The following is a 72089-nucleotide window of genomic DNA, read 5'->3' as shown; positions in this document are numbered from 1 at the left end:
TGCCCAGGAAGATTACCCTGGACTATCTGCGCATCACAATGTAATCATAAAGGTCTTTAAACATGGAGGGGGAGGCAGAAGAGTCAGTGTCAGAGTGATGTTATGTGAGAAATACTAGACAGCCATTATTGCTTTTGAAGATGGATAGAGGCTACAAGCCAAAGAATGCAGGCAACCTCAAGAAAGTGGAAAAGGCAAGAAAAAGGATTCTCTTCTATAGCCTCCAACAAAAAACACAGCCCAACTGACAACTTAATTTTATCATAGTAAGACCCATTTCAGATTTTTGACCTCCAGAGCAGTAAGATAATAAATTTGTATTCTTTTAAGTCACTTCGTTTGTGGTAATTTGTTAGTAGTCAAAAAAAAAAAAAATCTAATACAGAAGGATATCTAAATATCAATAGAATTTGAGAGGGTAGAACACCAGTTAGCAATACTATCAAGGGAACATTACTCATTCCTTTGGTCATTCATTACATTGAAATTTGTGGACCATACTCCTAGTTCCACCAACCTGGGTAATGTAGAAACTCTACTGACTGGTACCATTTGGTGCAGTGTGGCTAATTGCATATTCCTAATTTACAGAGGTCTATGAAAAAAGAGAATGAGCCTATGTGCTTCTTCTATCTCCCTAAACTGAGGAGACTTGTGTTAGAGTCCTTGCCACTTTGTAAATCATTTTTATCACCTTGAACGAGTCTCAGCACCTATCTGGACATTGGTTTTTCTCAACTGTACATCAGAAGGTTGGACTGGACAGAGAGCTTCTCAAGGAAAAGACCCATATCCTGACCATCTCAGTGTCACAGTAGCCAGCACAAAGAAAGTATGTAATATTTGTTGAAAAAAATGAACCATCTTTGTGTTTCTATAGCCATCAGGTTATCTCAACAATATCTCAGTGAGATGAAGACTTGATATTTCTGAAAGAGTTAGTTTTAGAAATTTTAATTCCATGGTTCTCAACCAATCACCCACAAATACCTACTCTTTCAGTGACTATCACAAGGAGTCAAATAAAATCACACGATTTTAGAAAGGTAAATGGAATTCTGATACCCATTTTAATGACTCATAAGAAACAGCAGTTTTGCCGATATGTAAAAGGTAAGCTCATTATGACGTGGATCCAAACCTGGCATACTGTTTTAATAGAGAAAGAGAGTATCAACTAAATCCTAATAGAGAAAAAGCAGTGGGAAAACAAAACAAAATAGAAGCACTAAATTGTGGAGAGTCATTACAAATATTAATTCTTATTTTTTTCTCTTTTTGTCCTTCAATCAAATCCTAAATTACAATGGCATAATTAAAATCCCTCCTAAAGCCTTCTTTGCTATTCAAACTGCAATTGAGCTTCTCTTTGAATATTCTATATTAAAATCTGAGGTTGAAGTACTACGTATTTTGGCCAATAATTATACCGTGTTTTCAAACTGCTCCAAATGGTCTAGATAAAAATTTTTAACTTCCTGATGTAGTTCTCTTGTCTTACATTTTTTCCAAATTTCCTGCAAAACTTTTCATGATGTTAAGCAAATGAAAAATACATTTTGGTTTAAAGTGAATATTAGCTTAACTGAACACAGAGGACTTTCAATATTTTTACCAAATAGGCTTGGAGATTTGATTCCAATTCAGGTGAAACAGTCACAAATACGACAATACAGAGAAAAACAAAGTGTCTATAAATCCATTAGTCACATTAAAGCAACCAAAACAAGTATCAGTGCAAACAAGATTTAAAAAAGAAAGAAAGAAAGAAGGAAGAGGGGCCAAAAAAGTCTGTGTAAAGAGGAAAATCCTGCTAAAAGGCATCCCCTGTAAGTGAATGTGTCAGATTTGGTGTCACTGTATAAGTCCCACTGCTCTGGGTCTACACAAATGTCATAGATTTAAGAGCTGATGGATAACCCTTTAAACAACAAAGAAAGGGCATTCAGAAGCACATGCTTTATGTGTTAGGCATTATACGATTGAACGCTGCTCTTAAGAGATCCCTGAAACTCAAAAATAAACATGACCTAGCATGTATACTGAAACAGATTTGATTATAAAACAGCCTATGTTCATCCACTCTAACTGCCTTTTCTCCATAACACGTGCCCACATGCATATGGTATTGTTCTCAGGAATTTCAGCTTGAGTCCAGCACGAATGGTCACTCTTTGTAATGTTAATCCAAATACCACCCAGAGACTGCACAGGCATCAGCACTCCTGGTCTCTGGGCCATGCTAACTTGTTTTTGAGAAGCAAAGATGATCTCAATTTATATCATCTCATTTTGGGATAGTAAATGGGAAATCAAATATACTAAATCTTTTTAAAATCTTTATTTCTTAAAGTAACCACACGTAAACTTTGAAGAATTTTCAAATCCAATAAATATATTTTAACCCATGGTTTCCAAACACTGTCCTAAGTCTTTAACTTCTGTCTAAAATAAGGAGAAGAATACAATTTATCTCCTCCAAATTTCATTAAAAAATGACACTGTGCCTTCCCCCTTTATTTCAATTCATTCCTAAAAGTCTTCAAAGTACATTTTGTACTCTAGTTGATCTGGTACACATTTAATGTTTTTACAAAAATTACTTTGCAAAATTTTTAAGTGGTTCAATTGTATAAAATTCTTCCAAGTTCATAAAACAATGGCAAATTAAGTACAATGTTGCAATGTGACCAAACTCCATAAAAATAAGTGAGCCACTAAATATCTAGTATTTACTCAGTAATAATTAAGTTTTTGGAAATACTTATTATTGCCTTATATTCTTACCTGGGTTTAACATTGTTAATACACCTGCAACTGACTGTTCTCCAAACATATTATAAAGCATAATCTGCTAAAACATTAATTGTTGTCTTGGTCTATTTATTATAAGTAATTCAGAACACTAAAAACAATTTTTCCCTTACTCTCCATCTTGGAAGAATAGCCGAGCTTTCATTTCCCATATTCCTAAATTGTCCTAGTCCCAAGGGAATTCGTTTTCTAAAGCATAGGCTCGTGGACCAGAGGTCCAAAATGTCTCAAAAGGTGAGCAATTCAAGGTTTGAGGGAGGAAGCATTTGCCTGAAAATAGGGACTAGGAATGTGATTTTTTTTTTCATTTCAAGATATCACAGAGCAAATTCATTTCTTTACAATAAGATACTCACTTCCACCTCAATTCACATTTACAACTCTCACTCTATTTCTGGAAAACAGTCCACCATTTTCTCTAAAAAAAAAAAAATTAAGTGATTAGGGCTATCCAAATACCCAGCTCACTGTGTCCAAAGTTTCTCTGCTCTTAGTCCTGATGGCATTTAATAGCTCATGTTATGCCTTCTAAAATAAGTTCACTAACTTCAGTATTATTTCACAAGGAGAAACTATCTTCTGATAAATTGCACTCTCCTTTTTGTTAGTTAACTTTTAAATAGGATATACTGAGGTAGTAGTTTTCTCATGACCTCTATCCACAATATAAACACCTGATTTTTTCACCTGGGATGAATATTCAAAAACAAAGAATAGAAATGAAACACATTCAGGCTTTTGGAAATCTCTTACATGGGTAAGATTACTTACATGAAAGACAGCTCTTTCAATGGGTGTATTTCCTAGCATAAGACAATAGCCCATGAAGCAAAATGGTACCTGAGAGCCCATAAGGAAGAAGAAAATTTACTTAAAAAGCCACACATTAGTATTAATCATCTACCTCCTAGGTAAAGCACATTATTCAGGAAGAATTTAATGGGGACTAACCTGGGATGCGGAGAAATGCTCTTTTACAAGTATGTACATGACAAATGTCTTTTGTGCTGTCCTAGTTTTTCCCCCTAACTTTTCCTTATTTCCAAATAATGACCAATAATTGGCCTTGTTTGCCAGGGTTGAAACTGGATTTGTTTAATAGTCAACTGAATCAATTTTTACAAATAACTATATTTTTATTGTCTTCATTATTTCAAGAGTGAAGTCCAAACTTTTCTTCTATTATTCAATTATCTAAACTGCGTCAGTAAAGGCTGGCCTTTGCTAAATGTAAATAGACCCAGATATAGAGTTAAGGAATTTTGTTAAACAAAGGCTGTTTATTTTTTAGATTTGAGGCAGCTTCTAGTTAAAAGCTAAAGACCATATCAGCAAAACCAAAGTAATATGGCATTACTTTCCTTCCCAAATGGATCTAATTTATAAATTTATATGACTTTCCTCATAGCTCGCAAACTTTTTAGACAAAATCTGTACCACAAAATCTCTCTTGAAATAAAGGACACCACATGATGATTTATCATATCTCCTCAGGCTACACTGTGTGGGTTTTACATGTTATGTTTTTAGCTTAAGTAAAATATATATACATTGATTGAATGTGGTATCTGAACTCCTATGTAACCTTATCAATTCACCACAAGTTATTCATTTTTAAATACTTATTCTTTTTAGTGTAGGAATTTTAAAATTAAGAATGTCAAAGACAAAGTTAAATATTCATTTAAACCATACTTTTTCCATGTTTCCACTCGACTCCAAAGTGCATTCTTGGAGTACCCATTTTAAGAATTGCACAGTGCTAAGTGCTTAGAGGTTTTCAATAATTCCAGGAAAACAAGTCCCTAACCTCACTGGTATGCAATTTTAAATTGCCACATTATGTGTTAATTTAGTGCATTAAATTCACACAAGAGGGATGCATGATGTGAGGTGAAATCTAGAATTTAAAATTTAAAAGTTCCTCATTGGCGCACATAAAATCACAAGCAATACTGAATAAACAAAGGAGATTTCATGTACTTAATTAAATTGACAGTCAAAAGCTTTACATATTATGAAGTTGTCATTGTATCTTTATTTTAGAAGATATTCTTCCAGCAATGAACTCTAGTATTCTTGAATACTACTTCACCCTTTACAATAAGTGAAGGCTATAAAGAAATCTGAAGGATCTATTTGTTATATTACACAGAGACATTCTATTTAGCAAAATATCCATTATATTCATGTTTTGTATCCAAGGCTTCTTACTTGAATCCTCTCTGCATTAAGAAGTGAACAGCACTTATTATCTCTTAGTCTATAATGGATGTTTAAACAGTAGGAGTTCATCAATACCCAGTTGTGTTAGCCTTTACTCACTCTCTTCTCCAGGTACTGATGTCATTAGCAGAAAGTGGTGGGTGGTGGAGAGAAGGGAAATCAGGCTTTCAATGACATTTATCCTCTAAAAAGAAAAATATTAATAAGAAAAACAGCCTGTACATATCTTTAGGAAATTGTTCAATGTCTACTTGGTGAGGGGCTTTCTTCCTGCCTTCAAGAAGAGGACGAGAGACAAGTTTACTATGTGATTCAACATCACAAACAGAGAAAGAAATAGAAGCTAGAAACAAATAATTTTGAATATATCCTAATAGCCAAATCTTCCAACACTAAAGAGATAAAAAATAAAAACAAAACTAACACTTAATCAAATCAGTGTCGACAAATATCAAGATTCCAAAACCATTCAGCTTTATATATAGGATATGAAATATATAAACATGAGAAACTATAATAATAATTTCATCTTTTATCTTTTAAAACATATTTCATTTAGAAGCATTTAGATTAACCTTTACTAAATAAAGCTATCTTTAAGTTTTAATGGAAAGCAGATTTTAAGAGAAGTATCTTATAATCTCATTGTGAAGTTGAAGACCCTAAGTCACATTAGTCATAGTGAGAATTGATAAAAATGGAAAATATTTTTTTCCTGGATCCATGTCTATAATACTGTTATCACATTCATTTTTGTTATATTAATTTACACTAGGCTACAAAGGTTCTTAGACTGGATTTCCACTTTTTATATTAGGACTTGGGAGTGGAAGAGTAGAGGTTATGGTCAAACAGATGCCAGATTTTGAGGACCCAGGAGATAGAAAAATGTACAGGTTAGAGAGGACAAACGGAAAAAAAAAAAAGAGATCAGTAACCAAACAGGATTTCAAAATATACATGATTAGAAGAAGGTGCAAGGAATACAACCAAGGAGGATAATATTTGAAAAGAAGTTTCTAAAAGTCATTGAATATATGTATACTCATGTTTGACTGAAGCAATGTGCTGTACAACAGAAATTAACACAACACTGTAAACGGACTACACTTCAATAATAAATAAATAAATAAATAAATAAATAAATATCAAAGTATGTAGCATCAATAGAATGGATAAATAAATAGCATGATAAGGCTCATGCAATTGAACTAAAATCAAAGTTGTAGTTGACAGCAGGGTCATTGTCCATGTCTCCTCTTTCCATGTTGCAGCTATACTGTTTTCCACACCTTAGACAATGTCTCCACTTTAACCAAACAGAAGGGGAAAAGAACATGTAGGATTGTGTACAGTAGTTTAAAATGGTGCACATTACTTTCATCCACTTTCCACCGGCGAGAACTTAGTCACATGGTCACATCTAGCTGCAAGGGAGCTGGGGAAATGTTGTCTGGTTCTATGCCCAAAATGAAGGGCATACAGGTTTCGATAAATGCAGAGCAGCTTCTTCCACATATATTAAGAACATCTATATTAAGAACAGCTAAGACAGTCATACCACTCCCTTACATTTTACCACTTTGAATGTTTTTACTTTAAGATATAATACAATAAATACCTTATAAATATAAACAATTTGCCTAAGAAGAAATAATGTTCTAATGATATAAGGGCAAATGGAGGTAAATACATGAGATATTAATGGGGAAAGACAGAGAGGAAAACTAGCTTTGCCAATAAAAGAAATACTCCAAATGGAGTTGAGCTCATCTTATCAGGATGCAAGAAGTGAAGGAGGGCAGGGGGTAGCTTGGTGCCTGCTTCTCTCTCCCAAATGTATCCTCAAGTCAAACTCGTCCAGGAACACATTCTTTTCACATAACTTGAGAAAAACACTTACTGATTTGAGACAAGAAAAGAAAGAAAAAAAGAAAAGAAAGAAAAGAAAGAAAAGAAAGAAAAGAAAGAAAGAAAGAAAGAAAGAAAGAAAGAAAGAAAGAAAGAAAGAAGAAAGGAAGGAAGGAAGGAAGGAAGGAAGGAAGGAAGGAAGGAAGGAAGGAAGGAAGAAAGGAAGAGAAAGAAAGGGAGGAAAGGAGGAAGGAAGGGAGGGAGGAAGGGAGGGAGGAAGGGAGGGAGGAAGGGAGGAAGGGAGGGAGGAGTGAGGAAAAAAGGAAAGAAAGGAAGAAACAAACAACTTGGGGAGAATACCCTGTATCTAAATTCTTCAAATAGCTTTGGAGATTTTCTTCTTATGAGTCTAGGTAGAAGTCAAAATTTGAAGATGAAAATTTATTTATAATGCAATCTTTCAGTCTCTTTATACCTATGAAATAGTTGCAAGATGGCCAGATTCCCAGGCAGAATGGCAGTGGTGAGAATAGCAGTATCCAGCATCTTGTGGCAGAAGTATTCTAAGTGATTGAGTTCTGCTGAGTGATTGTGTTTTCCCTGAATGTGATGTCTCTAATTTTCCTGCTCTTCTAGTACTTAAATGAGCTACCTAACTCCTTTTAATAAATTTCATTTTATCATATATCAGCCAGAATAAATTTCTGTCTTGTATCCAGGAACAACAATATTAAAATTGCTTGTAGATGTAGTTCCAAGTACAAACACTAAGATACTATTTGGGGTGGAAAGAACAATGTGTGGTTGGTAGATGGAAACCTAGAATTGGTTATCTAGGCAAATTGGGACAGAAGACAGAAAAAAAAATGGCCAATATTAAGAGATGAGACTCTATAACAGATGGCATGAAGTGGTAAACATGTTTATTAAATTGTCTTCTGTGCAAACCTTTGGAGGAAGCAAATCCCACTACCACAGAATAGCATATATATCCTAGAAAATCCAATGACTATGGAATAGGGTGGTTGCTAATGGTACTGATATTATAACATTTAACATGAGAGTGATAATACTGAAGTTTTAAATTATTAGCTTAAGGTACAGGGTAAAACTAGGGACTCTATGTTTTAAAAGAATTTCTCATTTGCTGCAGTTGAAAGTTGAAATGGATGAAGATAAACATAAAATGTGGTCAAATTGATTGCTTAACTAAAAGCCCTGAATAATCTCTTATATGAAAGTAAGGACATCAATCAAGAAAAAGTGGAATGTTAAAAATTAAAACGGGGATATACTGAAGGGTTCACAAGACTCAGACTAAACTTACATATCCAACATCAAGTATGCCCCCTTAGCCAGTTGAAGTAGCTCCTCATCCCCTGCCTTAGAAGCTTTTTCTGCCTTATTTAAGACCACATATTAACTTTAGTTTGGGAGAGCTGTTTTGCACAGGGATGTCATTTCTGTTAATATCTATTTCCACTATTTTAAAAAATATTTTCATATTCCTTGAGGCCTTAAAATCTTTAGAGTCATATCTCAGTGTACATAGTGGTCAAATACAAAGGCAGGCAAAAAGGGCTTGCACAGCAAAATAATTGTAAGATTTTGCTAACTCGTATCGATAATATAATGAATTTGGGGGCTGGGGCAAAGGAGAAAATATAATTTTAGACAGTGCTGAAAATGTCAATATACTGTATATAAATATCAATGTATATTTATATCTATATAAATGTAGAAAGAGAAATGTATAAACTATTAATATTAAAGATTCTGATTTCAGCGTGCTAGCTGAAGTAGCTGTTAGTGGTTATAACTGTCTACTTGTTTAGTTGACTGAAATATGGACTCAATAGTGGCCCACACTACAAGAAGTTGAAATGATGAAATTTCTTCCTATAATATAGTTAAATCAATCCAAACACATAGAAAATAAAAATTTTGAAGTTTATTTATCATGTGTGTTCCTCTTACACATCTCTTAACCAAGATCCTAAGGACCTATCAATGGTTTGAGAAAACATTAGTTGAGGGAGTGCCAATATCTCTATGAAAACTCAGATGGGTGTACTCTGCATGCCAGTAAAAGAAAATGCAGTAAACATGGTTTTCCATTTTTTCAATGGTATACCAGAATCCCAGTTTGGCAAGATCAATTAGCAATGCATAACTACCTGAAGCAAAATGGATATGATTGTTATCCATAATGTACAAGACCACAAGGACAGTGTGGTGGTCAGAACAGTGTGAATCTCCAGGACCTGAACCAAGAGGTATTTGGTTATAGAGTGACCTAAGAGAGATGGGCAACTCACTAATGACTTACTTTGTGCGCACAACTGAGTAAATTTTATTTCAGATAAGTGACATGGGGTGCCACAAAGCAAAGCCATATTTAATCTCTATAATTCCCATATATAAGTGAATTCATAAATTCAAAGGCTCTTAAATAAAAAGAAAGCCAAGAATTCTTCAGGAAGTATCTTCTTACTTTTTCCAAGAATACTTGTAGCCATTTACAAGGTTAATTATACTTTTAAAGGGTAAATATCCAAATATTTAGGGATTATTAGCTATAAGCTAACAATAATTTCTGAATGTACAAAACACAAACAAGTCCATGGATCAGAGGGAAGTTCATGGGAGTAGTTGTGAAATGGTCCCATTTTATAATTAGGATACTCATAGTGGCATCCCATAATCATACTATGGTTATTTATCGAGATCCTAATTAGCCAGGCGAAATATTTGTGTCCCAACAACTAGAAGAATCTCCACAGTGGATCCCTGACCCATGAACAAAGCAATATGACCTATGACAGAAAGATATGACATTAAGAGTTTAGTACCCTGGAGTTCCTTCTATCAAAATAGTAAACAACAAAAACAAAACAAAAAACATTGTATCCCTAGGAAAATCATAAAGAATAGTGCCATAATAAAGACAAATAAATTATATATCTAAATGAACTAGAAAAAGAAGCATAAAAAAGTCTAGAATAAGTAGAAGAAAGGAAACAATGAAATTCAGAGCAGAAATAAATAAAATAGAGACTAAAAAGACAACAGCAAAGATCAATTAACCTAAGAACTGATTCTCTGAAAACATAAACAAAATTGACAAACCTTTAGCTAGACTCACAAAGGGGCAGGAGGTGAAGGCTCAAATAAATAAAATCAGAAATAAAATGAAAGAGGAGGAATTACAAGTGATACAAAAGAAATGAAAATGATCATAAGAAACTACAAGAAACAATTATATACCAATAAACTAGACAACCTAGAAGAAATGAATAAATTCCTAGAAACAGTCTACCAAGACTGAATCATTAAGAAATAGAAACTATGAATAGACCAATTACTAGTAAGGTGATTTAATCAGTAATCAAAAAATCTCCCAATAAAAAAAGTTCAGGACCAGACAGCTTCACTGGTGAATTTTACCAAAGATACAAAGAAGATTTAATACCAACCTTCTAAAATTATTTCAAAAAATTGAAAGAATGCACCCAAACTCATTTTTTCAAGGCTAACATTGCCCTAATACAAAAACCAGAAAAGGACACCACAAAAAAGAAAATTACAGGCCAAAATCCCCAACAAACATAGATGCAAAAATTCTCAACAAAATTTTAGCAACAACACACCATGATCAAGGAGGATTCCAGGAGTGCAAGGATGGTCCAATACCCACAAGTCAATCAACATGATACACCACATTAACAAAATGTAGGATAAAAATCATAGTCATCTCAATAGGTGCTGAAAAAGCACTTGACAAAATTCAACACATATTTACGATAAAAACTCTCAACATAGTTAGCATAGATAGAACATACCTCAGAATAATAAAGGCCATATATGACAAGCTCACAGCTAATATCATATTCAACTGCAAAAAGCTGAAAGCTTTTAAGATCAAGAACAAGACAAGAATGTTCACTCTTTCCACTTTTATTCAACATAGATTTGGAAGTCCTAGACAAAGCAATTAGGCAGTAAAAATAGATAAAACACATCCAAATTAGAAAGGAAGAACTAAAACTATCACTATTTACAGATAACATGATTTTATATATATATATATATATATAAAATATATTTTATATATATATATATTTTATATATATATGTGTGTATATATATATATACACACATACACATACACACATACACACACACACACATATGATCTTAAAAAGAAACTATTAGAATAAAGGAATTCAATAAAGTTTCAGAGTACAAAATTAATATACAAAAATCTGTTGCATTTTTATACACTAATGATGAACTATCAGAAAGAGAAATTAAGAAAATAATCTCTTGTACAACTGCATCAAAAAGAATAAAATATCTAGGAGTAAGTTTAATCAAGGAAGTGAAAGACTTGAGCACTGAAAACTATAAGACACTGACAAAAAAAGATTGACACAAACAAATGAAAAGATATTCATGCTCATAGATGAGAAAAATTTATATTGTAAAAATGTCCATATTCCTACAGCAATCTATAGATTCAATGTGATCCCTATCAAAATAACAAAGCCATTTTTCCTAGAAATATAAAAAATAATCCTAAAATTTGTTTGGAATCACAAAGGACCCTGAATAGCCAAAGGAATCCTAAGAAAGAAAAACAAAACTGGAAGCATCATGCTCCCTTATTTCAAAACTATAAAACAGAGCTATAGTAATCAAAACAGTATGATCACCCATCTCCCTGCCCTGAGTTCCAGGAGGTGGATTTGAGATTTGTTCTATCTCCTCACTTGCCTGCTTCATGAATAAACCCTTTCTCTCCCGTAAACCTTGGCATTTCATCTTTTGCTGCAGGTAGGGCAAACAAACCTGGTTGAGTAATATCACCATTTCTCCTGACTTAAAATGGCTCTTCAACCACAGAGAAACCTCATTAACCCAAACACTGATAATTCAGAATTTTCAGTAACTCAGATACTTTACACTCTGTTAGAGAGGAGAGTAGGTTACATTAAAATGGATAAAGAGCCAGTGAGAATAGGTAAAGAATGTCTTGGAATTTTAACTCTTTCCCATTGACCAAAACCCACTGGCTAGATTTTAAAGAAAAATATAAGGCTTCATTATCAATAATTAAAGTGCTAAATAGATCTAACTCATATTTCCTGTAATACACCAGCAAGGAAAGAAAAGCAGAGGGATGAAGGCAGTATACAGAGTCCCTTAGAATCAAGGAATATAATTATCTTTCCTCTGAACCTGTAAGTGAAATCCCTGTAAGCCACCAGCCCCCAAACTCCTCCTTTTCTTATCTCTAGAATTCAGAGGCAGTTAAGATCTGAGCCTGGCATAGGATACCATATTAGAGCATTCAAGTCCTTTCAATTTACACAGCCTCCCTAAGACTTAAGTATCTTATCTGCCAAATAATCATTGTTTTGAGGATTAAAAGAAATAGTACATGTGACCTAGTACATACACAGCACCTGGTATATAAATTCTCTCAGTTTCTGCACTCTGTTATCCCTTCTCTCACTCCAGTTCTCACTTCCCTGTATTCCTGTCAGGTGTGGTTGCATTGCTATCACTCTTCCTGATTGCAGTTGTTGTACCAGGGGCTTCCTGAGGGTCCATATGTGGTAAAATGGTGGCATCAGGGTCTTAGTTGCTGCTACTATTTTTATAACAAATGGATCCTGATTATAAAGCCAATGTAAGAGGATTTAGGCTTAGGAGGAAAGTCCAAACGTTGGATTCCTGGGAGTCTCAGAAAATCTCCTTGTATCTCGTTGGTACAAGTTTGGGTCAGTAATGCCTATATTTCTAATCAGTTGCTGTGACCAGGAGACTGAAAGTATTAATTGGCTCAGATCTAAATAATACGTTGCACCCTTGGAGAAAGTGGGGATATTCTACCAAACCACGTGGACCAAGTAAGGAAAGAAGTAGATACCCAATGATGGTTGCCAGAAGTAGGACGAATGGATGCAAAGAAGATACATCCTCATATCTTACATCGCCCCACACTTCTCTTTAGTGGCTATGTAATGCTGTTGCTTGAAGTCTTTCAAAAATTCTGTAATACAAGTATTTACGTAGATAATCCAAAGTGTCTGCTGCCTGGATACTCTCAAGTCTTTTAGTTTTGGGGGAACTCATTGCTTTCATAATTAAATAAAAAGGATTAAATTCCCATCCCATGTCCTCAGGAAAGTCCAGAACTCTCCCAAAATATGTGACACATTCTCACGGGTAGATGGAGTCCCCTCATCATCTCACTTGGGCAATGCTCAATCCTTATCTTACCACTTTCTGCAGCTGTAATCTTCTTTCCATACCATTTGAGCTCTTGTCTTTAACTCCTCAAAATAGAATGTGGTTTGTAAATTTTATCAAAATTTTAGGTGGAATAGGAAAGGATCACAAAAAAGGGTAGATCAGGGAATAATCTAAAACTCAATTGGAGAAATACTATTCTTAGAAGTTTCTTGGCCACATGCCAATGTTACTTTCTTGCTTTGCTGACCACCTTCTTTTTTTTTTTCCCCCTCAGATCTCAATCTCCTTGCAGGCTGCTAACTCTCTGGATATTTCCCCCTACTCCACATTTTAAGACTCACAAAATCCTACCTCCCCAAACCATCAGGAAAAAATTTAAATATTCCCTCGCATTGTATGCAGACAGTTTAGCACCACATCCCCATTCAAAGGCATATGTCTTTAAGTCATTTGATAATATAAACCGGGTGTGAAGTAATGGCAAATTTTTCAATATTTAATTTCCTTATGATGAATTTAATTTCTTAGGTCTAATACTCAACTAAAGCAGGAAATGAAGATATATTAAAACACATTTTATTGGCACTTTGCAATTTCAAATTTTAAAATTAAAAGAAACAATACAAAACAGCTGGTACACAGTCCCATGATTCTGCAGTCCCAGAAGTTGTTGGTGGGTTTTTCCCATTGATTTAATATACAAATTGTGTCTGCCAGCAAAGATTAATTCTCCATCTCAAGGCTTCCGTAACTTCAAGTGTTAGTGTATATCCTTTGGCAATTCTGTTCCCATTAATCTCATAGCTGTTGTTCCATTCCTCTTCTTCTGAGCCACAAAATATTATCATCATGTCCATGAAAGTTAGAATATTCTCTAAGAGGACACCTAGTCCAGTGTCTTGCTTCTACATAGGTAAGCTGTTAAAAGCAATACACTACTACCATTCACAAATATAGTAACTAAGATTCAGACATATAATTGGCTTATAGTGAGTTGCAGAAGAAAGAGAAGAACTTTATCTCCTGATTCCTGGCACCATGCTTTGACTTAGTAGACTCAGTAGATTTTAGCAAGCATGCCAATAGATGCAAGCTACATCTTGGTGTTACTGCTTCTCTCCCAGGTTTTGGCAGTCCATGAATCGCAGATGTTTCTTTCCAGTACTTTCCCTCCACTGTACTTTCTGAAAGTTACAGTCTTTTTTTCTTTTGTCTCTGCACCCATAGGCTGTGCAAAGGCTGGCATCATGAGCTTCAAAATAAATTTCAAGCCACTTGCCAGGTGTCTTTCCTAAAAATTATAAGCCAATAGGAAAAGATAGTCAAGGCCTGATCCAGAGAAAGCTTGACTGGCTATTAACCAAAAAAACCATATTTTGCTGATAAATATTATTGCTTCATATTTAAGGCTCGTTCAAGAGTCCAGCAAATGCATTTTTTTCTCTCTACACTGATATTGGGTTTGTGTGTCATAGTTTGTATGTAATGGTTCTTGTATATGTCTTATACTTTGAAGTAAAAAATAAAAACAAAAACCTAGAGGTTCTGAGCTGTACTAGGTGCCAAGCAGTAGCTTACACAGTAAGAAAGCATGACTTACATGCTAAGATGCCCTTCTGATGGAGACAGCACAGTGACGAGGCAACTGATTTTCTGATAGAATTGCCTAAGTTCAAATTCCAATTCTACCACTTAGGAACTGCACTACCCAGGGAACTCAGTATATTTACTGGATATTAACAGTGAAAGGAAAGGGGAAGGGAGAGGGGAAGGGAAAGGGAAAAGAAGAGGAAGAAATTTTACACTTTCATTCCCTAAAAAGCTAAGAAAATCACTGCTTGAAAAAAAAAAGAGTAGAAAAGTCTTAGTATTCATTAAAATACTATAAAGTTCTTATAAACCAGACATACAACTGTCGCATAGTTTATAAAAAAAAAAGATAAAAGAATAAAATATTAACAGCAAAAGTCTTGAAGACTATTTTATTCTGAAGCTCTTGAGCTTTAAGCAGGCATTCCTTCGAGTTGTACTTGTCTAGCTCGCTGTGTGGGTGTGTACCGAAGACCCCTGCCCATCAGGGCTAGACTTTTACCAATAAACTGCTTTGAATTATAGTGCTTGCATAAAGTCCTAGTTAACTGACATACAGATAAAAAAAAGTTTTTTGTTAATCCTGAAATGTATGTCAATTCATAAGAGAATTTTATTGAATTATAATTGATATAACATATTACATCAGTTTTCATGTATACAACATAGTGATTTAACATTTTCCTACATTATGAAGTGATCACCACGATGGGTCTAGATACCATCTGTCACTATATAGTTATACAATATTATTGACTATATTCCTCGTGCCATACATTACATCCCTATGAGTTATTTATTTTATGGCTGGAAGTTTTTACCTCTTAATCGCACTTAACTACTTCACCCATCCCACCCAATCTCTTCCCCTCTGAGAACCACTGGTTTGTTCTCTGTATCCAAGAGTCTGTTTGTTTTGTTTTGTTTAGATTCCACATATATAAGAGATCAAATGGTATTTGTCTGTCTCTGAGTTCTTTCACTTAGCATAACACCCTCTAGATCCACTCATCTGTTGCAAATGTTAGAATTTCATTTTTATGGCTGAGTAATACTCCATTATATATGTGTGTGTGTGTGTGTGTGTGTGTGTGTGTGTGTACCACAACTTCCTGATCCACTCATCTATTGATGTTCCTCAGATCAGTTTAATAGCTCCAAATGAATTTATTCAAAGATGTATATTCTCAAATAAAATGGCTACTTCAGGAAGTTTATATTGTGATATTAAAACATTTTCATTATTGAAACATTTGCTATGTCCCCTCTTTTTCACCTATCAGCTTTATGATGGCTAAAGATTACCATGTACTAATCATGCTTAAGTAACATCAAGTAATCAAGTATTCATAGCATACCGCTATCATACAAATGTATTAGAAGCAAAAGAAGACTATAGGTGTTTTTTATTTTTTATTTTTTTGGAATTCACTCATTTATTAAATATTTATTCAGTTATTTCTGGATAATGGAATTTGAAAATGACTTCTCTTTTTTGTTTGTTTTTTTCCTCTAGTTTTCTATAATAAGGAGGTAAGCTTTTATAACCACAAAGTAAAGGTAATTTTTAAATTTAAGATTCACTTATTTAACTTCTATGGATTCTGCTCTAGCCATACAAAGATGAAGAAGACAAGAACCCTATCTCAAGCTGGTCAGGCTTTTTAGAGAGCCAGGTAAATAAACAAGGTCCTTCCAAAATAATTACTATCCCTTTGCTATAAAAAGGCTATGTAAAGGGCAGCAGTACTATACAAGGAATGGCACACAGCAGACAAAGGGAAGCAGTATTAATATAATGCATGGTGTGCAGCAGTAAGCCATGGCTTTGAAGTCTGAGATAGTGGCTCTGCCATGTGATGTTGAGTACATTTTTAGCCATCCTAAGCTTCTCCACAGTGAATCAGGAATGGTAATTCCTACCTCACAGAATTAAGTGAAATAACGTATGTAGAGCTTTAGTACAGTGCCTGGCACATACTAACTGTTCAGAAACTGGTATGTTTTGACAATAGAGTATCAGAGAAGCATGGAGTCTAAGAACACAGGTACCTACTGATAAACATATGATGGACAAAGGAGGGTAGCTCTTCAGTGTACCAAAGGTCATCCATTTTAAATGTTGAACACATTAGAATTTTAGAGTTGCACTGATATATAGATATGGATAGATATAGATATGGATACAGATATAGATACAGATACAGATATAGACAGATAAAACCTGCAAGAAGCATAACTGCTTTATAGCATAGAATCTATTTTGAAGCTCTGTAACCAGTAGGATCATAGAACTCTCTCAGGAGGAATGAGTTGGCCAAGTTCTGCCAAGGAAGTTCTCACAAGAAGGCATTATGAAATGTCCTTATTCCTCAGAACTTAACTTTAAAATGTTCCCACTGGAGTCCAATGGAAGTTTTACGAGAGTAAAGGATAGAATTAGGTCTTGTATATTTTTAAAGGGTCATTCAAAAAGGCAAAGTCTAAATTTTTTACAGATGGCAGACTAAAGACTGATGCAGTTGGCCAAAACTGACCTTTTATGATTTTCAAAAGCAAATGTTTACTGAAAGAGAACCCTACTATACTACCAATGGGGAAAAAAAATTCCTGGATGCTTACATTGGACAACTCAGTACACATTCACTGCCAAATACATTTACTAAAAAATCAATAATAATATTTTCCATGGTACTTGTTTTCAACCTCCTCTCAAAAATTTTGCCCCGTAGTTGCTTTCTCTCAAACACAGATATGACTGAGGAAAAATAACATTTTAAATGAGAACAGGCTATGAAAGCACATGCATTTTAGGAACCTTACTGTTAGCTTCACAGTCTCTACCACAATGGTGCTCAGGAAAGGGTGAGGATGATCGTTTCTGCCAGATCTTCTGTACAGTGAATTCAGAACTGATTTTAAATTCTTCCAGAATGGAACTCCTTTTAAACTTCTTTCGAAACACAGCTCCCTCTTTTCAAAGAGGAAAGGGGGTCTCAGGTATTTCTATATTCTTTTGCATGTTAAATAAAACTCTTAAAAAACAGTTTTAAAGGGTTGGGTGAAAAAGTGAGAAATATTAAAATCCATCAAACATGGATGGGAAAAATTAAAGGCGGTTTGTCACAATACATTTTGGATATGATGAATTAAAAAAGTTTAGTAGGCAGCACAGATACTAAAATTGAAACAGTACAGCAAAGATTAGCATGGCTCCTGGGTAAGGATGATAACAGATTAAAGAAGTTTTCCACATTTTAAGAAGTTTCTAAAAACACATGTAATAAAAATGGTTTTAAAAACGCTACTTGCATCCTTCTTGAGAACTTTTGTTTTATTTTTTTTTCCCAGGGAATGAATGTGATATTCATTCTATAATGCATTTAAAGAAGTGTCTAGAAACACATATAATAAAGATCGTTATATAGTGCTATGTGCACACACACAAAAAAAGTTCGGGGGAAAAATTGAAACCCTGAACTCAAATTATCAGTAGGATTACTCATTCCCACAATAGCTATAGTTTAGAACTTTCTCATCTTCTTACTTATTAAGTGGGTTTCAAGTACTCTTTCCACATATAGATTTTTAAAACATTTTGTTCCATAGCTAGTCATCAGAAAATCAGAAACACTCCAACTTTTTTTCTCAGGAAAAAATAAACATAGTAGATATTCAGACACCACTTAAAAATACCTCATGTATACAAAATGACATTGGTACCTAATCTAAGTTCCCCAAATGGCCATTTTTTGTTATGAATTGCACAAATCTATACCGTTTTTAAAACAGTAAGAATAAATGGACAGCCTGAAGTGTAATAGTACTCCCATTTTAGAGAAAGGTTCTGTAATTTCTTACAAAGCTAAATATGCCCCTGTTCTCTGATCTAGCAACTCCACCCCTAGATTTTTATCAAGAATTAAACAGACATATCCACAAAATATTTGCACAAGAATGTTCATGGAAGCTTTATTCATAAGTGGAAACACTTATAAAATAAGTTTCCAAAAACTGGAAACTCAAATTCCATCAAGAGGAAAATGGACAAATTTTTGTACATTCACATAGTGGAATACTACTCAACAATAAGGAATATATTGATATGCACAACATTAATAAGTCTAACAGACGTTATACTGAGCGAAAGCAACTGAACACACATGGGTACACAATTTCATTTATATGAAGGACAATACTGGACAAAACAAAATCAACAATTTTAAAAATCAGAAAACTGGTTGCCTCTGGGTAAAGAAGAGGATTAACTGGGAAGATACATGAAGGTGCTTGCTAGGATGATGGCCAATATCGTGTTCTTCACAGGGGTGTAGGTTAATGGCCGGCTCCATGTGTTTCTCAAATGTCATCAAATTGTACACTTAAAATGTGTGAATTTCACTATAGATTAATTCTATTTTGATAAAGAATAAATATATATATTTTTAAAGATTTTTTAAAACATATGTGAGGCAAGTAAAGCAAAAGAAGTGTGGCTTCTTTTCCATGCCTCCCCAAATCACTGTTTGTGAACTTAAGTGGTTCTAACAACAAAATGAACATATTTAATTCTGCAACTGTGCATCATTTTTCTAACTGGTCTATTTTCCAGAAGGCAAGAGCTTGTCTTTTTTTTTTTTTAATTTAAATTGTTTGTAGTACAGCACATAAATTGCCATTAAACATAGCAATGCAATGAGAACCTCTAGAAGGAACAGGTGGGATCACTTCCCATTTTTTCCTTATGACTTTGAGAATAAATCTCCCCCAAATGACACCTCTCTCCTTCAAACACTTCAGTTGTATATTTTATAACTTTTACATATGTCATTTTTACATGACAGTCACAGCTCCCACCTGGAGTTTTGCAACACTGTCCGCATGTTACCTTTTTTTTTAGAATATGCATGTTTTATTCTGAATAATTTTGCATAATAAAAATGAAAGTACAAAATAATTAACACAAAATATTTTAACCAGCTAAAATAAATCAGGAAAGAAAAAAGCAGAAATGTGATTCATGGCAGACTTTCCAAAAGTCATAAAGAAGTTTGAAAACATCCAGTTTCACTAAGGGAAAGATGTCAAGGTCAAATTGAAATCCCAGTATCAAGGGTCTAAAATAATCTACTGCATACTACCTAGGCAATCAATATTAATGTTGACAGTATACAGATTCAATCATTTTTTTCCTAAATCATGCAAATAGTTTCATAGCCACAGAGATTATAACTAACAAGCTAAGGAAAACTTAAAGAATCCTGAGATCCCTATTAGACATTTTTCAACAGATTGATCTTTTTTATTGACTTGCACATTCATTCATTCATTCGTCTGTTCATTCTTTCTCATTCTACCAACAAGTATTTATTGGGCATTATGTACCAGAATATTCTAAGAGCTTGGATTATGTAGAAAACAAACAGACAGGAATCTCAACTTTTCAATATGAGACAGAATGTTTGATATTATAAGGGGGAAAGAGATATAAAATTAAGGGAAGAGGATTAAAATTTTGAATAAGGTAGCCAGAAAAATCCTACTGGTAAAGGCGGGTTTTAAGTAGGACCCTGAAAGAAATGAGAGTGCTAGAAATGCCAATACCTGAGAAAGAGCAATCCAGACAGCAGGAAAAGCAATGCAAAGGCCCTGAGATGGACAACACCTGGCATGTTTAAGGAGCAAAAAAGCAGCCCTTACAGCTGAAGCAAAGAGAAGGAAAGTGAGAAGGTATTATGATCAAAGAAGCACTGTGAGCTAGATCACATGGAGCCTTTCAGGCTGTTGAAAAGAGTGACTTTTATAATGTTTGGGATGGGGTCACTGAAGGTTGAAAGCAGAGGGATGACATGATCTCACTTCCATTTTAACTAGATCGTTCTGGCTTCTCTTTTGAGAATAGAATGGGGAGAGTCAAGGGTGAAAATAAGAAAATCATTTAAGAGGCTACTGTAATAATTCATACAGGATGAGAGATGACAGTAACTAGGAACAGGTAGGAAGCAGTGGAGAGTGGAGAGAAATGGTCAAGTTTTATATATATTTTAAATGTAGAATTAAAAAGACCTGCTGGCAGTTCAAAGACGGCGTGTGAAAAAGGAGTCAAAGATGAATGTAAGGTTTTTAGACTAAGCAAATGAGAGAATATAGGTTTCCCAATTTGGATGAAGTCCTTGTGATACTGATGGAATTATGCTCACTTACCAAGAGGGAATTATAGTAGGAAAAAACTTACTGATGAAAATAAAACAAACAGAAATCCTTTCCCAAGGTGGTAGGTGATTTCTGAAATTCTATCACAGAAGTGTTATTCCTCTAGCTTGAGTCTTTGAATCTAATTAAATGTAAACTCCATATTTTCTTATTGATCTTTGCTAATGATTTTAAAAGTAGAGGCAAATGACTTCACTGTATGTAAGAGGATGAAGTTATAAAAATATAGTGCTTAATTGGGAGGTGGAAGTTTTAAAGCATCCACTTCAGAACTGGGTCTAAGTATAGGTGATAGTTTGAAACATAACATACAGTAAGTAATGTTTATGCAATCAAATTGTGTTAAATATATTTTATTATTTAACTTCTTTAGATCAGTTATTTAACTTCTCTAGATCAGTTTCGTCACATCAAAACTAGATATACAAATAAGTCCTCAGAATGTTGCTCTAATACTTAAAATATCTGGCATCTTTTAGGTAGTTAATAATGGTAGCTGTGATTATTATTTCCCATTGAACCAAATTTCCCAATTTAATTTGGTAATATTTGAATTATTTTAACCTGAGAATCCAGTATCTTATTTTAAAAGGACAAATAATAAATATCGTTGGATGAAAAGTTATTTTGAGTATTTATTTACATGAGTGATATTTAGAAGATCTAAATTTAGTTTAAAGAACATAACTGTGCTTACTATCAGTGGTGAAAGTTAATCCATGGCGGCAGGCTCTCTAAATATCATCCCAGTCATGTCTTTTCTTACCTACTCTACCATAGAGGTTTCTATTGTAGCTAAAGGTAAAACATGGCATAGTTATAACCAGTAAAATGTAAAGAAATCTCCTAGATAAGGCTTCCAGAATGGTTTTTGTTTTCCCAGTAAAAAGGGACAGTCTCAGCTGATACATCTCTTTCTCTCCTTCTCTCTCTCCCAATCATCTTCTCTTCCCTTTACATCATCTTTCCTCCTTCATCCTTGCCTGAAATGTCGATGAAATGCTTTGAGGACTAGCAGTCATTTGGGGATTAGTAGGTCATAAATATGAGAACAAAATACAACATTCTAAGCATGACAGAACACAGAGATGGAAATACGTATCTTTGAAAAGATCACTGAGATGTTGTACTAATTGTAAACTATCGAGCTCCATAGATCCTAGTTGTGAGAAAAAATAAAAACATATTTAAGCCACAGTAGTCAAGTTTGCTTTTACTTGCAGCCAAATACAGTTCTGATTGACCACTTTTCCATATATTAGGCAAGCAATATAGATCCACTTTGTTCCTTTATATTTTATCTTGTCATTTTTTTCCTAATAAGGTACACTACTATTACTATCCCATTCTTCTTATTTAAATCATGTAAGCCATTTTTGGAAAAAAGAATTTCCATGTCTTTCTCACAGAATTTTTTTAGCAAACGTCTCTGAAATAAATACATGCAACTACTGCTTCTAAATGGAGAATTTTTAAACAAAATTAACATCACAACATAGGAATTTTTTAAATATTCATGTGCAGTTTATAAAAAAAAAAAAACTAATAACCGCTCACAGAGAATTGATAAATAGTCCCTAAAGATTGAAAACAGTTTTTCTCCATTTCAAAAGGTAATTTTTAGACTGTTTGTATAGAAGAAAGTAAACATAAAATACACTTTTAATCTAGAGTTGTTTCTTCCCCTAAAGGAATAAATATGATGTTAATGACAGCATTAGGACATATCAAAATGGTTTCCTAAACAAATCAAGCTTATGTCCCAAACAGCCATTTATCACTGGCTTTTCCTTTACTTTCCTCCTTCCTTTTCTTTCCTTCTTTTCTCTTTGTCCTGCTACATGACAATTGCAAAAAGGAATAAAAGCAGAGATGGAAAGTGACCTTAATTTGCCCACATCATATAAGGTTAGCAACCTGTTAAGTCCCAACTGCAGTAGTTTCACTTAAAGATAAATACTACATAGGAAATGCATTTTATAGTGATAATACTGATGATGTAAGAGTAATACAGGTTGACTAAGTGAAGAATCACTTTTCTTAAAAAAGGACACTTTAGGCAAAAATCTTCAGACATTAAATTATTTACAGATTCCTATTTATAGATGGTCAACAGTGATAGAAATAGTTTATATACAAGGAGTTTCCAGAAAAGAATATTTCTGGCAGAAGCATCCAAAAGTATCTATAATGATCAAAGTATTTATTTGTTCTCTCCATTTGCTATCATCCTCTCAGATTGGCCAAACATTCAACTGTCAAGATCATTACACTTCATTGTATGAACTCAAAGGCATAGATCATGCACTGAGATTTCATTAAGTACAACAGCAAATGTGTTGCTTTTCTCACACACACACACAATACTATTCAGCAGGTTTCTATGTAGTTAAAATGAACGGGAATGTGAGTGTCTGTGTGTGTGACAGCAACAGAGAGACATAAAATAAAAACCTGATGTAAATTAAATGTTTAAAAAAAAAAAGCACTTCCAAAAAAATTGAACACTTCCAAATTCATTTTATAAGGCCAGCATTACCCTCATACCAAAGCCAAAGACAGCACAAGAAAACTACAGTAAATATCCCTGATGAACATAAATGCAAAAATCTACAAAATACTACAAAACCAAACCCAAGCATTTTAAGAGGATTATACACCATGACTAAGTGGGATTTATCCTTGAGATGCAAGGATGGTTTAACATAGAAAAATCAATTAATATGATACACCACAATAACAGAATAAAGGGTATCACATGATTATCTCAATAAATTCAGGAAAAAGCATTTGGCAAAATTCAACATCCTTTCATGATAAAAAATTCTCAGCAAACTAGGTATAGAAGGAATAGCCATCAGGACAAACCCATGGCTAACATCAATCTCAATGGTAAAAAAAATTGGAAGCTTTTCTTCTTATCAGGAACATGGCAAGGATGTCCACCCTTGCCAGTTCTATCTAACGTACTACTGGGAGTCCTAGTCAGAGCAATTAGTCAATAAGAAATAAGAGGCATCCTACTCATAAAGAAAGAAGCAAATTTTCCCTATTTTCAGATGACATGATCTTATATTGAAAACCCTAAAGACTCTATTTTTTGAAAAACTATGAGAACTAATAAATAAACTCAGTACAGTTGCAGGATACAAAGTCAACATACAAAAATTAGTTGCATTTCTATGAACTAACAATGAACTATCTGAAAAGGAAATGAGGAAAACAATCCCACATAAAAGAAAACCAAAAAGAAAACTTACTTAGGAATAAACTTAATCAAGTAGGCAAAAGATTTGTATACTGAAAACTATAAAACACTGATGAAAGAAATTAAAGTAGAGACAAGTAAATGAAAAGACATCTCACATTCATGAATTGGAAGACTTAGCATTGCTAAAATGTTCATACTATCCAAAGTGATATACAGATTCAGTGTAATACCCATCAAAATCTCAAGGACATTTTACAAAGAAATAGAAAAAAAAATCCAAAATTCATATGGAACCACAAGAGACGAGAAACAACCAAATCAATCACAAGTGAGAAGAACAAAGCTGTAAGTATCACACTTCCTGATCTCAAAATATATTACAAAACTACTGTAATCAAAAAAGTGTGGTACTGCTAAAGACAGACATATAGACCAACAAATTAAGAGCTCAGAAATAAATCCACACACATATGGTTATTTGATCTTCCACGAGGGCGCCAATATGCAATGAAGAAAGGATAATCTCTCTCTTCAACAAATGCTTCTAGGAAAACTGAAAACTGCATGTAAAAGAATGAAATTGGACCCTTATCTTACACCATACACAAAAATCAAATCAAAATTGACTAAAGACTTAAGCATAAGACTCAAAGCTATAAAACTCCTAGAAGAAAGCATTCAGGGACATTTTCACAACACTGGCACTGATAATGATTTCTTGTATGTAACACCAAAAGCACAGGCACAAAAATAAAGAAGCAGGACGCCATTAAACTAAAAAGCTTCTGCACAGCAAAGAAAACAATCAACAGAGTGAAAAGGCTATGGAATGGGAGAAATATCTGCAAACCATGTATAAAGAGTATCCAAAATATATAAGGAACCCATACAACTCAATAGTTCAAAAAAAAAAAAAAACCTAATAACCCCATTAAATTGAGCTAAAGACTTGACTAGACATTTCTCCAAAGAAAACATACAAATGGCCAACAGGTATATTAAAAGGTGCTTAACATTACTAACAATCAGGGAAATGCATGAAAATGATGAGATATCATCTCATACCTGTCAGGAAGGCTATTATCAGAAAAGCAAAAACAACAAATGTTGATGAGGAGGTGGAAAGATTAGAAGCCTGCACACTGTTGGTGGGAATGAAAATGGTGCAATTACTATGGAAAATAGCATGGAGTTTACTCAAAAAATTAAAAATAGAGTCACCATATGATCCAGCAATCCTACTTCTGGATATTTATCTAAAAGAACTGCAATCAGGATGTTGATGAGATACTGGCATTCCAGTGTTCACTGAAGCACTATTCACAATAGCCAAGATGGTGAAATAATCTAAACGTCCATTGATTAATTAACAAATAAAGAAACTGTGATATACACATACAATGGAATACTGTTCAACCTTAAAAAAGGAAATTCTGCAATATGCTAACATGAATAAACCTGGATGACATTACATTAAATGAAATAAGCCAATTACAGAAAGACCAATAGTGTATGATTCCACTTATATGAGATCTCTAAAAATTGTTAAATTCATAGAATCAAAGAATGAAATTATAGTTGCCAGGGAGTAGGGAGAAGAGGAAATGGAAAGTTACTCATCAACAGGGATAAAGTGTCAGTCAAGCAAAATGAACAGGCTCTACAAATATGTACAACATAGTACTTATACTTAATAATAACATACTGTACACTTAAAAAATTAACAGGGTAGATCTTATCTTAAATGCTCTTTCCAGAACAAACTTTTTTTTAATGTGATGTTCATCACATTATCCTATTTTAAGATACATGGTGATTTCACATATATTCTTTGGAAATATACAACAGTCAAAAAGAATTTTTGTGCAAAACTGTCATTTAAGACCTAAAGGCTGAGGCAAGCATCACTACTTACTGCCAGTAAGACAGGAGTAATTCTTGCCACAATGAATTCCTGTTCATACTTGAGACAAAATGAAAATAACACAATCTGATTAGATAAATAATTTCAGAAAGCAGAGGAAGGCAATTTATAAAGCTCTATAAGCAATGCCATCTACTGTCAAATAAAAAAGTAGAAAATGTCATGAAAAAGGATTTAAAAGCCTCATGCACTGACTAGTCAATATATCAGCTAGAAAGTACATTCTAAAGTTAGCAACAGAAATCCAGGCTTATTTCTCTCTTACATAAAACAAGTCCAGAAGTTAATAGACAAAGCCACTGTGAGTCTAGGGTCCTTCAGTCTCTCCTCCACCATCTCTGAGGTTGCCTCTGGATCCAAGAGGACTGCTGCAGGGCTAGTCATTATATCCACATCCCAGGAAACAGAAGAAAGGCAGATAGCTACGGACAGAAGACTTTTCCCAGAAGTCCCACCTAACAACTTTCACTAACATCTCATTGTCCATCCCTATCAAGAAGGAAGTCTGGGTGATAAAGTTTTTCAACTGTCCAAGATTAGGAAGGAAGAAAGAGTAGATGGATATTGAACAGTCCTTTTTATGACATCAGTGTGGGAGGCAAAGATTAATTATATCTTTTTACCTAAGAGAATATAAAATTACAAATTAATAAAGCTGGTAAGTGTCAGAGCCAGGATTTAAAACCAAGTAGTCTGCGTGATTTTATAGAACAAAAAGCTTTTATTTTAAGAGAAACAGTATTTTTAAAGAAAGACAAATAAAAAGTGATTCAGAAAGGTAAAACTGTTCTGAAAATTAGAGTATTTCCTTAATGTTAGCCATATTCTTTCTCAGTGGTAAGAATCTGTTATTTTCTTCTTTGAACTTCTCTAAATTTTCCAAAGTCTCCATAGTGGACGGACACTGCTTTTGTAATAAGCAAATTAAGAAAATATTTAATAAAATTACAATATCACCAGTACCAAAAGGGGAAAGGGGTAACTGCATAGCATGACAATAAGTATGTAAAACATGATGTTGAGGGACCATGGCATTTTATTCTTCATAAATTCTGGCAACACCCAACAACTGAAGCATACAGAGCTTCATCAGTTAATGCGCTTAAAGGTAATTCTCTCTAAAGGCAAACACTGTTGATCAACAAGCTTTCTGTAAATAGCTATCAACTTAAATGCACTATGTTTAAACAATATACATTAAATTCATCTCAACTAGGCACAAATTCTAATAACAATGTTTACTGAAAATACCGCATTGTGGTTCAACAAACTTTAAAGATACTTTAATTGACAACGAATGATTGAAAAGTCAAAAGGTGTATAAGGAGAAAGGGAGTTTTCTATGGTCAAAAAGACTAACTTAGTGCTAACTTTGTATCAGTGTGATAATGTGATAAAGATAAAAATCTTCATGCTAATGGAAAAGAAAAGAAAAAAGGTCTGCTAACTGCTAACAGGGACGCTGACTAGGCATTGCACAAGAATACACTCTGTTTTATAGGTCTTTTACGCAGAGCCATTACAATATAATCTGTGACAATTGAACATTATTGAACCTAAATTTGGGGCTTGGGTCTTTTACATCAACAGCAAAACAAGAGCAATAAAACAAGTCATAAAAAAATCTTTCCAAGAATTGATTCTATTGCAAGACTTATTCAATTATAGGACTCATAAGAGCTGAGAATGTTTAAAAAAAAAAAAACAACAAACAATTCTACCTCACCCCCAAATTATAGGCCTTCTGAAAAGAGAATTACCAACAACTGGAGAAATGAACAGAAAACATTTAACTGCTCGCGGAGCATTCAAAACATGAGTTACAGGGATCTGTTAGGTTGGGGAGATGGAATTAGATGGAGAATGAGACTTGAATCAGAGGATGGAAATCAATCAGGTCACGAAAAGGCCGATCTCCTTTTCCAAAGGAGTACGGTGAAGGGATTAGGAACGAGCAAATCTCACAAAATTCAGGGTGCAGGCTCAGTCGGTCTAAGAAATAAAACAAAGTTTAGTTGCTTATCTGAGTCGCCTACAGACCACCTGAGTTTACAAAACTGAGCGTGAGAATCTGCCAACGATACTAGCTTCCCTGGGTGACTGCTGGTTTTTCCACCTATAATCCAGGCAGAACTACCAAACCTGAGCTTATCTGATGGTTTCGCTGGGCTGCCTTCTTCATCAGAAACCAGAAATCAGAGACACTCGTTTCAATATTTTTCAGCTATGAGAGATACTCGTACATATTTTGTTTTCTTAAATTCAAAGATTTGAAGCAAACTCTCAGTTCATTGCATTTCACTCATGCTTATGAAGCAAGAGGAAACAATATTCTTTTTTTATTGTGTCAAATACTTTAATGAATGTTGAAGAGCCATACTTTCTAGGAAAGAACTCAATTGGAACCTAAAATTAATTCCACAGAATCTCCTAAACTGATTAGGATATGTGGTTTCTATGCTCTTTTCATTTTCTCTCTTTAAAAGGAGATAAAAGAACATAAAATTTTTTCTTCATTATATTCAAACAAATGCTTTATTAATATACATAATAAAACTGCACTTAACTTAGAGATTTCTGTGGAGCAATTTTTGTAGTTCTTAAGTGGAGTGGTAGGGCAAAAAATATTGTGAAGGAAGCACAAGAAGTTGCCTCTCTCAGTGGCAAGAGAACTGAGCTAAACATCACCTGCAAAAATCAACTTGTGCTTTCCATTTTCCTTTCTTTTTGAGATAGTGATCTTATCTGCTATGCACATGTGCCTTAAAAGGAAGACATCACAGGTACCTCTTCAAGTTCATCTTCTCACCCTTTGTTCATGAGAATGTGAGGTGGAGGGCAGCAGAGACTGCTGGTTGTCCCCCAAAATATTTTCCCCTTCTTCAACAGAGATTGAAGTCTCAGCAATGCAACTGGCTTCCCAGAAAACAAGACTCGACTTCCCAGCCTCTCTTGCAGTGAACTGAGGCAGGTTACTAAGTTTTGACCAATAGCATATACATAGATATTTGCTTTTGCAGCCTCTGTGAACTCTCCCTAAAGCACAGCTACTGAGGATACTTTGCTGCTGCTGTTTTGTTTTTTGTTTATTTGTTTGTTTTTTAATTTCTCCACTAAGCCTGGGCTCTAGAACATAGGCAGGGCCATCTTGGACTCTGAGTACAGTTGTGAAGACAAGGGCTATTCCCTGGGGATAAAGATGAACTGTAAGGCGGCTGGATCCCTGAGGATTTGTGAAACAGATTCACCTGGTAAAACTTCCAGACTTTTCTATGGATATAAAAACGTCTCACCACACCTTTCATGCTCTTTCTTGAATTTGCTTAGCACTCTGCCATCTCAGAGCTATTATACTTGCTCCCCCCGTGCCTGGATAGCCTTCCCCCAATACACCCTTCCTGTCTGGTCCTCACTCATATATGTTCTTACTCAAATGTTCCTTCTCAGGGCAGTTTCCTGGACATCCATTACATATCATAAACCTTCTCCTATAATTTCTTCTCCTCTAGCTCTGCTTTATTTCTTTTTCAGGTTTTACTATCTGAAACATCATGTGTCTTCCTATTTATCTTATTTACTATTTGTTTCCCCTACTAAAATGCATGATTCAGTGGGGGTGAAAATTATATCTTTTTGTCTATTCATATCCCCATACGCTTAAAGCAATGACTCACACATTCCATCAAACGTTTGTAGAATGAATGAAACCAAAGTCAGAAGTTCAGAGGTAGCAAAATGAAGGCGTGGTCATGACTGTGTGAAGTTAATTACTCAAGCTTTTCTGATTCATGTTAATCACATTAATGCTTTCTGAGCACAGTCTGTGCCAAGTATTACCATGTTACCTTCACACATAACATCTCATATTATCCTAACTAGAGCCTGCCTCAGTAGGTATTAATTAGTATCTCATTATCACAGAGGAGGAACCTGAGGTGTAAAAGAACATTCTCAGGAAGTTACTGAAGCAAGTAAGACACGGACTTTTCAGAAAGAACAATGACCAGATTGAGCTGTCTCTAATTCATGAAAAGGAATGACATAAATGAGGTAGGAAAAGATGTATCTCCCCCAGTGTCTAAATAATAAATAATAAAGCAATCACCTTAAAAGGGGCCTCTTCTTCCCTCTGTATCTAGCTAAATAGGTAATCTGGCTAAGTAAAACTTATACGAGCAAAGTTTTCACAAAGATCCTAAGAAAACTCAGTCACTATTAAAATACATAAAGACATTCTTAGTTAACAAGTGTGTCTAGACCAGTCTTGAAAATTACATACCAGCAGCTGTGCCCTACACATCTGCACTGGTTAGCAATCTACTAAAAAAGCATCTTCTAAGTGAAAATGAATCAAAGTCAGAAAACAAATTAACTTTCAAAGTATTTTTGTATCTTCAACTACAACAGAACTAAATCATTAACATTTATCCAAACTTTGTAAGCAGTATACATAAAAACAGGTATTTGCTCTCTCTTTACATGAATTCTTTACAGGTGAGTAGGTACATACATTAAAAAAGGAACAAAATGCTGATGGCCCTCTCCAATCAAATAAAGTAATACCTGAAATACTCACATTATTATTAACATTATTTCAAAGTTCTTCCCCAGTTTATTTGGTTAGGAGCAGATGTGTGAAAAGAGAAGATATTTCAGTTGGAAGTGGATTCAAGTATCTGATCCCTCATCTACTAGTGATACAATCGTGGGTAAACTACTGAATCTCTCTCATTACCAGTGAGTAGTTTCCTTACCAAAAACAAGAGAAAAAGATTACTTACCTTGCAAGAACTACTACAAGAAATAGAAATAACAACATATGCAGAGTGTCTACACATGCGTGGCTCAGAGCGGATATTCAACAAATGGTAATCATCATTGTAACAGTTCCGAAAAGTTAGCCCATGAAATTTGTCTTATCCCTCTCCTTTTCTAGGAGATCAACTAAATTTCTTCTCCGAATCTTTAGAAAAATAGAAAGAAAACAATATATATTAGATTCTCCTGATACAGACAATAGGCCTGTTCTTAGAACTTATTCTTCATTATACTTTATTTGATATAATATTCAAATCCAGCCTCCAAAAAATTCACTTTTTTTTCTGTTGATCAAAGAATCTAACCAACAAATTGTAATTTTAGCAAAAGTTCTGTAGAAAAAATTAATTTGATGAAAAAGAACATAGAATTGGGAATCTTTTAAAGAACCTGATCACAAAAAATGGGAGTGCCTCTTTCAGAAACATATTTACTTCCTTTTAAACTGAATAATGTTCCAGATGTTTCTGGGCAACACTCCTCCAGTGCAGCTGGTGTCTACAGCAGTATACTTGGGATGTTCTGACACTTCAGTCATTCTAAGAGATGTGCTAAATAAAATTTCATACAAGATGTTCATCTGGGCTATTGGCAGTTAGCTGATTAAAATGAAATGATTACTGGTGAAATTGAGAAATAGCCACTTGAGTGTGTGTTTATGGTATGTAAAAGAAAAGTTCCAGATATTGGTAAGAAACTTGTTTTCAAAGTGCCATTTGTTCTGAAAGTGCCACCACAGCAAAGAAATAAAACTTGAAGGAAAATTGTTAGATTACATTTGTTATTTGGTCTTTTGATAATGCAATCATACTAGACTTTGCCCCAAATTTTCCTTTAATTAATGAGTTGAAGGCTAAAAATTTAGTTCCCAATATTTAGTTCCAAAGAACTAAAGTAGTGAATTAGAGATGAAAATATTTCATTCAACCTGAAAATGAATATATGTACATGACTGGGACACTGTGCTATACACCAGAAATGTACATACTGTAACTAACAGTACTTCAATAAAAAAAAAAATTCATACACTCTAAATGGAAAAGCTGTACTCATGGACATTATAATGTCTATAAAATACTGATGTGAAGAGAAGTTTCTAACTGCTAAATTCCTCCAAGTATATATAAAAGCCTTACCTTTCCTACCCAAATACAATGATCCATTCCATGTCCTATATACTGTCAACTTTTATTATTTCACCTGGCTCAAGCCACTACCAACTTACTTATTAAAAACAAAAACTTTACTCAACTTGGCCCCACCTCCAGCCCCTCCCTGTAATTCTCTTTTCCTATATAAAGCTAAGACTTTTTAAAGAAAGCCCCACACTCACTGTCCCCACCTCTTCAGAGCTCTACAGAAAATGTTGTGATGAAAGCCAGCAGAAACTTTGTTGTCACGAGCCACTTGATCTCTTATTTCTCACTATTGTTTATTCACTTAAACTCAGAAACCCACTCTTCACTTGGTTTCCATGACAACACACCCTCTTGATTTCCATGCTAACTCCCTGGGTCCTCCTTTTCAGTCTAATTTTCAAGCGTTTCATTCTCTATCTGTTCCTCAGAGTTTGATCCTTAGACCTCTTCTCTACAACCCTTCTTGACAAATCATCCACCATTCCCTTGGCAACAGCTAGTAATCCCCAGTCATCATTACTTACTACCCACACCTTCCGTTCTCCCAGCATTTCCTATTTCACCATCTACTGAGCTGCTCAAGTTGGTAATGTTAGTTGCTTTGACCCCTTCCTCTCCCTCATTCCCCTACATCCAATAGGCGGCCAGGTTTTTGTCTCCTAAATACCTCTTGAAATCATTTACTTCTTTTTTTTATCTCTTTATCCAGAATACTACCCTCTACCTCCTGAAAGACTGTCTACTTCTACTTTTCTTTTATTTCTATTCATTCTTCACAGTGTAATGAGAAAAATCTTTCTAAAACATACAGTATTTCTAAAATCAATTTATTCAAGTTACTACCCTGTTTGAAATGCTTTAGTGGAGGTCTTTTGCCCTCATAATAAATTCTAAATTGCTCAGCATTTTATATTAGATCCTCAATGATCCAACCCACTTTAACTCCCCCTTTAACTCCCCCTTTGACTCCATAGTCCAGCTAGGATGTGCTAAACTCGTTGAAATTTCATCAACATGAAGTCTTCTTCACCTTTCAATGTAACACATGCTGTTCCTTCTGTTGGAATGCCCCTCCCTTCCACTTTCTTCTCACCAGCATCTATTCTTTCTCTACATAGATGCCACCTGCTCCCTTCTCTGACCACCTCTTTCTCAAGCCTAGGTTAGATGTTCTTCCAGTGAACTTGCGTATCTCCCTAGGCCTACAGCACAACAGAACTTACTTTACTGTGTTTTAATAATTTGTCTCCTCCCTCCTCCACACCCTGCTAGATTGTAAGCTGTTTTAGGGCAAGTTCTTTCTTGCGTCCCCAGCACACTGTACGGTGCCTAACACAAAGCAGGTCCTTGACAGTTTTCACTGAGTGCATAAATCTTTGAATGACAGGACTGACCAGTTGGAAATTGGCCCCCAGCTTCTACACATTTCCCACTATTATCCTGTTTCAACCCTCCCTCTGACCATAAACAACCAATCAAGCAAACAAACAATGCCTCTGTATGGTCATGACTTTCTCTGCCTTTTAATTATTTAAGCACATTCAACCTAATTCATATTCCATCTCCTCCTTGAGTTCTAAAATGAACTCTCAAATCTAAAGTAGGATTTCAAGACGACTTATAATGCTTATCACACTTTTGCCACTTCTTTTGAACTGCCTTGTATATATGTGTGTTACTGATTTATATTGACATATATTCTGCCCCTATCATATCTAGACCAGAAGCCTTTCAAGGGCAAGGACTCAGATTTAATAAAATTTAATATAACTACACCACATCTAACATCACAGCATACACAAACACTAAATAAAAACATGATTTTCTCTTTTAATCAGAAAATAATTATTGCGGCAGATTACAGATGGCCACAAATTCTTGGATACTCCTCCAATTGAGTGGTGCAGTCTACCTTCCCTCCCCTCAAATCAGGAGGACTCTATGACTACTTTGACCAAAGAAATAAGGCAGAAGGAAAACTATACCATCTTCTGGGCCCAGATCTAGACGCTGGCTTCTTTCACCTCCTTTATCCTGAAACAGGATAGCCTTGAGCCACCACATAAGAAGTCCAGCTACCCTACAGTAGTACCCTATATGCCCTAATACTACCTGGAGAAGGAAACCAGACCAGCTCAGTCCAGCCATCCTCACCAAGGAGCTAGTGAAGCCTTCTTGGTTCCTCCAGGGCTGAACTATCCACCAGTCACCAAGTAACCCGGTCTATGCTATGTTGGCACCAGAAACACCACAAATTCCTGACTAACAGGTCATGAGTATAGCAAACTAGTTGTTATATTAAGCCACCAAGTTTGGGATGAATGGTTACATAACAGTAGACAACCAGAAACATTTATGGAGTGCCTACTATGTTCTAAGTATTCTTTCTCGCACATTCTTCTACATTCTTTGACTTCCTTCACATTATACTTTTTTTCTTCGTTTTTTTCAGTTTTATTAGGTAGAATGGTTACAATTTGACTACACATGTATCATATATTGCATGTAAATACATATACACAATATACTGCATGTATTTTTAAAATTCATATATATGTACTGTTCATTGTTTCTAAGAATGTTCTGAGCTTTAGCTTTTTAAACTTTCATAGTTATCAAAGGAATAAAGCCAACCACAAAATAAGAATTAATTCAAAAAGATACATACACCCCATTGTTAACAGCAACATTCTTTATACTTGCCGAGATATGGAAGCATCCTAAATGCACATCAATAGATGATCGGATAAAGAAGATACAGCATATATATGCTCCACATTATACTTTTAATTTTTGGCAGTCTGACTGCTGGGAAATGGTACCTCATTTAGGTTTTAATTTGCATTCTTCTTATCATTAGGCTAAATTCCTTTTCACCTACTTGTTGCCAGTCAGCATTACTCTTCAGTGAATTTCTTGTTCATTATTTTTGCCCACTTTTCTACTATGTTGTTTGCTTTGATCTTAATGGCTCACAGGAGTCTGTTATATATTATTAGTGGACACCAGTCCTTTATAGGTTGCATGTATTACAAAGATCTTTTCTCAATTTGTGCCTTGACCTTTCCCTTTCTTTATATTTTCTTTTGATGAAGTTTTATTGTAGTCAGGTTTATCAGTCTTTCTTTTAAAGTTTATCCTTCTTTTACTTCAAGGAATTCTTCCATAACCTGAGCTCATAAAACAGTCTCTTATATTTTCTGCTATGTATTCTGAAGTTACGCCTTTGATATTTAACTCTTGATCCACCTCAAATTTATTTGTGCGTTCACTTATTTTGCTATGGTTTGTTGAAGCAATTGTTTGTTTTTCTTTTAACCAAAAAGAAAACCATTTGTCCCAACACCACGTACTGATCAGACTGTCCTTTCCCCAGTGACTTCAAATGCCAGTTATGCCAGGTATCAGGTATCCATAGATACATGTCTCTGTTTCTGGGCTCCCTATACTATCTTACTGGTTGAATCAACTATTCCTGTGCCAATATCAAACTGTTAAATTACTGTACTAGTCATTTTTGACATTAGCTAAGGGAACCTGTCTCATCTGCAAGAGTGTCTTAGAAGTCTTGGCACTTTGCTCATTCATGTGACTTTTAGAATCGGCTTGTCAAGTTTGATGAAAAATTTTCTGGAACTTGAGTTTGTTTATAACATATAAGAATGTAATTGATTTGCAAGAATTTATTAAATTTATTAACACTGATTGTCTGTGGATTCTTTAGGGTTTCCAGTGTGGACAAGCATCTCGTGTGTGAATAAATGAATGAAAGTTTTGTTTCTTCCTTATCAATCCTTACAGTTTCTTTTTTTTTGTCTTGTACAAACTATGATCTCAAGAACAATGTTGAATGGATCTCAAGTACAATGTGATAGTAGTCATCTTGTCTCGTTACTCTTTTCAAAGAGAATGCTTTTAATGCTTATTTCATAGTGTGATATTTATTCTAGATTTTTTGTAGATATCATTACCAGGTTAAGAAATTCTTTTATTTTTAATTTTCTATGAATTTTATCATAAAATATTTAACTTAATTGAATGTTATTTCTACATTTAATAAAATGTTCATTTTTCTCTAGTCTGCTAATTTTGTGAATTCAGTAATAGATTTTCTAATGTTGAACTAACACATTTCTGAAATAAACCCAAAATTCATGTTTTAATCATGCCCATATTCATTTTTAAATACATTGTTTAGAATTTTACCATCCACGTTCAAGAGTAATATAGACTGATAATTTTCTTTCCTTGTACAACTCATTTCTGGTTCTAATATTAAGGTTATACTAGGCATATAATATTAGTTTGTATAAGATAAAAATAATGTAATTTTGATTGCTCCAGTAGCTTACAGGTAAAACTATCTGGGATTGATGAATTCTATATAAGAAGATATTTGATCTCCAAATAGAAAACATTAATAGTCATAGACAATTATGTTTTCCATTTATCCTTGAATCAATTTTGATTTTTATTATTCTAGAAATGTATCTATTTCATCTATGTTCCAAATGTATTATAAAGTTTTCCACGGTACTCCCCTCACTTTTTAGTATCTTGTGCATCTGTACTAATATCTCCTTTTTATTCATAATATTGAAATTTCTTCTCTCTTTTTAAATTCCGTCTTCCCAGAGAGAGTTAATTACATTTTCCTATCCAAATCATCTTTGGTTTTGTTGATTTTGTATTTTATATCTTTTATTTCATTTCATAAATTTCTGTTCCTGTCTTTACTCTTTCCTTTCATAAATATTCTCTGAAATTATACTGCTGCATTTTGTATTTGGATGCTTAGTTTACTTTCAGATTGCCTTTTTTAATATGACTATTAAAAGCTATGAATTTCTTATAAAGTATTGCTTTAACTGCATCTCATGAGTTCTGATATGTAGTATTTTTATTGTTGCAGAATCCAAATATTTTTTCTAGATTCCATTATGACTTTTTTTTTCTATATATGAGTTAAACAAAAATATATTCCTACACTTCCCAATATTTTCAGAAATATTCACTGGATTCCTAACTTCACTGAATTATGGTCAGTGAAAATGATTTATAAGAAATTGATTTCCTATAATTTTTTGAGATTTGCTTTATGGTGTAGTATTTGTTTTAAAAATCTCCACATGCTTGAAAATGATATATATTGCTTGTCAGGGAAGCTTTCTAAATATAAGCATTAGGTTAATCATTAGCTTAATTTTTTATGAACATGATCTATCAGTTTCTGACATGGATGTGTTAAAATCTCATCATGATGGTGTATTTGTCATTTCACCCTGTTCTCTCAACTTTTCTCTATATGTTTGATACTATAATATTAACTGCATAATCTTAACTCATTAATTCAAATTTTAATCAATATTTAATCAATATTAGCTTTAGCAATATCTCTCCCCCTTCAAAATCTAAATTGTTTCATATTAATGTAACTATACTACATTTTTTTTTGGCCACTATGTACGTGGTATAGTTCTCCTCCCTCTTTGTACATTCTACGTCCCTGTGTTATGGTATTTTAGGTGTGTTTCTTATAAACAGAATATGGCTAAGTTTTACTCTGTTCTTTCTATTTAGTCTGACGAACTTCATTTATTAACTAGAATATTTTGTCCACTTATATTGATTGCGATTGGTGTTCTGTTTGGAATTATCTCTCCTAATTTATCATATATACTCTGGCCCTTTTCTGGATTTCTTTCTTTTTCGCTTCTTTTAGATTAAGACTTCATCTTTCCCTTATTTCTCATTAATAACTTAAACATCATATGCTTTGTTTGTCTTCCTCTAATTGTTTTCACATTTTAACCTTTTAACATCTGCACTTGACATTTTTACTTAATGAACTCTAATCATTTTATTATTTTTCTGGTAAACAACAAAAACTTTAGAACACTAACCCAGGATTACCTCTTCTTATTTTATATGCAATTATTATCCAGCATTGTAGTTTCTGACTTTGATCTGTAACTCCACACAGTAGATATTAATATTACTGTTTAATAAAATCAATTATTTTCATTACATATCTATCTTTTCTTTGCTCACTATTCCTTCCTGTGTCAAATTTTCTTATGGGGTTATTTTTCTCCCGAGTCCACTATTGAAATTTCCTAACTGAAGATCTTTTTAAAAGAAATACTCTTGATCTCATATTTTGAATAAAAATAATATTTATTTTGCTTTCATCCCTGAGATATTATTCCACTGGGTATAGAACTCTACTGTAATATTTTTTCGCTTGGTATTTGAAGGTATTACTCCACTGGTTTCTAATTTCCATTGATGCTGTTGAAAAGTCAGTTGTCAATAATACCAATCTCACTCCCTTGTTAATATTTGTCTTTTCTCTCTGGCTGCTTTTAAAAGAGTTTTTCTTTATACTTGGTGTCATACATATTTACTACAAAAAGATTAGGTGTAGATTTCTTTTCATTACACAGCTTAGGATTCATTTGGCTTCCTGAATCTAAGAACTTTAATATAATTCTGGAAATTTTTTAGACATTATCTCTTTGAACACTGATCATCAAAATTCTCTTTTGAAGGGATGCTGGAGTACATATACACTAAACCTTTTAACTCTATCTTTTAAGTTCCCTCATTTCTCTTTTATATTTTCCAGAGTTTTCCCTCTGGTGTTGTAGTCTGAATAATTTTGACCTGTCATCTAGTATACTAATTCTCTTTATTAATCCATTTTTACTACAAAATATAATACACATATAAAAAGTGTATAAAAGATAATAAACAATTATAAAGCTTGAATCCCCACATAGAACAAGATATGTTTTACTGATAGCAGCATAGAACACCTCCCTCCCCACCATGTATTTCTCCCCATTCATAACCTCCTTCCTATTCTCTAAAGACAACTGCTCTCCTGACATTTGTGGTAATTTTTTTCTTGAATCCTCTAAATATACATCCTTAAGCACTGGGTTTAGTTTTGCCTACTACTGAACTTTATGTAAATTGAATCATACAGCATTTATTACATCTAGCTCATTTATGTTAATACTACTATTGTAGTTATCAGGCATGTTACATTCATTTTCATTCTGTAATAAAAATGTCTTAGGCTAAGCCAGCCCCAAATATCCATCTCATCAAAAGTCTCCTCTGAGCATTCTTATTTCTCAGAACTAAGGCTAAAACAGGCATGTTTCTTCACTATCTCTTTTCAATGAGGGTTTTCTCCTAGTTCACTCTGAAATTGCCATTCTTAGATGAGCTCAGTTTTATGACAAGGTGTCTGGTCTGACATGATACCTACTGCTTGATCCTCAGGTTAGATCGTGACCTATTTAAAGCCAGTGTTGGGCTATCGATGATAGCAGATAGTCCTGGGTCAAGCGTCATGGCCCACTAATTCTGTTGATTTACACTTATGTATCATTTCTGACCTTTGAAGTTTTCCCTTTTTTTTTTTTTGCCAAATTGGCTACTTTTATAAAAAAATTGTTTTAAATTTATCTCAGTATTTCAGTTTTGCTATACCTAACAGGGTTTCTCTGAATGTCTAACTCGTAATAATGCAGAAATGAATATTTAAAAAGGTATTTTTAGTTTGAGCATAGATTTCTGCTGATTCAGTGACGCTTCCTACCTGTAACACCTTTGCAAGATGACTGACCAGATGTTAAAAAGAAAATTTGTGAATGCAGAACAGAGCTGTTTTCTACAAGTCAATTTATCCATGGATCTCAGGCCCATGGATGAAGCCTGATATAATTCTGAGCCTCTACAATATTGTTTTAACAAATTCAATTAACCAGTTTGTGTTTTAGTTGACAAATCAAAAATATTTCACTTATCATAATAGATTATTGCTTAATTTATAGTGAGACTCATTACTAAACCCTGAAACACAGCATTTATTTAGAATTTACACAATTAGATTATTTGCCATAATAAGTACTAATTCTTTCTGGCTGATTAGAACTTCTCTCACGGCCACAATGAAAGAAAAAGGAGAGACTCTGCGTTGCTAGGGCAGGTGAAGCAGAAACACAGAAGGTAAACATCTTGGGGACTATTTTCAGAAGGTAATACATTCTTGCAGTGACACCAAGACTGTGGTGGAGTAAATACCAACTGACTCCTTGGCACGATGTTTTGAGATTTTCAATGCATTCTAATTTCTGCTGCAAGCATATTAAGGAGATATATGACAATTTTTTAATTGCATGCTGAACTTTTCATGATGGCTCAGTTCAATTATTTTTTTAAAATTTTAGTTTAATTTAGTTTCAGTTGAAACTTATGTCTCTGAAAATAAATTTGTTTCAGTGAAAGAACTTAGACAGTAGAGATTAGGATCACACATAATACATTCAAAGGTTAGTGTTCTTTGAACTGCTCTCCATATAAATTTTGTTCAGTGTATGTATTCTTTGATCAAACCAATGCTAAACTGAAATCATCTTTTTTTTTATTATTCCTAGTTTAGTTCAAGTGAAATACTTTTTTTCAAAATCTCTCAGATGCTACATTTTTAATATTTGCATAAATTTTTCTTCTTTTAGAACTAATTTTAGGAAAAGATATTTTAGCAATAATAATGAAGATACAATGGGAAAAACATAACAGAAGTATAAAATCACAGTAAATATTATTCAGATTTCTACCATGCAGGGAAAACATCTGTTGACATTTGCTTCATTTTCACATTTATTTATATTTATTTATTTATTCTAAAGTTGTTTTAAAAAGCTGAGGCCATTCTATATATACTGTTTTATGTCCAGGTATTTTCACATTAAATTAATTCTTAGCATTCTACTCTTGTCATTAGATATTTTTCCCATGAAAATTAAATATGTCACAGATGTGTTTAATTTTTCATTTTACTCTATTATTTAGGTTTTCCATTTTTTAGTATTACAAATTATGCTGTGATTAAAACTTCAAACAGTTCTTTGTCTTCATTATTATTTCTTAAGATAAATTCCTTGAAGTTTAATAATTGGATCAAAAATACTACTTCCATTAAATGTTATTTAAATATTTTAATTCATATACATGTATATGTGAGTATAAATTTTAATATTGTGTACAAGGTTCATTTATTCCCTGATGCCTCATAATGTTAGAAGGAATCATGGGTGAAATATTTCTTCTTCATGTTAAATATTAATAAGCTCCCTAAGACTTTTATCCCTTATTTTTCTTCTCCTTTTGTACATTTATTTTCATACACAAATTAAAATACCAACAGAGATCTCCCTGTGGGAAAATTGAAATGGTATTTCTTTTATTCACCAGTCTCGAAACCAAAGCACTTTTCATGATCACTTTGCAACATTTTATGGCAGGAAGTATGCAGTGCAGGCTATTAACCAACAACCAGTCAATATTAATATACAAAAAGCTTGGCTGGCCAACTCAAAGCCAATGATGAGAATACCTGAATTATAAAGAATGTAGGTATAAAATACAGATACAAGATATGAACACCGGTGATAGTTTTGTCAAATATATATATATATATATATGTATGTGTATGCGTGTGTATATATATATATATTGCAGTTCTTTTTCCTTCAACTTCCCAAATTAGAAAACTTGTGAAAATTTTCCTCATTGCAAATCTCACAGTGCCCTCTTCACTCACTATACCATTACAGCCTTTTTGAGGGATTAGAGAGTGAGCATACTAACCAAGTGCACACAATGCAGGTGCAAATTATCAGTAAATTAGCATTTCTCATGTACTGAATTCATTTATCTACTTTATGGCATTGAACCAGAAAAGAATTTTTAAAAAAGGTCATACACATAATGAGAATAGGTTTTTACCTAATCTTATCTAATCTAATGCACATATTCCATGCAAAGACTTCAGATTCTCTCAGAATATTCACTACTATTTGGTTAAAATTCTAACTAGAGTAGTAATTTTATTTTCCAGTGAGTCACAGATTAGATGAGCCAAATTAGAAGTGCCAGGAAATTATCAGGACTGGCCTAGAGGTGACTGAGGTCTTTTAATGCATTTAGTGTTGGAATAAACATCCCCCCATGTAGACCTCAGCACAGATACACTGGTCACATACAACAGAGTTCATTTATTGACTCAAAGCCACCAAGAAGTGACAAATTATACTCAGTATTCTTTAAAAAGCACAGAAAATATGTAATCTGTTTCAGAAAGAATTTTATCAAAAAGGTTTGAAATAATTTTAGGCATTTAAAGACTTGTATGGGTCTTATTATTAACTCACACTGTGCATGTTTTAATTTCTGACCTATAATAATATGTTTTTAAATCCTCAACAACATAGTAAATATTCATTAACATTTAGAAATTCTCATTGTCTACTTAGTCTTCACTTTAACTGTCTTTCACAGGTCAGAGCTATTAGTGGCTACAGTTCTGCAATCAAAAGGATCCGAATGACTTCAGGAGCTAACTTCAATCAACAAAATAGGAAATAGGCTTCATTTTCCAACTCACAGGTGTTTTCCCAGAGTAACCTTACTGGATTACATCAATTAACCTAATTCCATGGGAGAAGGTATATTTACTGTTACTGTTACTGTTACTGTTACTGTGTGTGTGTGTGTGTGTGTGTGTGTGTGTGTGTGTGTACACACATGTATATATGTGTATATATAATATATATATTTAATATATAGTCAACATATCTGTTCCATGACAATGTAGTATCATGTTAAATTATTATTCTGTAGAGACCAACAATTATGAATTTTCAACTCAGCCTATATATTGTTGCACATAGATATTTAATAAACATTTTTGACATGAGTTTGTGGACCTAGAGCATATTGAGTACCACTGAATATAAAGTCATGTTTCTTGTCAATATGGCTTTCTTCTGAAGTCACTATGGAGACATGGTTATTATAAATTTGTGCAATTAAGTTTCATCTGGGCCCTTAGTGCTTCTCAGTTAGTGTTTTATTCATTCCTTGTTGATTCTTCAGGTTGGATTCCTAAAGACAAACCTTCACTTTTCTTAGGCTCACAGAACCCCTACCCTGTCTTCTTTCTTCCTCAACCTCCCCCTAGTTTACCTCTTGCTTTTTTTAAAAAAAGGATTATGTCCTGAAACCTTCTGAGTTCCAAGAGATTTAGTTAATAATACCTAATTCTACCACTCAAAATTTCCTCTGAAAATTCTATTCACTGTCAATTCCTATTCACAATGCTTCTAAAAACTAAGACTAACCTGTTGTCAAATATAGTGGGAGAAAAAGTCTACTGTGATTAGTGGGGCTGCACTAAAAGAAAAAAAAAGAAAAGCAAAACAGAATTCTTATTATGAACTCTACTCTGTGTTATTTATACTAATTAACTCTACTTCACCTTTTCCTTCAGCTGCATATGATTTGTCTTTAATCCACACTGTCCTATTCCAACTATACCCTCCAAAAACTCAACAATGACTTCTTAACAAACCAATGGCCTATTTTTAGGTCTTTACTCTCCTTGACTTCTTGGCAACCCATCATTGTTGAAAATTCCTACCCTGAAATTCTTTCCACTCTTATTTTTAGTCTCTCTATGCTGGCATTTTCTAAAATGTTTTCTTCAAATAGGTGGTCCAAAAAGATGAGATTCAGAGGAATATTTATGGGCAATTAATTTTGCCAAACATTGCTTCCTTGGAAGATTCATAATCCTTATTAGCATATTAAAGTCTCTGTGAAGTGTGACACTAAAAGAAACTTGCACAACTGTAGTGAATACATGATTTGCAAACTTTTTTGGGATGACAGAACCTGTTTCATCAAAACAGGTTATCTTATTAAAACAGGTATCTTATTCCATCATGTCTAAGATATACATGTTTATCACATTTTAACATCTTTGATAGCAGTCTGCATGTAATAACCAACAGCATCTTAAAATCACTGCTGGCTGGTAACAGTAATGATGAAGTAGGTAGTGGTCATTTCCTGTGCATAAACAAACATGGCCATAACTGTTCATGTTTTCATCATAGCAATTGAGTGGTGTTTTGTTGGTACCACACACACCAGTTGTAATTACCATTCAAAATGTCTTCAAAAACATTACACTATAATTCAGCATTGAAACAAAAACTTATTTGTAAGCAGAGAGAAATGAAAATAGAGCAGTGAGGTATAAATTGATTTTAGCGAAGCAAACATATGTCATCGGAAATAAATGCAATTGCTTACTGTTCCTACAAAATATCAGCCAATTGCTCTATGAGTCCATTGGAAGGTACGATCTACATGCAGATGAGTTGTTTTGTTACTGAGAAATAAATGCTGCTTATGACATACCAAGCAATTTAACTGAAAACTGGAGAAATTGCTAAATTTCTCAAAAATAGATCAAAGGAATTTCAAGAAATAGGGGTGTGGGCTCAGAGAAATATTGTTAGCATTAAGGCATTGCATCATAGCTAGCATTTTTTTTTCTTTGAGTCACATAATGTTCATCTTACAATTGATGATATCTTAGGTTCTCTAAAACATGGCATGAACATGCGTGAAATTACCGTTCTTTACTTAAAAAATGCTGCTCTAATTTTCCTTATATTCCAGTCTTTTGCTAGTTCATATCCTTTCTACCACTCCCCTAAATATCTGTGGTCCCTCCAGGTAGGCTGATTCAGTCATTACCTTGCTTTACTTTTCCCATAAACAAAATTGCTAGATCCCACCTGCCTTTCTGAGTTTATAAGACCAACAATCTCCCAGATATCCAAATGTAAGGTGTCATGATAATGGAAGCAAAAGATGCCAAGGACAAATCATTATCCCCAAAGACAGTACCTCAAATTTATGGATAATCCAAATCCTCTGCATGACTTTACATCCTCGTACAGAACAGGACACTAGTATCAGAGAAAAACACTGGAAGTTCCCGAGTGAATAAGCTTGTTCTTCCAGGATCAGAATTTTCTCTAATGAACTGTGGGCTCTTAAGTGCTAACATGTTGTCTTCTGACAAGTGAAACAAATCAATTAATAGAAATGCAAACCACTAGGTTGCAAAGAGTAGCAGAGGAGTCTTTGTGAGGCGACTGCGGTCAAACCCACTTCTCTTGTCTGCAACCATGACATACCTTGATCCTGACCAACTGACAGAATGAAAACAAAAGAAATAGGAAAAAAGAGATAATAATAACTAATTTTTATAGTAGGTTCCCACATATCTCAATTTGTCTGTATGGCATAAGTACTTTGAGAGTTATTAATACTCTGGTTTTACAGATGAAAAACATCTAGAAATTTAAGCCATTTTTGGAGAATCAGAGCTGCTAAGTCGCTTAGTGAGTACTCTATACTCGACATTTCCTAGGGTAAATCACACATCTGATTTTTTTTACAGCATTCACTCAGGAAAATATCCAATCTGTACCTAAACACCTCCAGTGATAGGAAAAAAAAGTTTTCCCAAGGTGGCTCAGTCCACCTTTGGACAGGTCCTAACTTCCATGGGAGCTTGATCTTCAGGAGCCCTGGCGATTCAGTGGGCAAGATAAGCGAGCAGAGGAAAAAAGTGGAAGGGAAATATGGAAAACTAACCAAACTGAAACTGATAGCTCTGAGTTTCTGGTCAACTGTCCAATTTGCCACATTCAAAGCTGGGCATACTTTTTCGCACTTTAGTCTGCCAGTGATATTCAAAAAGGTCTAATTCAGAAGGTGGTGTCCAGGAGCTGAAGTAAGGACGGTAGCTTTCTTTGATATGCAGCAAGGCATTTTTGTCATGATTAGGGCCTGATTCCACAGTTAAGACGATAGAGTTAATTGATATTAGAAGGGCTGAAAGCAGAGAGAGGAAACAGGCAGACTAACAGAAGACTCGCCAGATGGATGTAGCGCAAGACAGCAAGTGTCTCAATAGCGGTCAGTTAACCATGGTAGCAGATTAGAAATAGAGTCTGGACCAATTCTGGAGGATTTAAGGGAAGTTTTATCAGAGAGGACACTGCAGATTTAGGCTTAGGAAAGACCTTACCAACAGGTGAGTCCAAGCCTCACCAGCCTGGGCCAGAACTACCTCACTAACTGGGCCTCACAAACTGAGCCTCATGAACTGAGCAGAACGGACTCTGTGGAGAAATAGCATCACTGATAACTCAGGTAGGCCATGAGAAAGACAGCTTGTTCACTCCCAGAACCCCATAACTTAGCACAAGATCTAGCACTCAGTAAAAAAAAATAAATATTTTTGCATAATCAAATGGATATTAAAAGTGCAACTCATGTTCACCTAAAGACATGTAGAAGGATGTTTGAAATGCTATGCAGCAATGAATATAAACAAACTACAGAGAAGCAAGGCTAAATCTCACTGGCACGATGTTAACCAAAAGAACATGAGACAAATATTACATATTGCATGACTCCATTTATACGAAGTGTAAGAAAAGGGCAGAGTTAATCTATGGTATAAACTGACAATTTCCTAAATAACACTATTTTATTTTAATACTAGTATCCCATGTATGAAAGCCCTAAAATGAGTAGTTTTAATATCTACTATTGATTTTCTCACTACCCTCTCTTTGCTTGCTGAGATCCTGTGATAGTGAAATAAAGAAGCTTGGCTTTAATTATGCCTACTCATGGAATTCTACCATCTCTTCTGTCAGTACTGACACCACCACCTTCTGAAATCCCAACCTAGAGATGGTGTACCCACCTGTGAAGCCCACTCGAGGTACAACAAGGTGGAAGCTATGTAGATTCATTCACTTCAGTGGAAAATAAAGTCATGCAGGGGGCATCTGGGAAGGTAGAGAAGGAGACTGGAGGAACTGACTCGGAGAAGGAACAGAATATGAAGACTGGTCAGTGAGTCAGAATTTCCCCTTTGTTCTCAAAGTAAAAGACACATACTTTCTACTAGAAACTGAATTTAAATCAGTACTTCCAAAGAACACTGTTAGTTCTGTGGTCCTGCTGCTTTCTGGCTTATATAAGGTGCTGGCTTATTATATAGGGAGCTGAACCAACACTTCTTGTGTTGTTTAAATGAAGAATGGAATTCCATATACCAAGCCAATGTATTTGCAAAAGAACTCACAGAACATAATTTGCCCCTAAATTCAGGGCCTTGTATGAATAGAAAACATGAAAAGATGGCATTCTTTTCCAGCACAGAGTCATTACACTTCATTTGCAGGTTCTGTTGCTCGGGGAAACCACAGCAGTACCTGCAAAATCAACATCATGTAGAGTTTGACTTTGTGATCCTTTAGGGAAAATAAGAACTCTTCACACCTTTTAGCATCTGCATTGCAGAAAACAACGTAATACTGTGTGTTTTGAACATCATTTTTCCACAGAAAACAGGGCTCCAAAGTTTTTCAAAGCTGATTCAGTAACATTTTGACAGAATTGGCTTCTAACCAAGATGATATACTTTGTATGTGGTTGCACTTAAAGCTCAGAGAACTGAAGCAAGGGAAGCAAGTTCCATTCGTATCCCAACAAACCTCTCTTTGTCTCAATTTCCTATTTGTAAAAAAGGGAATATTTGTAGTTACCGGAAGGAGTCAATCAAATCCCACAGTAAATAATACTTACTAGGATTTCAATTAATTTTATTCTTTCCTCCTTCCCATCTCATCACTTACGAGATACCATGAGCTTTCACTCTGTTGGAAAGAAAATGACAGAGAGAGAGAAGGGAAGGAGAGGAGAAGAAGGGAGAAGAGATAGAGAGAGAGAAATGAGTAGAGAAACAGAAAGAGACAGCAGAGTGCTCACTCACTGAGAAACAAAAGGCAGTTGACTCCCTCTCTGGCACTTCAAATTTCTCCTCAGAAAGACTGTAAAAAATATTTTATTATAATACTGAAATTTTGAGGTGTTTTTCCTCTCTGTGATAAAGTCACAGAGACTTTTGAGAATAACTTAGTTAACAAGGATTTGTCAAGAAAATAAGTCTTCTTTTCTATTGTAGCTAAACTCTAAACTTCACAATTGATTCTTCCTGTAGCTCCTTCTGATCACGGTATTCCAAAGACACTGCAACCCAAACACTTGGAACCAGAAGGAAGCATAAACTACACCTTTATCACCAGGCTGATGGCAAGGGTTCATACTCTCCTCACTTCTGGCCTTTCATATTTGCCTTTCTGCCAAGGTTGCATAGTTGAAGAGCTATGAGCTTTCAAAATATAAACTATAATAAACTCAAATAATATTAAGCATGACTCATTCCCCAGAAGAAGTAGAATTCAATCCTTATTAATTAGTGTACTTATGATTATCAACTTATAATAGAAATTATCCAAAGGAAATCTCATATACACAGTTGAAATGTTAACCAAGAATGCTGATAACAAAGGATTTACTCAGTTGTAATCTTCATCTAGATTCCTGAGCTCATAAAGCTGGTAATATAAATTTATTTTCATCTTTATCACTATTAAAAAAAATATATATCCAAACTCCTAAAAATGGTTGTTTATATTTCCTGAAAGACTAATATTTGCTTTAATTATGAACTGCATCATTATTTGTCTTATAAAGGTATTTTTCAATAGGTTTATTTTAAATAAAAACTATACTTTTCTCAAGGACAATTTAATATACAGGCATTAAAATAGCTTGAATTGATATCTTTAATAAGCTATAACCAGATAATTAGGGGTTATAAAGGATTAATTTTTCTCTTCCATTATCAAAGAGCAGCTGTAAAAGTACAAAATCCACTGTTAAACCTGTGTTTACAGTTCTAATGGCAGATTTATAAAGTAATGTGTATAGCAACGGCTTCTCTATCAAGTTTTTTTTTTTTTTGACAGAATTGAAAACCTTCTTTCTTTTTCAAGCCTAATGTTGAAGATTCCATGGTAACGGCCTTTTTATTTGGTTTCCTTTCTTAGCTTTTGTTGTTCTTTTGCTTTGCTTATAAGTTGGAAAAATATTTTGCTTAAAAATACAGTACAAGAAAATCAACAAGCTAGTCAGTGTATATAGTAACTCCTAAGACTTCATTTCATGAAAACAAAGTGCTCTTAAAGCCTTACATTAGGTTCCAATACTGAATATCACTAAACTGGAATCATAGGAGTGGAGCAGGATTTAGTGGCTGAACACTAGATTGAATAATTCAGTATTCCATTTCCTTACCCTGTTCGACATTTTTTCTATTTTCTTCATGTTTGTAATTCACCATTAGTTTGTAAAAATTAATTATAGGGAAGGCATTGAAAGTTGTAAGATTTACCAATTCCTTTTAAATTCTAACAATTGCCCACTTAATTATATCCTATGGATCTAAGTCAATCTATCCGTAAAATGAAACAAAGAATGCTTCCCACCTGTTCTCATTTCAGCAAATAAGGTGATCATTAATAAGCCTGGGTCCATAATGCATTTGGAGTTGTTCTCCTTGGCACAAAATAGGACTACAAATAACCCATAGCTAAAATTAACATTTTTCGATTCATAGTTTTTGCTTTCATTTTACATTGTAATGAATTTATTGATGCCTTCGAACTGAAAAATTCAGACTAGAGGCCTCCAACAACATTTCACTTTTTTCAAACTGCCAAAAGATACAAAAAGCTACAAAAATGTAAAGTTTTTTTTTCCTCTCTCAGAAGTTAAATAATTTATAGGTGAATTTCAATGTTTAACATAAATATTTTATATAAACATTTTAATTGTAACAATTTTTAAAACCATTCTATTGATGATTTATCATACCTCTATGAGGAAAGTCAGAATTATAACCTTACTTTACAAGTTAGTGAACGCCACTTGGTTTCCAACAATTGATGCCAGAAAATCAGCAAAAATATGGAATTGAACAACATGAACCAACAGAGTCTAATCGACATATACAGAATTCTCCACCTAGTAACAGCATAATACACATTACTTTCAGGTGCTGAAGGAAAATTCGCCAAGGTAGAGCATATCCTGGGACAAAAACAAATGTTAACAAATTTGAAGACTTGATATCATACAGTATTTCTCTGACTATAATGGATTCAAACTATAAGTTAATAATAATAACAGGAAACTCTTCAAGTCATTTGCAAAAATACATGCTTAAGTAATCCAATGGTCAAAGAGAAAATACCCATAAAATATACAGATTTAAATGAAAGTGAAAATACAACATGTAAATTTTAGGATATAGCTAAAGCAGTACTTAGAGGGAAGTTTACAGCACTAAATGCTTACACTAGAGACAAGGAAATGTTTCAAGTCAATAATTTAACTTTCTACCTGAAGAAATAAAAAAAGAAAAGCAAAATAAATCCAAAGAAAGTAGAAAAAATAGACAATAAATGTAAGAATAGAAATCAATGAAATTGAAAACAGGAAAACAACAAAGAAATTAATAAAATAAAACCTGGTTCTTCAAAAAATGCAATAAAACTGGTAATCCTACAGCAAGATTGACAAAGATAAAAAGAGATAAAACACAAATCAACAATATCAAATGAAATAGGGGCTATCACAAGAGGTTGTGCAGCACCAAAGGATAATAACAGAATACTACAGCTTTACTCTCAAAAATTCAAAAACGTAGAAGAAATGGACCAATTCCTCAAAAACTACAAACTATCATATCTCAGCCAAGATGAAATAAATAACCTGAATAGCTCCACAATTATTAAATAAATTAAATTTGTGGTTAAAAATCTCTCTCTCTCTCTCATACACACACACACACACAGTATCTTCAGCCCAACCCAGATGGTTCACTGGAGGTTTTTAGCAAATATTCAAAGAAAAATTAACACCAATTTTACACAATCTTTTCCATAAGATAAGAAAAGGAAGAAATACTTCCAAACTCACTTTATGAGTCCAGTATTATCCTTTACAAAAACCAGAGCAGTTTCTCTCAAATTTTGATGCCAAAAATCCTCAACAAAATATTAGCAAACCAAATCCAACAATGTATACAAAGAATTACACATCAAAACCAAATGGAGTTTACTCCAGTTATTAAAGACTGGTTCACTATTTAAAAATCAATAAATGCAAGACATCATATCAACAAGCTAAAGGAAAAGAAAATCAACTGAGGCAGAATAAAGCATTTGACAAAATTCGATACCCGTTCATGATAAAAACTGTCAGTACCATAAGAATAAATTCGCCCTTCCCATAGAGCCAATATTTTATAATAATTTTATATGGAGTATAACCAATAAAAATATAGAATAATTATGTTGTACATCTGAAACTAATATATTATTGTAAGTCAATTATACTTCAATTAAAAATGAGGGAGGGTGCAATTCATTAACCTCATACAAAGCACTCACAGTAAAACCTACAGTTCACATCATACTCAAAGGTGAAAGACTGAACATTCTTCCTCTAATATTGGGAACAAGAAAAAAAATTTCATTCTCACCATTCTTATTCAATAAATTGTTGATAGTTCTAGTCATTGCAATGAAATTTCCTGTATAAAATGGGAAAGAAGAAATAAATCTGTATTTGGAGATACCAGGATTGTCTACAGAGAAATATCAAGGAATCTAAATGAAAGACGAAAGAAAGAAAACAAAAGAAAGAGAGAGAATTTCAAAAACTTCCTAGAACTAATAACTGAGTGCAGAAAGTTCACAGAAAGCAAAATCAAAAATGCAGTCCAATTTACAATTGCTCCAAAGAAAATTTAAAACTTAAGCATAAATCTAACAAAACATATATAAGATCTGTATAATGAAGATTATGAAAATGCTAATGAAAGAAAAATACTTTAGAGAGAAATATCATATTCATGGATTAAAAGATTCAACATAATAAAATTTATCAATTTTCCATAAATTGATATATAGGTTAAGTGAAATTTCCATCTAAATCTTAGCAAGGTTTTTATAAACATAGACAAGCTTATTCTAAAATATTTATGGAAACTGAAAGGCTCTAGAATATCCAAAACAAGTTTGAAAAGAATAAAGAGGTAGGAATTATTTTCCCCAAGGTCAAGACATATAATCTAGCCATAGTAATCAAGACAGAGTGGTAATGGTAGAGTGATAAACACACATATCAATGAAACAGAACGGAAAACTCAGATCCACACAAATGTGCCCAATTAATTTTTGGCAAACGCCCAAAAGCAATACAATAAAGGTGGGATAGGTTTTTCAATAAATAGTGCTGAAACAATTGGACAAACAAAGGCAAAAACAGGAACCTCAACCTAAACTTTATACTTTTTGCAACAACTGACTCAAGGTAAAACATTAAACCATAAAAATCTTAAAAAAAATAATAGCAGAAAATATTCAGGACCTAGAACTATTAAACAAAGAGTTCCTCAAGTTGACACCAAAAGCACAATCCAAAAGAAGAAAACCTGATAAATCAGACCTCATCAAAATTGAAACCTGCTGCTCTGTGAAAGACTCTGTTAAGAGCATACAAAAGTAAATTAAAAACTGGGAGAAAATATTTGCAAATCCATAGCCAATAAAGAACTAGTATCTAAAATGTATTTTTAAAAACTCTCAAAATTCAACATTAAAAAACAAGCAATCCAACTAGAAATTGTATAAGAGACATGCAAGACATTTTACCAAAAAGGATATATACATGATGTGCAAATAAGCACATAAAAAGATGCTCAACATTATTAGTCATCAGAAAATGCAAGTTAAAACTACAATGAGACATCACTGTATACCTATCAGAATGGCTAAAATTAAAAAGTGATAAAACCATACATTGGCTAGTGTTTGGAGAAACTAGATCACTTCATACACTGCTGATGGGAATATAAAATGATACAGTTACTCCGGAAAACAGTTTTGTAGCTCCTTTTGAAATTAGCAATGGAACTTACCATATCACCCAACAATTACACTCTTGAGCATATGTCCCAGCGAAATGAAAACTTATTTTCATGCAAAAACTTGCACACAAATGTTCATAGCAGCTTTAATAATAATAGCTGAAAACTGGAAACTACTCAAATGTCCTTCAATGACTAATGGCTAAACAAACTGTGATATATCCATACCATGGATACCAATCAGCAATAAAAAGGAACAGACTATTGACAAACGCGACAACTTGGATGCACCTCGAGAAAATTACGCGTAGTAAAAGAAGCCAATGTCATAAAGATGCATGCTGCATGATTTTATTCGTATAACACTCATGAAATAACACAAGTGTAGACACAGAGAACGTATTAATAGTTAACATGGATCAAGGAAAAGGGAGGAGAGGATGAGTTAAGCTACTAAAGGGAAGCATGAGGGAACCTTGCAGTGATAGTTAAGTACCACGATTGTGATTATGCAAAGCTACATGTGATAAAACTACCTAGACTATACACACATAGATACACACACATACACACACATGACTGCATGTATAACTGGCAAAATCCATCTAATCTCAAAGGACTGAACAAATGTTAATTTCCTGGGTTTGATATTACACGCAGTTATACAAGATATTAACACTGGGGGAGGCTGGGTGAAGGGTGCACTGGATTTTGCGCCAGTAAATTTCTTTATGTATTCCTGTGAATATATGATTATTTTAGGTAAAAAGTTTTACCAAAAAAATGAAACAAATAAATTGAGTCTAAGATGCATGCAAAGTCAAGGCCAAATATATATCCTCTAGAATATTATTTTACAGAAAGATAATATTTTTAAAGTCATCATATATTGCTTTCTCTAACTTGGTCACATGCTTGTGTAAATCTGTAATTATCAATTTTATTTGTCTTTGATCATTTCTTCTTTTAATGTGTTGTGAATTATCAAAAGATCATTACAGCTGATTTGTCTATGTTATAAACCTCTTCATTTTTTTCAGAGCATTCTATAATCTTGACCATAGGAATATCCTAATTAAGATTAAATTGTCTCACAAAAATTATGATGGTTAGGAAGTCATTTGGAGGTGACTAAAAGAGTCATACTATCTTCCTTTTAAAAGTATTTTTACAGTGAATTCCATTAGTCTCAAAACAATTCACTTTGAAATGACTGTGCCTTTTAAGCTTTAAGAGGTAACTGAAAAAGATTTTGTCATTTTTCTGTATACTTCTTGTTTTAAACCCAAAATACTCAACTTAAAAAAAAAAGAATCACTTTCTGAAAATTGTACTTAATATTCTTGAAACATGGCTGAAATATTTTAGGATATTAGCAAGTGAAATTTCTGGATTGGAAAGTACACTTGTTTTGTATAGCTACTGTTAACAAATGACCACAAACTTTGTGGCTTAAAAACAACAGAAATTTATGTTCTCATAGTTCCAGAGCACAGAAGCCCTACATCATTATCACTGGGCTGAAATCAAGGTGTCATAGGGCTGTGTTTGCCTCCTCCAGCAGCACTAAGGGAGAATCCATTCCAGCTGCTGGTGGCTGCCAGGAGTCCTTGATTTGTTGCTACATCATTCCAACCTCTGCCTCCATAATCACATTGCCTAACAGGTGGTTGTAACACATGCTACAGTTTAGGAAACAACTGCTCTAGATAACTGATCAGGAAGTCTCAAGGATATTCAGTGAAGAATAACTTCTAAGAAAAAGGGTGGGGCTCACCCTCAATGTCTTTGTAAAGAGAAATGTTGATATAAATAATGAAACAAACATAGGATGAAAAATTAAATTATGTAGGAAAATGGCTTTGAAATGATGCTGTAAGAAAATGTCATGATCTAAAGTTATGTATATAACAAAACCATAACTTTTTAACTCCAAATACCATGTTGCTTTGATGTGCAAATAGGTTCTCAACAAGGTAAATGGAGTTTAAAAAACATATTATCATATGCAATAATTTACTTAGCATTGATAACTAAAAGTCATATATAATGTCTGTAGTATGTATTTACACATATTTTAAAAGTCTACTAATAAACATGTAAGGAATGTTAAAACTGTATGGTGTGATATCCAGTGAAATACAGACTTAAATTACGTGCCATCAGAACTTGCAAATTTGAAAGAATGAACTTTAAATTTGTTGGCAGTTGAATTTCTACATAAAGTTCTTAGTATTTTCTATTATCAAATGGATCATTACAACCTCAACATTCATTTACATAATTCAAATGTTATTTATCCTATTATATATAACCCCACCTTTTAAATAACTAATATAATTTTGCTCACATCTAATGGATATACCATGATCAAAATTTAATTCCAATTCTCCTGAACTAGAGAATAGGTTTTGTCTGAGCTCTGTAGCACATTCAATTTTAACTTGTCTCAATACATCCCTATAACATTCAGAGAATAATAGGGAGTATGCCTGCAGGTAGTTTAATATCTCTAAATTTCTATGGATCACAATGAAATATCATGTAGCCCAGCATGCTTCATAATTCAAAGGTTGTGAGCTGTTAACATTGTACTTTTATTAAAATCCCTATTAATTTTTGCTGTCAATCTGAATATAAAATTATTTTATCACTTTTCTATAGAATAAAAAGGTAAAGAAAATATTACTTTATTTCTAACTATTTATTTAGCCAAATACAGAAAAAGAAATCTAGAAAAAGTCAACTATATCATAGCCTAAGAATAGCCAATTTTTGAGTAATTTAATAATGAAATTATACATCTATTCTTGTAGTGATCTGTTCAAAAGACACTTAGGTATTGAGCTTCTACCATGTGCCAGGGAATTGTGCAAAGCATTAGGGATAGAGCAGCGGACACCAATTAAGTCCTTGACCTCAAGAATCATTCATTCTAGTGGGAGTAACAGACAATAAACATAACAATTCAAGTACTGATACTGTGATTAAAAAAAAAGAAGAGTAGTTATAAACTAACATCTGAAAAGGGGATCTGAATTAAACATGAAAAGTAAATAAAAGCTTTCTAAGAATAGAGCAAAGCTTCTACAAAGGACCTAAGGTGAGAAATTGCTGGTGAGAAGTGCTCCGAGGAGAGAGAGGAAATTAGCGCGGCCAGAGAACTGTGAACAAAAGAGAACAAGGTACCAGATGAGGCTGGGGTAAAGCAGGGACAGGCCTCTGTAAATCATGATGAGATACTGAGCTTACCCTGGCACTAAGAAGTGAATGCTGTCTTCAAAGGCTATCCCTGACTAGTAAAGGGAGAGAAGGTCGTGAGGGCACAAAGATGTCGCAGTGGGCCAGGCAAGAGATGGTGGGAGCCGGGGACTGATTTGCGGTAACATTTCAGATGGAGACGCTCAGACCTATTCACAGTCTGTCTGGGCATCTGTGCTGGAAACAGAACTTGGTTATAAAGTGGATGAGGGGTGGAGGTGGGCTGTGGGTGTTCAAGGTGCAAAACTGACCTTTAGTTGACTTACGTGGAAGGAGTGGAGTTATTGTTTACTAAGTTGGAGGCACTTGAAGGGGGCAGATTTACTGTACGTGGCATGAGCCATGTTAACTTTAAGATACCAAGGCATACACATGATGATATCAAAAACGTGTAAATTAATCTGGTGCTCAAAGAGGTCTAGGCTAATAAAAAACAAAAACAAAAACAAAAAACTAAACTAAATTTAGCTTTTTAACCTTACCTTTCACTTTGAATTAAATATAATGCATGATCATCGGGGGAAAGAACATATTAAAATGTAACACAGAGTTCTTTTTCTATATGTATATACATACACATACAGATGTATATACTAATTATTCATAAAAATTGAATTATATTGTTTTTAATCTGATTTTCAACTTAATGTATTTTAAACATATTTTCTTCAGAGAAATATAGATTCCTTCTGACATGTAACTTTACTGAGCACATAATGTTGCTTTCTACAGTTATACAGAATTATTAAACCAATTCTTATTTCTATAAATGTACATGGTTTCTAATATTTTGCTACAGTAGACAGTACTACAATAAGAACTCTGGTATGTCCTTATTTAGTGAAATTTATACTTCATAAAAATACTGAATAATATGTGTGCTTAATATATACAGATGGGATTAAATTAATACATTGCTTATGGTGAAAAAGTGGAAAATAAGTAGTAATTTTTTTTTTGCAAATAACTAAAGTTTTGGATTTTGCTCGCAATGTGAAATGTCTTAAAGCTGCAAGTAGGAATACAGATATCGACTGCAACATTAGGAAGGAAAACTTCTCAATATATAGGAGGATGTAGCTTCTAAGGCTAGAAAAAAAATTATCCTACATTAGATTTCCCTCTTAGTCCACAATGAAGGTCCTGTCAAGAATTTATGGCAGTGCTTGCTTTGGCAGCACATATACTAAAGCTGGAACAATACAGGAAAGATTAGCACGGCCCCTGTGCAAAGAGGAGACACAAATTCCTGGAGCCTGGCATATTTTTAAGTTGCGATGAGAGCAGATCCTAAGAGTTTTCATCACAAGGAGACCTTTTTTCTTCTTTTCTTTTTACTGTGTCTGTATGAGATTGATGGATGTTAACTAAACCTACTGTGGCAATCATTTCACAATATCTGTAAATCAAACCATCATGCTGTACACCTTAAACTTATACAGTGATGTATGCCAATTATTTCTCAGTAAAATTGAAAACAAAAAGTCAAGGTTTCTACAGGTTCCTAATGGAGTATGAGCATGTTTCAGTTCCAGAGACCTACCTCGCCTGTGTCTCCAACCACACACCTGTCTCTAACTCTGATCTCAATTTACTTGGTCATGCCATCATTTGTACTAGATATGAGCACTTTTTCCCTAAAATCAACAGCAAAAAAGAATCATGTTTCCAACGTTTGCCTTTCTGAAAACAGCATCCAGGCCTGTACCCCAGGAAATATCTGACGAAAAGCATTCCTTCAGAGGAGGATACAACCCCTCTTCAATGCTTTTCTCCAAAATACTTCACTAACAACAACAAAAAGACATGTGGGCAATCTGTCTCCTTTAAAAGTTTACTGAGCTTGGAAGGGGTGCTTGCTGCTCTTAGTAACAGATATCACCTAGACATTTAAACTCCCTTTGCCACCCCCAGTCCCACCTGCAAACTGGAAATTGAAAGAAGAGGTGTCTCAAACACATGAAATCCTCTTTTGCCTGGTGGGATATCTTTATTCCTGAGTAATTTCTTCAAATAACACCCTTGAGTCTCTGAAAATGTAAAAGCTGCCTGTAGAGTCAAGGCAAATGAGGGCTAAATCCATTCATTATTTCCCTCTAGACTCTCATTCACTTCCAGCTGTAGGAAGCATCACAAACATACGGTTGATGAAAAGTGTATAAACATATTATCCAGATACTCAGGTTGTCACAGGGAGTGGTTTTTGTTCGTGATTTTAATGTAAGCAAAGCTGAGCAGTGGAAATGTTCAGGTAAAAATAGAGATTTTTCTTTCTGAAAAATAATATTTCTCATTCTGAATTATTTTATTCTTTTCCTTCAAAGTCCATGGCAAACTCTGAAATCTGTTCATATTTTACCAACTCTTGAAGCCTTGCTTGTATCTTCATTACCCAGAAAGGAGTAAGCATAACTGACAAGCAATCCCTGCCCCTGGTCCTAATTTGTGCTTTGTTATGGATTGTCTTTTAATCTCTCAGGATAGTCTAGATTGTGTTTTGGTAGCAAAGTACTCCAAACTCTCTAGCGCTCAGCACTCAGGGATCCTGGCAGATAGAGCAGCCGTCATCTCAAACGTTGCAGGTCAATACGCTCAAGGGAAAGGGTGTGCCGAAGAGTCTCACAAGGACAATTCAACGCTCTGGTCCGGAAGTGGCATGCTCCAGTCACTTCTACTGGCAACTCATTGGCTATTGCTAAACATATGGCCCCACCAAAGAGAGACTAGGTCGTACAATCATAACATGTTTCTGAAAGCAAAGAGCCAGAAATAGCTGAGAAATAGCAATAAGGACCACCCCAATCCTGCAACAGAGGAACTATTTTCTCTTTCAAAACTGTTGTAGAGAAAATTGAGAAAAGCTAAGTGGATAGGAAAGCATGAAAAAACACATTTTTCATTGTTAAGAGTCTGCTTATAAAAAGTAATGTTCTACCAGCTGTATGCACTATTTCTTTGTTAAATAATAGCATGGAAGCCATTACTCTCTTATCTTCAAATGTACGTACTTTGAGACTTCTGTCATCTATACCTCACCTGTTTCCAAAAAGCTATGAAGTAGCTTATAATAATACATAAAGCAAAACAGAATAAGGAACAGTAAGTCAGAAGAAAGGGAAAAGAAGGAGGCAAAAGACAGGAAAAGTGGAATTAGAATCCAGTAACTGTGACAAAAGATCTGGTATGCTTTTCTAGATGTCAGTGACAAATTTGGCTCTGAACATTCCAGGAACCACACAAAAAAAGAAATATAATCAATGATATGATACATAATATCTGCAAGTTAAAAGCAAAATATGTCATGAGAAGAAGTACAGTGATACTTGACCCACTGGTTCTCATAAATAGAGAATATATAACACAGTACAGAAAGTAACAGAAAACACATCTACAATAAGCATCACTCTATAAGGCTGCATCTTACATCTTACAACTACAGTCACACAGTCACACATCACAAACATTTTTATTATTATTTTCAGGATTACTGATAATTATTATAATGATTCGGTTGTGTCTGTCAATATCCCACATCTTTAAACTCATCAGGATATGAATGAAGCAAAGAAATAAGGTTTCTCTCCCAAATGTAACATTCATATAAACCACACCTCACAAATGGGCATAAAGACTGCTGCATGTGGCCTTCAACTGTTTACTCCATGCAGTACTGTTTTTAAACTTGAATTTGAATGTCTTTAGATCTAGAATCACTCTCCAGTTTGGCCATAATTTTTCATCACTCCCTACTATGATCCAATTTAAGTCCTTCCTGGAGCCCCTGTAGGAATTAGAGTTTGAGATCTTTGGTACAAAACACAGTGACTCAGTAAAATAAAATGTTCCATAAATTCAGTGTCTAGTCCCTCTTTACCAGCTGCTCTGAGGAAATATAAAACAAACAATAACTGTACTGATGTCTCTCAAACGGCTAAGTCTGCTGGGGAAGATAACTGCAAAACATTTGAGAATATGTAGTACTAAAATAGCAATAATTTTTCTATGTATTTTATGGCTCTTTATGTTTTAGCAAGCTATTTTATATTCACCACTGCAGTGGGTTCTTTCAGGAATCTCATGAGATAATCAAAATAGGCTTATCATTCCCATTCTTCAGATAAAAACACTGAGATCCAAAAAGTCAAGTTGGCTTACCTCAAGTCAAGGTTAATCACAGATACAGCATAAGCTCCATGCCGAGGCTCTGTCAATCTTTATATCCTGCACAGACCCACATACAGAAGGCATTTCAGAAATAATCTCTAAATTAACAAGCAAAAGAACCTCTAGGTCAACACATATTGACTCATAAACATGAATAGTAGAAGAAAGCTTGTAGGTAAGAATTATCAGAATTCACAAGTCATACTTTACCATACTCAGTTATTTGTGGTATACGTATATATATAAAAAACCAGATTCTATTCATGACTGCAAGAGATTTGTGATATGTAGGAAAGATGAAAAATGCAAGGTACCTAGAAATCTATATGTAAATATAACAATCTCAAATATTAATGAAGGGAATCAGTGATTACTCTTATTGCTTTAAAAAAAAAAATCAGTGAATTTACTCAGAGGAAATTATCCTAGAGTTTGTGGACTTAAAATAAGCAAAGCTACAGTATTTACAGTATTTATTGCAATATTACCTATAATAGTAAAATATTGGAAACTACCTTAATGCCCATTGATAAAAGCTAGTTGAATAAACTGTAGTATATCATCACAATGGAATATTATACAGCTCTGTAAAGGAATAATAAAGAGGACCATATACTAACATTGGTGATTTTAAGGATTTTAAGGCTGTATTACAAAGTGAAAAAGGTCAAGGTATAGAAATATGAATATACACACATATACAGAGAAAAATATTAAACATACATATATAAAACATGTGTATATATAATATATGCATATACACACACACATATATATATAGGTAAGGATAAATAAAAAGATATGCATACATATATATTTAATTACATTTGCCAAGAAAAAGAAAAGAAACACTGGCAGCATAAATCAAATTAAAAAACAGTAACCTCTGGAGTATAAGGTATGGCAGGGGTTTTTATAAAAAGTGTGAATTCTATGAATATACTTTGTTACAAAGTTGACTTGGAATTATACAAATGATTTATGTCAAAAAACATGAAAAGTAATCTTTAAATATCAAAAACAATTTGAAATGAACAAACCTAACTGTACCAAATTTGTGACATAAGCACAAAGAGAAAAAGACTCATTTCAAATGATCTTAGCACAAGGTACAAGACTTTGACAACACATTCTTTGTAGTTTACAGTCTAAGGGCAAGTAGAGCAGCACAGTGTATTGTCATCAGAGTCACAGAAAATCCAGCTTGTTTTAGGAAATTGATTTGGTCTTGACAACAATGGAACAGGTAGAGAAGAAGATGGCTGAGATCAGTAAATAAGGATACCTGGTGGCATTTTACTTCCCAGAGAAAAAGCTTAAGATAATGAAAACTTCATAAGTAAATTTAGGCATTTCTTGCAACAAGTCTGTGCAAGGATCATTGTTTGGATCCATCAACAAGGTTAACTAGTACTCAGTTATTTGATCCATTTGGGATATTACTTATAATGAGAATATTTTACGAATACATTAAGGAGGTAAAGATACTGGACATAAGGCATATTTTCATAAGCCTAGGAGTGACTGGAATATTATCTGCTAGGTATTAACTCATTTTTCTTTACTGAACAGGAGAAAACGGAGCAGAAAGGAAAATAGATCAGACTAAAGAACATCTTGGAAAATAAAAATTAAACACTGGAATAGGTAGATTATGAAATTTTTTTCAAAAAAATAGACTATTAATTTACCTATATTTGAAGCCACAGTGAAACCCATCAAGATACGTTGGAACATAAAATTTCTTGAGATAAAATGCCTACAGCAAAGTTGGGGAGATGGTAACATCTGCAAAATACCGACTAATGTTGAGTTTTAAGCCCAAAGTACTTTGTGATTCTCAAATTATTTAAATTTTGTGCCAGCTTTGTTTGATTTTAAAAAAAGAAAATGGTTTTACAATTAGCAATATATTACCACTTACAATAGGATTAAATATGCTATTATAAAATTTTAGAATTTAAATAAGGTGAAAATATGTTTGGTTCTTTCAATAATATTTCAAAATGAACACTATAACTAGTTAAATCTAAATATACATTTTATTCGAAGTTTAAAATTTGCCTAAATACGTTATTTCACATGTCTGTTTTCAGGGGGCAAGAAAAGAATACACAGTAAGTGGATATTCTATGGGAGAATGAGATAGTCTAGCGCATCTTTTTTCATGTCTACTCTAGTGGTTTGTGTACGTTTATCAGGGTGTTCAAAAATCACACAAACAGGGAGAAAACATAAATTCAGCTACTTAAGGAAAAGTAATATAGATGAAATTCAAAGAAAGTCTTTCATTTACTAAGACACCCAGGAATATTTGTCAATATATTGATGTAAGAGGTAAGGCAAAGGAAAAAAGAGTTATGTCAAGAAACTGAATGAATCCTAGAGAAGAAATATTGCCAAGAGTTCAGTTTTTATTTTTAGTATGGCCTTATTAGTGTGGATATGCTATTAAATAGCCAAAAGCAACAGGAATTTTCACACATATTTATTTCATATTGAATTGCCCAAGTCTACCTTTATCCCTACTCTTTCTAAAAAGAAGATGTTCTTTTCTATCTTTGTTCGAAAAGCCTCAAAAAAAATTCATAAGATTTTTTAGAAATCACACGATTATTAATAGTCAAATATTAGGAAGTTGCATTTCAATTCAGATAAACCTCAAAGAGATGCAGGGTTTCCAGGGCTGCTGTCTAGCCTAAAAAATCAAATTGAGGATCACACTCAAACAAGTATGTTTATGCTATTTTCTGTATATTAAAACGTTCTTACTCTTTTACAGGATCAAAAGGCAGCATTGTCAGTACACTCTGATTTGTTGACTAAGTTTTCTTTAGAAAGTGTGAAGTTATAGAAACCAATGTTAAATCAAGACCTCCTGGGTTTCGTTTAAATTTTAGATACATTTCTAACCTAAACGACAGTTAATCTGACCTTCTTTATAAGTCCTTCGTTGAATTAATCACCATAAATTTTTGCCTCTTTTACCTATGTAATCTCTATCCAAGGACTCTACATGATACCAAATGGCTACAGATATGTTTTCCTGAATGTTTTCCTTGCCAGTGTATCTAAATGCCTGCTGGGAAATAATTATAAAACTAATTCTTTTTAACGTAATGTTCAAATCACAAAGAGAGTTTAATAGCTATAACATAGATAAGTCAAAAAAAGGCTTTATAAAATTTACTTGATAAAGTATCATAAAGTTGCACAAGAAATGAGACAAAATAAAATAAATTCCCCTAATGTACCGCAAATATCAACCATCACACACTACCTACAAGCCATATGTTTTTTCCATCTGTTCTGTTATCGTCAACTAAATTTATAGTATTTGGGCTATCAGAAGGATTGTCAAACACGAGCTGGGCATGATTTTTAAAATCTAGGTGTTACTGTGAGTTGTTTTATTCTCTTTCTCTCTCTCTCTCTTTTTTTTTTTTTTTTTTTTAGAAAAGCTACCCACCTCTATGCCCATCCCACCATTGATACTATTTCTTGGGCTCAGACTAAGATTTCTCCAATAGTTCTGAGGAATGTGAGTCCTCAGGAAGCTTAGATTAGTCCTGGAGACATTGATTACCTACTGCTTTCAATGACTCAAGTGATGGCTACTGAGCAGAGAAGCTGGAATTTCTGAAGAGAAATATGATTCTTCCTAGTGCTAGACGGGTGGCCTTTAACTGGTGGATTAAGACGGGGGTAGGCGGAATTCTAGGATGAACCCCCTCCCAGTGACCCAAACCTTTGTATCAGTCCCTCTCTTGAGTGAGAAAGGGACCTGCTAATTTCTTCTATCTTAATAAAATGTGGCAAAAGTAGTGGAACAGTCACTCCCTTAGTTAGGTTACATTATATGGCAAAGGTGATGGGAAGTCACTTCTGTGATTACATTACATTATATAAAACTCCAGTTCAGCAGACCAAAGCGAGAGATTCTTCTGCTGACTTTGAAGAGGTAAGTTGCCACATTGTGAGGAGGCCTGTGAGGAGGCTGTGACAAGGGATTTCTGGGGTCTTTAGGAGCTGAGAGCAGCCCCCAATGAGCAAGACAGCAGGGACCTTAGCCCTATAACTGCAAGAAACTGAATTCTGCTAATACTACATGAGACTGGAAGAGAACCCCATGCTTCTGAGAGGCTCACAGTCTGGTTGATCCTTTGTTTGCAGCCTGTGAGACCCTGAGCAGAAGATCCAGGTTAATGTGTGCCTGGACTCCTGACCCACAGAAACTCAGAGATAATAAATGTATATTACTTCCTATGACTAAATTTGTAGTAATTTTTACGCAGCAATAGAAAAATGAATACACTGTATGTAAAAAGAATTCCAATAGCTTCTTAAATGTAAGTGAAGCCAAGCCACGTGACTCCCATATCGTTCTTTCTCTCATGGAGACGTGTGGACCTTGAGGAAGAAATCTTGAAAATATGAACAGAAATCTTTAGATGTATTTCTTTCTCTCCAGGATGTGGCCTTTGATATCAAAAAAATACGGTGTATGGCTTTGAATTTTTCAAAGGATTAACAGGCAAATAGTTTTATTATAAGATGGAGTGAAGACTTTGCTTCTTTCAAGACATGATTAAATAATTTTGCTACGGTCACTTCAAATCAATCAAAATTCCATTTTTTTAAAGTTGTAAACATAAATATTGTAAGGGATCCACAGATGTTGGGTATGATGTTTGTGAAATAGTTTGTGACCTATGTGCATCTTAAGAGCAGGACCATGAATGGGTGACAAATACCAAAAAACATGGTATTTTGGTCCAAGAATTCCATGAGGAAATAGCACATACCCTTCCATGAACCTGGGACCCAAGACGACTTCTTTAAAGACAGACCATTTATGAAGAGCCAGGGGTTCCAAGGCTAGTCCTAGTGAGAATTCAATGAATAGGAAAAAGTATAAAATCTCAAATTATGATAAAGAGATCCAAAAATACTTAGGCTCTGTGGTAGGTTAGATTATAGTTTAGCAAACATTCACTCCCTAGCCCCTATTAGGCAAATTATTTTCCCCACTTCATTGATCCTAGACTTAGCTGTGTGACCTGCTTTGGCCAAGGGAATACATGTAGAGGTGACAGCGCTCCAGCCCTTAGGAGGCATGGATTCTCTCAGCTTCCTCTCAACCTCTTCCTTGAGAAAAACCTGCCCCAGGTATCAACAGTTCCTGGGTTCCCAAATTAGATACATGGAGCAGAGCTATCCCAGCTGTCTCATGGACCCAAGCCTAAAGCAGAGCCACCCCAGGTGACCCATGAGTATGAAAATAAATACTTATTGTCATATAACACCAAGATCCTGTGGTTATTTGTTACATATATTACAGTTGCTTTAGATTTATAAAATACTATTTGATACAAGTTTTTTGCAATCCTGTTAAGTTAGTCAAATGTCCCAAACACCCCAAGATATCATATACTGTAAGATTCAAAGACTCAAAAATCAGATACATCTTATACTGGACTTAAAGGAAAATAGAAGGTGACTATCAAATCATTCAAAAGAGTTTACTCTGTAACTCTTTCACTCAGTAACTTAAATCAAGAAATTCACAAAAATAAAAGACATATCATTTGACAATACATTCCGAAACTGTCATGTCATGGAAATTCATATAGAAAACACTTTTTAAAATAATCTCTAATCAATTATAAGTATATAAACATGAATAAAATTTTTTAAATTTAAATTCCAAAGGAAACCTACTAATTAAATGAACATGAAGAAGTTGTTGAAATTATGGCATATGTACGAAGTGAAATATATTTAAGGTAAAATGCTCTAGGGTAGATATATTTTTAAGGTGCCCTGAATTCAAATTCATGCATAAATTCTTTTCTCAGAACACATACACACGTAACATTCAAAGCACTCTTAATCGAGTAAATGAGTAAAAATATTCCTAATTCAAAGTGTGCTACTAAAATTAGGAAGGCTTTCATATTCAGGTGTAAAAATGTGCATTGAAATACTTTTAGGACCAGTACCATACATATATATATACAGTTGAATGCGTAAGAGATTGATTATATCTTAACAACGTCATATTTGATAACAGAAGGTCTTACATTATAGACAAATGGTAACTTCAGGACCTGAATTATCCTTTAAGAGGACTAGAAGAATTAGTGTGTACATAGGTATATGAGATATAGATATACAGGTATCTCCCATAGGCCTGTTAACCATGCCTAAAATAATCCTAGGTAAGAAATGCATTTAATGCTTCCTTTTATTGCACTGAACAAGAAGAGGATGAGATAGAGAAGCTAAAGACCTGATGAGCTATTAAGTAGAAGTAATGCAAATTTCATGGAATAAAGGTCTTCCTAACCTTTTATCAACTATTTTCAAAAATACTTTTTTAAAGCATTTATAATTTTATAATAAAACCTATAATTTAGCACGGTAAAATGCTAAAATTATTATAAGCATTGAAAAAAATCAAGAATTTTATTTTCTCATTCTATGGTAAATCATGATTTAAGCAAAAACTACTTAGAGAACTATTTTGTAAGAATAAATGTTTAAGTCTAAGGGTCATTCCTGTGGGTAACTTTAATTAGAGTCTTGCCCTGAACCTCTAAGCCACTCCTACTAACATGTATAAAGTTATACTGAATATAGTAAAAAGAGATAACCTGGGACCCAGTGCTATGGTAGGTTACTTTTCCTGAGGGATGTCATATCTATAACCAGTGCTACTTCTTCATTTGTTTACAGCATATCGATAATGTTCCATGATGTAATGCTCTCCAGATTTTTTTTTCAAATCGTGGCTTCAGAACAATGCTAAGTACAAACACACACATATACAGACACACACACATATATATAAAATGCATGTTTGTATATATGTATACATATATACATACAAGCACAGTGTGAGTTTAGTATATACAATAGGGTCAGCATAAATTATGCATGCATAGTAAGCGTGCATACCCTACTCATTTCCTTAAAAAAAATCAGTAATTTGTATACCTTTATTTGTTCTTTAGTTCTTAAACTGTTAAATTTCTTTCATTATATAAAAAAAAAATTTCTTTCATTAAATAAAAAAAAATTTCTTTCATTATAATTCTCTCAGAAGGGAACTTTTTTTTTTTGGCCAAACTGCAGGACTATGATAATTCAGCACACAGGAGTGAATTTTATCTGTTTGTTAAACCTATGATCACATTTCCACATTTACTTTACAGTGCATTTCTCCAACAGAACACTCCATACATGCTCTCTTCTGAACGTACTACAGATGTTACATATGTATACATATGAATGTGTGTTACGTGTTTATACATCTGTGTGTATAATTCTATTATATATATGTATATACTATATATATGGATATATGGAGGGGGGTTTTGTGTGTATCTTGAAAAGAATTCTTAAATCTCCCTTATTGGTATAAACCACTGATACGCATGGTTTGGTTAAATTACCCCTGCCAGGTTTATTATCTACTCTTTTCCCCTGCTGTTAGCATGTGTAATTGTATGGTTTTAAGAACTTGAATGACTCACCATAAAGCAAGCTGAAAAAATAAGGGACAGATGTGTTTCTATGTATTTTTTGAGGGTTGCTAGGATGGGAACCTTTTCAGTTTATTTTGGAATCTCATCCTAGAGGTAGCTTTTGCCTCCTTAGCTTACCTATCCTCCCCAATCCTCAATCCCTCAACTACAAGAAGGATGGAATGTTCACACTATAAATGCCACCCACCAACTTGAATGAGGGAGCAAACAATAATACAATGGCCACCCATCAGCAAGAGAAAAGATTACTGCAGTCGCTTCCAGTAAGGTTAAATGAAGGGGAACCTTTCTATGCACAAAAGATAAAGCAAAGTGACTCCCTCCTCCTTTTCAAGCGATGATTAATAGGAGACAGCCTAACAGATCATTTGTGGTAAGAGATCATAAACAGAACTATGACTGTTGTGCAGATTTCAAAACTTTGGTCTTGATCCTTTAACTGCATAGAAAAACCCACCCCATGGTCAACATAACCAGAAGCAGGCAGAAGCCAAAAGTTTTAATGAGAGGTCAAACTGACAGCAAGAGAGTTGAACTTTCACAGTTTCAGGATCAAACAACTTGTCAACAGTCAAATTTCCTCTTTAACAGCAACCCAGTAAACTCAACATGAGTAGAAGATGTAGCCTGGAAGTGGCTGCTGGCAGAACAGTGTTTTATCTTTAAATGAAAAACCCTTCGGTAATGAGATGCTAGCTGGTTTAAGCTATGTCATTACACTTTCAGAGGAAAGTGGCTCTCAATTTGAAGGTGCAAGAATTCCTTATCAACCCTTATCAATTTGGGGGCCTTTCGTGATTCTCCTCTTACTTTCATTATTAGGCAATTGAAAAGAATATTGCAGTCCTCCTGAGCTGCAATTAGATGCTAATTTAGAAGATGACATTAGGCCAGATAGTGAACTGCTATAAGGCTCATTTTGAACTGAGGACTGCATCTCCCATTACTGGGGAGAAAACAAAAGAAACTGTAGATACCGCTTCTGCCTTCAATATCACAAAGTCTCCTTGGGTATATACAAAACACACACATTAAAGAAAATTTAGAAGTGTGTAACATATCCTAAATGCAGTGCGAGCCATTCAAGGTTAAGCAAATAATGCAGCAGTTGAAGGACACCTGCTGAAGGAGTGGTAGGAGTTCACTCCTACTCTACAGGCTTTCTAAAGGACATAGTGCTGAGTGGCAGATCATAAGCTGGCAGAGAGAAGGGAGTGGAAGAGTCATTCCAGCAAGGCAAAGAGGTATCAGCAAGTAAGGGAAAGTCACAAAGAGTTTAATAAAGGTGTTAGCCTGGAAAAAGTATGGGCCAAAGATTTCTAGAACTAGGTCCTGTCACTCACTGGCAGAGTCCTAGGGGAAATTAGTCAATCTCTGGAAGCGCCCATTTCCTCACTTTACAATGGGTATACTTATTTACTTCACAAGGATGTTTGATCACTAAATGAGACTGTGCATATAAAAAGGTGCCTCTTCAAATGTGAAAATCCTATATGGATACTAACTGGTTATGTCGTAATTAGAAAGGTATCTAGTGAAAAAGGAGAGAAATGCACTAATACGTAAAGTATACAGTGATAAACTTCTTATACTCTCAGCCCACTCCAGCCCCAGGGGGAGGGCGATGGGGAACTGTTTACAATTTGATCTCTGTTTTGTTTACTCCCTATGCTCGTGTAAGCATATGTATTGTTTTACAAGAATGGAAACTGTTGCTTTGAACTTGATTTTTTTTTTACTTAATACATCATGATCACTTCCCTGATCACCTCTGAATATCCATTTACATGAGTACTCTAATTAGTTTTACCTGTCCCCTACTGATGAACTATACATATACATACATAAACCTATTATTCCATTACATATGTGCATTAAGCGCTAAAAATAAGCACTTTCATGGGATTTCTTTAAGATAAAGTCCCTAAAAGTGGAATTTCTAATTAAAAGATACACGGTTTTTAAATTATGATAGTTATTATCACTTTCCTTTAAAACACTAAACCTATCTCTTATCCAAAAACAGTGTACGAAAATGCCCATTTTTCGTAACATTTTTTATTTCTAGTTTTCTTAATTAAATTTTTTACTTTAAGATAACAGATTCACATGTCCTTAATAATAAAAAACCAACACAGAAAGATCCCCTATACACTTTACCCAGTTTTCCTCAATGGTAACATATTATAAAGCTATAGTATAACATCACAACCAGGATATTAACACAGATACTCAAGATACAGAGCATTCCTATCGCCATAAGGCTTCTTCATATTGCCCTTTTATAGCCACATCCATTTCCCTTCTACCCTTTAACCTCTGCTGTAATTAAATTATGTATATTTTTCTAGAACTCTATCATTGCATTTTTACATTTAAAATTTGATTCAGAAATTACATTTAAAATTAGTGTTAAAAACCCAAAAGGGTTTATCATAACACTTCCAAAGATGATACACAACGTCATTCGATACCTGACTTGGAAATAATTCATATCTGTATTTGTATAGGACAATGATTTTCATCCAGTAAATAAAAAGGACTATCATTTAATGTACACTTTAAATATGCCAGATATTTTGCTGGACAATTTATGTTACTTGATTTAGATCTCATAACAACGCTATGAGTTACAATCTCCTCATTTTATGAAGAAACAGAGGCTTAAAGCATTAAGTAATTTGATAAGAGTTGGGACAGACATGATTCAAACCAAGGCATGACTAATTCCCAAACCTGTGATCTTTCCACTACACTCCTTAACTTCCACACTTGACATTTAGAAGGTACTATGAAGAGTATAGTTACAAAACATAGTCACTGCCTTCACATAGTAATTAATATAAAGTTATATTTGAATGCCAATTTATAGTTTTCAGAGTACATGGGCATTCAACTACTTATTGAACACCATGTACATCCCAGGTGCTACAACATTGATAAGACATAAAATGTAGTAAGTCGTTTAACCCCTGTAAACGCCACTATGTATGTTTTCACCCCTCTTTTTAAGAATTGGGCTATAAAAGGGGCTACGAGTATGCAGTTCACTTGCTCATGTTAGCGCAATTAAAAACCGCCAGAAAGATTCCAAACACAGGTCATTTTACTTCCCCTACCTGATGGTCACCTTCACTAGGGAACCTCAGCTCACTTCTAATGCAATCTTGGAAGCTTCAAGAAGACACCTGGGAGAAATCTGAAACTACAGTGGGGCAGCAAAAGCCTTGCAGGCTGAGGGAAATGCAACCTAAACTCTGGCTGTTCTCCCTTTTTCTGAGCTCTTCATGTCGTGAGATAATCTAGGATTTTATCAGTGATCCTTTCTGGTGATGTGACTCAGGCTTTGTCAAAAGTAAGTATTTTTTACTTGCTGAATTTTTTTTAACAGTAATCAAATTTAACTGCTGAGTAAAGGTGATATTTTTAACTTCACTGATATCTCATTCACATACTATGTAATTCATCCATTTAAAATGCACAATTCAACAGTGTATGTTCCACTGAGTTGTTGAACCATCCTGGGCATACATCTGGAGAAAACTCTTAACTCAAAAAGATACATGCACCCCAATGTTCATAGCAGCATTATTTATAATAGCCAAGACATGGAAGTAATCTAAATGACTAACAAACAGATGAATGGATAAAGAAGATACAGGGGTGTGTGTGTGTGGGTGTGTGCGTGCGTGTGTGTGTGACGGAATACTACTTAGCCATAAAAAAGAATGAAATGCCATTTGCAGCAACATGGATAGACCTACAGATTATCATATTAAGTGAAATCAGACAGAGAAAGAAAAATATCTTATAATATCATTTATATGTGGAATCTGAAAAAAAAAAGATACAAATGAACTTATTTACAAAACAGAAATAGACTTACAAACATAAAAAACAGACTATAGTTACCAAAGAGGAAACGGGTGGTGGGGGAGGAATAAATTAGGAGTTTGGAATTAACATATACACACTACTATATACAAAACAGATGAACAACAAGAACCTATTCTACAGCACAGGGAACGATATTCAATATCTTGTAATAAACTATAATGGAAAAGAATCTGAAAAAGAACATATATATATACACACACACATACACACACACACACGTATACTGAATCACTTTGCTGACACCTGAAACACAACATTGTAAATCAACTATATTTCAATAAAAATAAATTTAAAATAAAATAAAATGTACAATTCAACAGTGTTTAGTATATTCAGAGTTGTGGAAGCATCACCTCGATCAATTTAGAACACTTCATCACCCCCCAAAAAAGAAACATACCCCTTAGCTGTAACCTCTGTAACTCCCCAGCCC

The 72089-nt window shown here is 34.0% G+C and overlaps 2 non-coding genes across 2 annotated transcripts; both read left to right on the top strand.

Moving 5' to 3' along the window:
- The first annotated feature begins 17899 nt into the window (after positions 1-17899).
- LOC116663956 lies at positions 17900-18002 on the top strand. Its single transcript, XR_004320307.1, has one exon. It is a non-coding gene; the product is annotated as a U6 spliceosomal RNA (small nuclear RNA).
- Positions 18003-57207: 39205 nt separating this feature from the next.
- Positions 57208-57314, top strand: LOC116663944. The gene has a single exon (XR_004320299.1). It is a non-coding gene; the product is annotated as a U6 spliceosomal RNA (small nuclear RNA).
- The last annotated feature ends 14775 nt before the right edge of the window (positions 57315-72089 follow it).

The sequence above is a fragment of the Camelus ferus genome, chromosome 5 (assembly GCF_009834535.1).
Source record: "Camelus ferus isolate YT-003-E chromosome 5, BCGSAC_Cfer_1.0, whole genome shotgun sequence".
NCBI classification, from domain to species: domain Eukaryota; kingdom Metazoa; phylum Chordata; class Mammalia; order Artiodactyla; family Camelidae; genus Camelus; species Camelus ferus.
This window is presented reverse-complemented; position numbering and strand designations above follow the sequence as displayed.